Genomic DNA, 70,817 nt, shown 5'->3' on the forward strand with positions numbered 1-70,817 from the left:
TAAATAGAGTTTCCCATGTAAGGTAATATCAAAAGCATGAAAATGATGTTAAGGTAGAGTTTTCTTATATAAGGATCCATGTTCTTGATATATTAGTGAAGGGAAATGAGGGAAAATAATGGGAAATATGGTAGAGAATGGAAATAAGAGTGTTATAAAATTGGTAATCAATATGTTGCACTAAAGTAGTTTTAGACAGCAGCAATAGATTAATTTTGAAAAATCACCAAAAATTGTATAAATTGAATTAGAAGCTGAGTGAGATATGAAATTAAAGATTATTGAGTATATTTTCATATAAAAGAAATAGAGAAAGTAAATGAATTCTGCATTCTGAGATATTTATATTTTTGTGAGACTGGTTCAAAATGATTTTGAGATCCCCTGTTATGACTTGGAAAAATCATTAAAAATTATATAAAAATAATTTTGGGACATAATTTATATGGTTAGATTACTTAATGAGTCTATTTTTATAATAAATAAATGATAACATCATTTGAATTCTTTTTAAAGAGATAATTGAACTTTAGTGAAGAGTGGGCAAAACTGTCAAATAGCAAAACAGGGGAGACTTTAATGAATAAAATGTACTAATTGGCCAAATCAAAAATTCTTAAAATTTTATGGTAAGAAGACATGTGAGTCTAGTTTCAGGTAAAATTAACGGATTTAATTTGGAGTTCTTTAGCTCAAGATATAAATAATTTAGTGACTATGACTCAAATGGACAACTTTGAATATACATATAAGTAAATAGTGAAATTATAGATAATGTTACTTATAAGCATATTATATAAATTAAGGATGTGGAATGGAGAGAAGGAGGAGGAAAGTCTGTATGAATATTCAGCTAGCATAGCTAATTTGCATGTTTTAGGCTCAGGGACTAAATTAAATAAAAGTAAAACTTTATGAACAATTTTGTAAAAATGTTAGAAATGACCAATTTGCATGAAGTGGATTATTTTATTATTTTATTAATTTAGTTCAAGATCGGGGAAAAACATGTTTTAAGGATTAAATTGAAAAGTGTTGAAATTATGAAAAATTCTGATATTTTATAGAATACATGAGTTGTTATCAATTTGTATGAGAATAACGGCTGGGAATAAGGATTAAATTGCAAGAATTTTATTTTTAAATGTATGAAATATCGATATAATGAATTACCTGATTTATGTTTATGAAGAAATGACAAGAGAATGATATTTACCATGATATGTTAATATGTGATTATCTTTGATACGTTGATACAAGGAAATTAAGTATATTGAGACGAGTAATAAGTTCAAGTAAAAGACGTCGAGAAAAATAAGTATGTTTAAGGGACAATATGATTGATTTTAATTGGTTCCAAATATGAACGTTAGATGAAATAAAATATCTAATAAATAAATTGGTAACTCCGGTAATACTCCGTAACTCTATTCCGGTGACGGATTCGGGTTAGGGGCGTTACATAAACGAACACTTTTCCTTCTTCTTGCTAAAAATAAATCATGAGAATGGTTACACATTACCCATTGAATCAGTTTATTGCTCGCTCATATACTAAAACATGCGTAAAAAATAATACTTCTATCAAACGTGGCATAAATTCTAAATTTTATATCTAAAATTTTAAGATCTTGAATTTTGAATCGTACAATCTTAAATCCAAACCACTAATATTTATGGGGCCAAGTGAAAAAGAGCTTAATGTCAAGAAAGGTTCTAAGTTCAAGTTTTGGAAAAGCTTTCCTTAATTTAAGCATCCAACATGGTTCTACTTCAGATATAGTTAGGCCCAATGTGGCTACTAGATACCAAAATATCTTAGATAAAAAAATTTCAAATATACTAGGGCCCCTAAACCCTTTAAATTTTCTTCAAATTTAAATTAATAAATATAAAATTACATTTTGACTCCCCTAAAAATGATAAAAATTTGATTTAATCTTTTAAAAATTATAAAAATATAGGTTATTAAAATGGTGAAATTACATTTTTATTATCGTAAAAAGTTACAAATTAATTTTGTCCCTCTTCAAAAAAATTTTTAACTTCGCCCTTGTGTATCAAATACTAATATTTTATCTATATATGGCAAATGCTGGAATATGAAGCAAAAACAAGGCTTCCATACGCAAAGGAGCAAAGAATTAGAGAAGTAAACAACTGAAAATTTGGATTACCAGAAACTTTTCTAATAACATTGCTTATGTATCTCACAATTTCTAACCAAATGAAGCTTCAAAGTACGTATTTATCTTCTTTTTTTTTATAGGAGTTACAGCAATGCAAATAATAATTAAAAAAATTGGATAAAATACATCCAGTGTTATTAAATTATTAGTAAGTTTACATTTTAGCCATTCACCTTCAAAATGTTACAAAATAATCACTGAACTATTCAAAATTTTACATTTAATTCACTGAACTATTCAAAAAATTTCATTTAAGTTATTGGCCGTTAAGGTTTTTTTTTTAAAGTCCAATTAGCGAGCTCCAAATAATGATATAATGATTGTCACGGTGGATTAGTACTCATCAACGAGTAGAAAAACATACCTTAGATCCAAGTTGATCTAGCAGCCTATGTCGGAGATTAAAGAAGAAAGTTATTTGGATTTTTATTCGTAGTTTCGTGACATTAAAACAAGGATGAAGCCAGACAAATTTTTTGGGGGCTAGATTTAAGTTGTATATTTTATGATAGTAATCATGCAATTTCACCAATTTAATAGCCTATATCTTTATAATTTTTAAAGGATTAAATCAAATTTTTATCATTTTAGAGGGGCAAAGTGCAAATTTACAATTACTAATTTAAAATATTATAAATTATAAAAGAGCCAAATGAAAAATTTGCCATTTTAAGCTGATCCATGAAAAAGACTTATTTGTAGAAGAGAGGGTAAATGAGAGCTTTCGATTGGTGCAATTGATGCGGACAGGAAAAGTCATACTACAACAATTTTAACAACTTAGTGAATTAAATGAAAACTTTCGAATAATTCAGTGACAATTTGTAACCTTTTGAAGTTGAGTGACCAAAACATAAACCTACCAATAATTTAATGACCTTGAGTGCAATTTACCCAAAAAAATATTAAACCAATCCAAGCCTTGGGATTTCATATTTCTCGCCCTTCTGAAGATTTACTTCTAGTAGGGATGTATTGAATCTTTCATCCTTTCATTTAATTAATTGTTTCCTTTTATTCTTTTAATTGAAAGATTAATAACTATTACACCTTTCTTACTCAATTAAATTCAAAATCTTACACCAAGTGTAAAATAATTGGGTTAAAATGTGAAGTTTTATGATTGTTTAAAATATTAGTCGGGTTTCAGTTTCAACATTTAAGATTCAAGTTTGATCAATTTTTTAATCATGTTATATATATATTATAATATTATATTTTTTAGCTCATGTATTTTATATCATATAAAAACTAAATTTATAATAATATATAATGATATTAGGAAATATTTGATACACTGCTAGTAGAGTTTTTAAACTCCATAAATATGGTTAGGGAATTGACAAGTATCTTATAAGAGTATGTAATTTAAAAAAAAAAGGGCAATTATATAACATTAATATATTTTTAGCTAGGAGACTTTCATATTATTAATAAAAGTTAAGGTCTCGAGATCTTGTATTTAAGTTCAAGTCCCATTATACATAAATATTATACGTGACTTCTTTAAATTATTCAGATTTTAAATCACATCATGATTAAAATGTATCTTATTTTAATCCGTTATTTTTTTATTAAAATAATTTATATTATACTATCTATAATTATACTCCTAAACTCTTTTTAAAAATAGATATTAATATACTCATCAAAGTTAAATGTGAAACCAATCAATTTTACCCAGCAACCTAATTAAGATTAGGACCCACTTTCTAATATCTTGTTACACTGGTATTTAAAGCCATGATAATGTTCTATTTGAAATCATATCACCAATATATTGTTCAGTGTTATGCTAATTTAATCTGTTTAATTTTAATGAATTTATGTTTTTATTTTTATATAAAAAATCCACAAAATCTGTAATTTAATTTTCTAGTAAGATTCTTGTCTTCCAAGTGGAGGAGCAGGTTTCTATAGTAACAACTGAAAATAAGGTTAAAAAAAAAAAATACTGACTATAGTTGATAGATGGATTGGCCGAAATTTGCTGGTTGGCACCTGAAATGCTTTAATTACATTAATTTTTCAGATAATAAAATACCTTCAATGGCTTCACATGGCACAGCCTGTGCACAACCTCTGTTGCTTTACTTTTTTTGTGCTACTTTAATTAATTAGCCCCCCAAAAACACCAAAGAAAATAAAAAAACTGGGTAATTAACAATCCTTCTACCATCACAAAATAAACAGTGTCCCTCAGAAAATGAAAGCTTTGGCCATTTTTTAAAGTGGGGTGGAACCTGCAAAAGTTCTTATTAGTATCATTACTCTCACTCCCATGCGGCCATTATCAACTTTTTCTTTTCCTTTCATTGCTTCAATCTTTTCAGGAGAAAGAAGGGATTTTTATAGCATTCTGAGATACAGAAAATGAAAAGCATCAAAGTCCCAGAATTTAGTTTCTATTTTTGTAGTGTTTTGTTGATTTTGTTGGTGAATGATGGATGTTGTGACTGGGGCTCCTCCATTCATGTTGGTCACGAGATAAGCCTTGCGGTGCCATTGGAATATAGTGATGGGTTCACTGGGAGAGCTTTCTTGATGGATGATGGTAATGGTCAGGTGGAACCAAAATTTAGAGTTGCATTGAGTGCTGAAGCTAACAAAGGGGGATATTCATGCTCCTTGGAAGTTTTTTTAGGGGATGTCAAAGTATGGAATTCTGGACATCACTCCCAGTTTTACACCATGGATACATGCGTACTTGAGCTTACTGAAGATGGGGATTTACTGTTGAAGGGTGCCGAAGATCAAGTCGGATGGCGGACCGGCACTTCTGGCCAAGGTGTGGAGGTAAAACTTAAGATCTTGAGCTTTTTTTTAAATACTCGTGTTTTGACAGTCATGTTTGATGAATATTCGAATTTGGATAGGAGTATATGGGTTTTAAGGAAAAACTGAATATACCCTTATTGGAATAATGGTCATGTACATTCTCACCAATGGCAAATTTAGGACTACTAATTGACTTTCCTATTTGAAAGGTTTTATGTTCGTTGATAGAATAGTGAATATTGAAACATAATTTCTTGTGAAACAAGAAATAAACCCTAGAGATGTGAATGATAAAAAAGGAAAATCCTTTAATATGACAGGCATGAGCCCTGACCCATTGATTGCTTCGAACACTCTAAATCTCACTCGAGTTTAAGTAACATTGTCTAGAACTTTTTAAAATGAACTTGCGTAGTGAAACTTAAGTGATTAATGTTTTTGTATTTCTGCTGCCGGTGTAGAGATTAAGAATCCTGAAGACAGGTAATCTCGTACTTGTGGATGTTTTCGACCAAATAAAATGGCAGAGTTTCAATTTCCCAACTGATGTAATGCTTTGGGGACAAAGACTAGACCTAGCCACTCAGTTAACTTCATATCCAAGAAACTCAACTTCATTCTACACATTTGAAATCCAACACAACAAGCTTGCTCTTCACCTCAATTCTGGTAAGTTGAAGTACTCTTACTGGGAATTTAAGCCTCCCAACAACACAAATATCTCATTCCTTGAATTGGGTTCTAAAGGGTTAGTGTTATTCAATGATGAACATAGAAAAATGGCGCAGATTCCATCGTGGTGGAGATCGGTTCAGCCCCTGAGCGTGAGGTTTTTAGCACTGGGAAATGAGACAGGGAATTTAGGACTATACTCTTACTCACCTAAAAAACAAAGTTTTGAAGCTTCATTTCAAGTTCTCAACTCCAAATGTGACTTTCCTTTAGCTTGTAAACCTTATGGGATATGTACATTCTCCAATGCTTGCTCTTGCATTCGGCTCGCAACTAAGGAAAAACACATGGTTTCTAATTGCAGCGAGGGAACATCAAGTTCAGCACAGTTTTGCAATGGTACTCAAGTGGAGATGCTTGAATTAAATGGTGTCAATACTGTACTAAGAGATGCTTCCACAAGGGTTATTGTTAGCAAGACAGCATGTGCAAATTTGTGCTTAGATGACTGTAAATGTGTTGCCACGTTATATTCCTCTGGAAACGGGGCTAAAATATTTCGAGAATGCTCGATTTTCAGGCTGGTTGCAGGCATTAAACAGGTTGAAACGGGAACCGGAACAAGTTATATGGTTAAGGTTCCAAAAGGAACACGATACGATCACAAGGAAACTAGTGTGGAAAAATGGGTGTTGATTGTGGTGGGAGTTGTTGATGGTTTAGTGATCATACTGGTTGTGGGAGGGCTTGCTTACCATTTGATTCAAAAAAGCAGAAACAACTTATAATACGAATTTCTCAATGATAATTCCGGTTCTACAGTTTAATTCTTTCGTGTTAACAAAGACAAGAAAATACAAATTTGTATTTTTTTTTTTTTTGGATTTTGTTGATAGACAGAGTTCTTCAATTATACCCAAAACACTTGAGAGTTGTATCAATTATACCAGAACAGTGTAGAGGTGTTTATAGGTTGAGCTGTGGCTCAGATTTAGATTTTATTTGCTGAGTCTCATGTTGAGTTTTTATACAAAGATGTTACGAGTCGGATTGTAGCTATAATTTTACTTGCGGAGTTTTATACAGAGGTGTTCATCAAATAAATTCAAGGTTCAAAATTTCTTCTCTGATCTTAAACGTAGCACTCAACGTCGCCTGTCTGAATGGCCAACTTCCTGAAGCTGGTAAACAAAAGCTAGCTATTATATGGACAAGTTCAATTATGGCAGAAATTCAAATCTAACAACAAATCCATGCAATTGAAAGCTCACCACCTATAAATATCGACACCCACCACCCCCAATAGCCACAATATAAACCTTAAAGCTATCCAAATCAATCAAATTTAAAAGCCTACTTACGTACTTTTCATGGCTTGCCGCTTTAACTTGCTTCTTCACGCATTTCTTTGGTTGGTTCTTGCAACCACTGTTTTTTCCTTATCTCCCAAATTTTTTGACAAAGTTTGTCCCCAAGCTTTGCCTGCCATCAAGAAAGTAGTTGAAGCTACTGTCCACCGGGAACCGAGGATGGGAGCTTCTTTACTTCGTTTGCATTTCCATGACTGCTTCGTCAATGTAAGCTCCTTCATTTCATACACTTTATATTAGTATTTTTGTTTTCTAATTTCCATGCATTATAATGATCTTGAACTCTTCTTGTATTATAGGGTTGTGATGGTTAATTTTTTTTATATATTCTAATTTGATTTTAAAAGCTAAAAAAATGTTCGTGATAACTTGAATTCCATTAGAGAACTTGAAGTTGTAAATTAAATTAAGGCTAAAGTGGATAGAAGTTATGGTCGCCCAGTAGAATCTTATACTAATATCTTACTACTGACTGATCGAGATTTAGTGATTGTGGTAAAATGTTAATACTTTGATTTTCATTAGACTTATAGCTTGAATCTTGAAGCTTTTTGGGATGGTTTTACAAAGTCTATGATTAAGATGGAAAACATTTTGACAGGAAAAAAAGATAAATTTATATCAACCGTAGAAAGGTGAATTAATGAATATGTTACTAATTAATTGATTTTCATCATTTGTTGTTAATCATTATATTAATAAAATTTAATAATTAAAATGTTTTGATTATTAAAAAATCTTATAAGGCACATAGAAGAAATGTCACATTATATGTCTCATACTATTTGATTCGTTCCATTGTAATGTTAAGAAAATAAAAAATAATTCTTTGAATTTTTATAACACCCTTATACCATGTTCAATTTAAGGAACCTGATATAGGAATATTACATTTGGTGCCAAAATAATTCTTGGCTAATCACTAATATATTAGAGCATAAAAACGAACACTTAGAACGTACTTAATATTTTTCCTAAGTACATGCCATTCTATGCAAAATTTTAAAACATACCCTGTTGTTGCTTGAAGATGTGATGAGATGAAAGCTTGCAATCTCAAAATTCAACTCTTCAAAAATTCTTGTACCTAATCTGTGCATGGAAACAAACCATACGTTGAGTATACACCCTGTGGTATTACTATAATTTAAATACTTAAGGTAAAATAATATATATACACACATTAAATCTTACCACTATTTTACCTTTAATAAATCTTTCATGCATTTAAACTTTAATTTTTAATTTAATAATATGTATTTTAAATAGCTTTTCTTCATTTTAATTTATATATCTTCTTACTACATCAATATCCATTTCATGCATTCCATCAATAACCATTTCATAAACCATTATTTCATAAATTTCATTTCTATATCTCAATTCAATAACTTATTCTCAAGAAAATATTCATTTCTATTCATAATCAATCAATAACAATCTCATAAATTTCATTTCTATATCTCAATTCAATAACTTATTCTCAAGAAAATATTCATTTCTATTCATAATCAATCAATAACAATCAGTTGTTCAGTACTTTAATAAAATCATTCAGTAATCATCAGTTATTCAGTAACATTAGTCTTTCAATAATTACTTATACCAACATTTTTCAATAAAAATAATTATAATTAATTCATATGATTATATTCAATTAACTCATACACTATTTCATGATTTCCTATTAATTCTATTTTCACTTCTTATTTCGATATCTCAATTCCAATTCATAATTTCACTTTCTCATACTTTCAATAGTTCAATCGATCAAATTCATTTGATTTTTTCATTTCATTTATTCAACTGATTTCAATATCAATAATCCGATATTTTAGCAAATTCATGAACCTTAAGTTCATGCTTCAAATCTCACATCTTAATTCCATTCACAATTCAACTCATAATTTCTTTCTCATATTTTTAATAGTACAATCAATCAAATTTATTTAATTTTTTCATTTCAGTTATTCACCCAATTAACAAACCCAGACCTTGGCGGATACACGGATTCTAACCAAACACACCAGTACGGCACATTGTGCCTAAAACGGTACTTAGTACCTGATCAATATATCAGAAGCAGTATACGACACATAAAGCGCCTGAAACGACACACGAGGTGTTTGAAATACGACACATAAAGTGCCTGACTCAGGCCGACTAGTTAATAGGGTATTTTAATTCTCAATTCACTTTCATTTCCAGTTCAAGATCACGTTTCAATTACAATTTCACATTCAAATCAATATACAATTTAATTATACATACATATTCACCATTCAATTCAATTCTCATTCAATTCAAATTCGCTTTTCCACTTTCTAATCAATAAACAATTCAATACCAATACATATTTCAAATAATCACATATAATCATATTTCAATTCAATTCAAACCACTTTTCAATCAATACACAATTCACATATTCACACATAATCATAAATTAATTCATATTTTTAATTCATTTTCCTATCAAATTCAAATCACTAATTACTTTTCAATCAATATACATTTCAAATACTCACATATTTTCTTCACTCAATTCAATTTGATTCAATTCAAATCACTTTTAGTTTCCAATCAATATACTTTCAAATATTCACATAATTCATAATTCAATTACTTAATTCAAATCAATTTTAATTTCCAATTCGTTCACATTCAATTTCAATAGCCATAAACATTTTTGAATCAATTTCATTCAAATCAATATCATCATTTCAATTGCTTACCTAATTTTACTTGCCATGCATTTTAACTAAAATGTAACAATTAATAATAAATAGATTTGAATTATAGTAATACAAACATGAATTTATTTGATTACTCCTCAACAACTTTTTCTTTTCCTTTTGGTGCCGATGGCTCGGTTCTTTGCTAGCAATTGAAACTTCAAGCTTCAAATCCCTAGTTTTTGCTTTTTCTTTTCTTTCTTTCTTTCTTTTCCTCTATTTCAAATGCTCTCTGTTCCTTTTTCTTTCTTTTTCTTTTGTTTTATTCTTTTATACCTTTTATATATATAAATATATATATAATTTATTTTATTTATTTACTTAACATATATTATAATATATTTATTCTAAATGTCTATTAAGTATTTAATCGTATATATACAAATGTATACCATCAATACTATACAATTGTCATCATTTATTTTATTTTTCACACAACAATCTTATAATTTAATTATTTAATTAACAATAATATAATTTAATCTAATTATCTATTACTTTAATATTAAGTAAATAAATTATTTTATAACAAGTGTACATTTATCTATTTATTACAAATGTACCAATATTTTTATTACAATTGTCATTATTCAATTTGTTTATTATACAAAAATCTCATAATCTAATTATTTATCTAATACATATCTTTTATTTAATAATAATAAATAATAAATATCTATTTAATTACTAATATTTGAATTACAAATGTTTTTATTTTAATTAATACACATGGACTTTATCTCAACTATACATTAATGTCATAAGTATAATTTATTTATCAACTAAAAATCTCAAATTGTAATTATTTAATTAATAATTATCTTTTATTTAATAAATATAAATACTAAATATCTATTTACTAATTAATTATTTGTATTACAATTGTATACATATATTTTCCCTACATTTGTCTATTTTTATCACCTTACACTTGTCATATTCTAATTTATTTTTCTAACATAATAAGATTAAATAATAATAATAATAATAATAATAATAATAAAACAAAATTTCTAGACTTGTCATATTCTAATTTATTTTTCTAACATAATAAGATTAAATAATAATAATAATAATAATAAAACAAAATTTCTAGACATTTCCTTATATGCCGCCTCAACCTCCAAATGTAGCTTAATTGCCCATTTGGTCCCTACTATTTTTTTAATCTATAATTAAACTTTTACCCTTTATTCAATTTAATCTTTTTTACTAATTACTCTAAATTAAGCTAAATTCACCTAATTAGAACCTAATTAGGCACAGCACTAGTTTTATAAATGTTTGTAATAATTTTTTACGAACTTATTTCACTAAAATGGAGGCCCGATATTACACTTTTCCAATATCCGTGAATTTTGGGTCATTACAATTTTAATTATCTCTATTACAATTTTAATGATCTCTCTTTCATTTCTTTTCAATCAAGAGGGTTTTTAGAATATTTATCTCTCATCAATTTAATATTTTATTGTGTTTGTATTCCATTGTAAACACAAATTTATTTATCTCTCTAATTTTTTTTTTCATTTCTCAACTAATCTCACATATTTAATATTTTAGTATATATAGTATTTGAATTAAAAACATAAAAAAGATATATATATATATAATTTTATAAGTGTTAAAATAATAATATTAAATGTTGCTACGAGTAGACAAAAGTAAGTGAAGCTAGGAGATAAACATGATTTTTCGCCTCCTTTATTTTCGGAATTCATTGGCATTTCAATATTACTATACCACATAATCTAGCATTTCTTTAAATACTTTTATTTTTATTTTTTCAATGATTACAATGAAATAAATCAAACGATACGAGGCACATAATCTATTATTACTTTTATGTGCTTTCATTTCCGCAACAATTAATACAATAATTAACAACAAAAGGGTGAAATTTGATTAATTGGACCCTCGATAAATATCATAGTAGATTCATTAATTCACCTTCCTACAATTGACACGAATTTGTCCTTGCTTTCCAGTCAAAGGCTTGATGTTGCCCATCCTAATCATAGACTTGCCGAAATCAACCCAGAAAGCATTAGGATTCTTGCTGTAAGTCTCTACAAGTTTATCAGTCGACCCACCACTGAAAAGTGCTTGATCAGATGTGACCCACCACTGAAAAGTGCTTGATCAGATGTGAGTAGGCCCTTTTCCTTCACCAGGTTCTTGAAGTATGCGGTGTCAAAGCGTGAAGGGGTTGGGTCAAAAGGAGCAAGGTTAGTGTTCCCTCCTGTGCGTGGGCAAGTTGCTCTACGCTCTTTGGCAAAAGCAGGATCAATATCGGTAGCATTGTAAATCCTGTTCCTAAAGATAAGGCATTGTGACAATCCGATGGTGTGTCCACCGGAGAGAGCTACAAGATCTCTCTTGTTCAAGCCCTGGTTCTTGAAGTTGTTGATCAACGCAGGGAGATCCATTGATGCTGAAGGAAGCACGTTGTCTGCTATTGGATACCTACAATCTTTGACTTTTCAAAGATGAATAGTGGCAGAAAGTTGGCACCGAAAGGCACCGAAAGTAGAAAGTAAGATTGGTTGGCAAGTTGGGTTAAAAGTTGGCATGGGATAATTGCAATTTTGGTCCCTAATTGTATAGGGACATTGCAAGTTGATCCTTAAACCTCAACTATAAATAGGCCTAACCATCTCTTACTTTCTTCATCCCACACTTGCCATTCTCTACTTAAGGCAATTGTTCTCTCTCCCTATTTGTAAACTTTCACTTGTATTTTTGGAGTGAAATATATTTGGTAGTGCCCGAGCAAGTTGGGTTAAAAGAAGAGATGGAATGTTGGTTGTAGCTTTGTTGAACAGCCAGCCCTTTGAGAAAGTAAAAAAAAAGGCTCCTGAATTTGATCTCAAAGCAGGGTTCAGGCAATTAGGAATTCAATCATTAATTTGCTAACTGTCAAATTCATGTACTTCTTCTATGTACGTCTCTATCTATAAATCATGACAGCCACCACCACGGCAACACAAACCTCATCAAAGTTTAAGCTACCTCAATTAAGCCATCTTACGCACTCCTCCTCATGGGCATGGCTCCCCGCTTTAACTTCCTCCTCCATGCATTTTTCTGCTTGGCTCTTGCAACTACCTCTTTTTCCTTATCTCCCAAATTTTATGACAATCTTTGTCCCCAAGCTTTGCCTGCCATCAAGAGAATCGTTGAGGCTGCTGTCCACCGGGAACCCCGGATGGGAGCTTTTTTACTTCGTCTTCACTTCCACGACTGCTTCGTTAATGTAACTTCCTTCCTTCATACAACTATTAATCTGTGTATGCCTTAGAATGATCTTGAGCTAATCTTCTTTGTATTCCAGGGTTGCGACGGTTCACTACTTTTGGATTCTTCGTTTGCTTTAGGAACCGAGAAAAATGCTCGTGGTAATTTCAATTCTGTGAGAGGGTTTGAAGTTGTAGACCAAATTAAGGTTGAAGTGGATAGAGTATGTGGACGCCCTACGGTCTCTTGTGCTGATATCTTAGCAGTGGTTGCTCGAGATTCAGTACTTGCGGTAATGTCAAATTCTTTTATTTTTTTATTGTGAAAAATGTGCCTATTGCGTTACGTAAAAAGAAAATATTTCTAAATCAAAATTACTATGGTTGCAGCTTGGAGGTCCGGCATGGAAGGTTCGTTTGGGTAGAAGAGACTCAACCACAGCTAGCATGGCTTTAGCAGACAGTGTGACTTCCATCAGCATCAATGGATCTCCCTGCTTTGATCAGCAACTTCAAGAACCAGGGCTGGAACACGAGGGATCTTGTAGCTCTCTCTAGTGGCCACACCATCGGATTGTCACAATGTGTTTTCTTTAGGAATAGGATTTACAATGTTACCAACATTGATCCTGCTTTTGCCAAGGAGCATAGAGCAACTTGCCCACGAACCGGGTAAACACTAACCTCGCTCCTTTTGACCCAACGCCTGCTCGATTTGACACTGCATAATTCGAGAACTTGGTGAAGGAAAGGGGACTACTCACCTCTGATCAATCACTTTTCACTGGTGGGCCGGTCGACTGATAAATTTGTAGAGACTTACAGTAAGAATCTCAATGCTTTCTGGGTTGATTTTGGAAAGCCTATGATTAAGATGGGCAACATTAAGCCTTTGACAGGAAACCAAGAACAAATTCGTGTCAACTGCAGAAAGGTGAATTAATGAATATGTTGTGCTATTTATCGACTGCCCAATTAATTAATTTTCATCGTTTTGTTGTTAATTGTTGCGGAAATTAAAGCACATGGAAAAAATGTTGCCTTGTACTATTTGATTCATTTCATTGTAATCATTGAAAAATAAACATAAATTTACTCTCTCTCTCAACTAATTGCAGGAGTACTACTGTTAAAATATGAAAATGAATACCAAGTATTTTCTCATTTCCAGCAAAGAGATTGGCATATAAGAATCTATTTTTTTTAATTCCATTCGTTAGAATTGAATTAGTAAAATGGAAGTAATACTGATTTCTGGTGCGTAGGCAAGTTGCTATACACTCTAACAGCAAATATTTGTTGTATTTAAATTATGTTCCTAAAAATAATACTTTGTAACAATTGAATTAGTAAAATGCAAGGAATACTCATTTCTAAGCTATCTTTTATAGTAGGAGTATTGAAATTTATTTTTGTATCAATGATTAAATTCAAAATTGAGATTTTATTTTTGTTTAGATTTTTATTGTATCGATTTCTCTTATTTATTTTGTTATTTAAATTTTAAATTTTTAGTTATTTTGCTATTTTAGTTATTTTTTTTTAATTTCTCATCGCACTAATTAACTATCTTACTCATTAAGCACATCCACGTTTTTTTGAAATTTACCTATTCGAAGAAGATTGATACAAAATCAGTGAAGCCACTCGAGGTTTTTCCTTTGTAATCCATCACTGTCATACCAATCTACAAGCTAGGCCATAATCTAATGTTAATAGTCTCAGGCGCAAGGAAAGTTTAAACCCATGTGATGCCATAAGCACCCAACTTATCTAGTTGCTAGCCAGCGAGCAAAGCCACCTTGCACAACTATCAAGACTCAACAACCTTGATTGGATGGTACTAAGCAACTTAGGTTGTAAGAATAATAAACCAACCATTAAGAAAACCATGGAGATTGGAGGGCATCTCGCCAGTTTGGTCAAACAAACTATCAACCACCATTCATTGAGAAATTCTTTGCGCAGCCTGTGCGCTAAATATAAATACTTAGATAACTCTTATTCCCAACATTTATACTTTCAATCTTTTATTATCTTAAGTTTTTCATCGTTTTTGTTCCTAAACTTTACCCCTTGTTGACTTAAGTATTGAAGTGTATTTCAAAACACGAGCTTCAATATTCTCAAAGTTTACATTTATCTTGTGAAATATCTAAACTTTAATCTTAATTTACTATTCTCAACGAGTTATCTCCAAGCTAAATTTGCAACCATAAATCAATAACAAGCCTAATCCAAAAACTACGATTAGGTGTGAAGTTAAGAGATGACATAAAATTTTTCCTTTTTTGTTTTTAGAATTCTTCGGTATTTCAATATTACTATACCACATAATCTAGCATTTCTTTAAATACTTTTATTTTTATTTTTTCAATGATTACAATGAAATGAATCAAACGATACGAGGCACATAATCTATTATTACTTTTATGTGCTTTCATTTCCGCAACAATTAATACAATAATTAACAACAAAAGGGTGAAATTTGATTAATTGGACCCTCGATAAATATCATAGTAGATTCATTAATTCACCTTCCTACAATTGACACGAATTTGTCCTTGCTTTCCAGTCAAAGGCTTGATGTTGCCCATCCTAATCATAGACTTGCCGAAATCAACCCAGAAAGCATTAGGATTCTTGCTGTAAGTCTCTACAAGTTTATCAGTCGACCCACCACTGAAAAGTGCTTGATCAGATGTGAGTAGGCCCTTTTCCTTCACCAGGTTCTTGAAGTATGCGGTGTCAAAGCGTGAAGGGGTTGGGTCAAAAGGAGCAAGGTTAGTGTTCCCTCCTGTGCGTGGGCAAGTTGCTCTACGCTCTTTGGCAAAAGCAGGATCAATAACGGTAGCATTGTAAATCCTGTTCCTAAAGATAAGGCATTGTGACAATCCGATGGTGTGTCCACCGGAGAGAGCTACAAGATCTCTCTTGTTCAAGCCCTGGTTCTTGAAGTTGTTGATCAACGCAGGGAGATCCATTGATGCTGAAGGAAGGACGTTGTCTGCTAATGTCCTGCTAGCTGTGGTCGAGTCTTGTTGCGCGGAAGCGTGTGAAAGAGTAAAATTATTGTACTAAAAAATCACACTAAGTTCAATTCCCAGGAAAGAGAGGTGAATCACGAGGATCACTTAAGTACCAAGTCTTTCCTAGCCAGAATATCCCTCTATCGTAATTTAATAGCACAATAAATCACTACAATCACACTCACAAAATATGAACATTAAATAGTAAAGAACACCAAAATGTTAACGAGGTTCGGCAAATCTTGCCTACGTCCTCGGGCACTACCAAATATATTTCACTCCAAAAATACAAGTGAAACTTTACAAATAGGGAGAGAGAACAATGCCTTAAGTAGAGAATGGCAAATGTGGGATGATGAGAATGAGCAATGGTTGGCCTATTTATAGTTGAGATTCAAGGGCCACCTTGCAAAGTCACTATTCACTTAGGGACCAAAAATTGCTATTTTCCCATGCCCAACACTAAATAAAATATTTGGTGCCCATAACTTTGACCTTTCCAAAGTATGGGTAGGTATGGGAAAGGTATGGGCAAGGTATGGGGTATGGGTATATTCTAATAATCTCCACCTTGAAGATTTGATTAGGATAATCTTATCTTCACACAATTCTTTCTGCTTTTGACAACAATACTTGATAGTGCCTTCTTCAACTGTTAAACTTGCAGGATATTAATCAAGTTCAAACAATGTTCGAACTTGGTTGCTGTTACCACCTTGGTCATCATATCTGCGGGATTATCTGCAGTCTTGATCTTCTGAAGACAAATTTTTCCCTCTTCAATAATTTCCCGCACAAAATGGAATCGTACGTCGATATGTTTTGTACGTGCATGATAGACTTGATTCTTTGCTAAATGAATAGCACTTTGACTATCACAATACACGTTAATATGCTCCTGAACCAACCCCAAGGTTTTAGCCATACCTTGTAACCAAACAGCCTCCTTTACAGCCTCTGTTACAGCCATGTACTCGGCTTCTGTGGTTGACAATGCAACTGTAGACTGTAGTGTAGACTTCCAACTTATTGGTCCTCCAGCAAGTGTAAACACATAACCGGTGGTTGATCTTCGCTTGTCCAAATCACCGGCATAGTCAGAATCAACGTACCCAATAACACATTTACCAAGTGTATTATCCTGCTTGAACAGTAATCCAACATCCACGGTCTTCTGAATATACCGTAGAATCCATTTCACAGCTTGCCAATGTCCTTTTTCCAGGATTATGCATATACCTGCTCACTATACTAACTGCCTGTGAAATGTCGGGTCTTGTACACACCATTGCATACATCAAGCTACCCACTGCATTAGAATACGGAACTTGCAACATGTATTCTCGTTCCGTATTCGTCGAAGGAGATAGTTGTGCAGAAAGCTTGAAATGAGAAGCCAACGGGGTACTTACAGGTTTGGTCTGCTCGTTCATGCCAAACTGCTGTAGTACTTTCTTCAAATACTGCTTCTGAGACAAGCTAACTCTGCCATGAGCTCTATCTCTACATATTTCCATGCCAAGAATCTTCTTAGCTTCACCTAGATCTTTCATCTCAAACTCGAGATTGAGTTGAGTCTTCAATCTTTCAATCTCAACTTTGCTCTTAGATGCTATTAGCATATCATCAACATATAAGAGCAAGTATATGAAAGTTCCTTCTTGTAGCTTTTGAAAATACACGCAATGATCAAATTTACTTCTTGTGTACCTTTGCCCTTTCATGAACTGATCAAATCGCTTGTACCACTGCCTCGGAGATTGCTTCAATCCATAAAGCGACTTTGTCAGTTTGCAAACCCAATTTTCTTTTCCAGCAACATTGAATCCATCAGGCTGAGTCATATAGATTTCCTCTTCCAAATCACCGTGTAAAAATGCTGTCTTCACATCAAGCTGAACTAGTTCAAGATCGTATTGCGCAACCAAGGCTAGCAAAATTCGAATAGACGAATGCTTCACAACTGGAGAAAACACTTCATTGTAGTCTATTCCTTCTTTCTGAGCGTAACCCTTTGCTACCAATCTAGCCTTGTATCGAATTTCATTTTTACCAGGAAATCCTTCCTTCTTTGCATATACCCATTTGCATCCAATTGCCTTCTTTCCCTTGGGCAGTCTCACCAACTCCCAAGTCCTATTTTTATGAAGAGACTGCATTTCTTCATTCATAGCTTGCTTCCACTTTACACCATCAGAGTTACTTATTGCCTCTGTTAAGTGGAAGGAACATCATCATCTGCAATTGGAAGTGCATAGGCCACCATATCGTCAAAGCGAGCAGGCTTACGAATCTCTCTTCTTGGCCTCCTATATGCAATTGAATCTTATTGCTGTAGAAGTTCTTGGGTCGAAACTTCTTCATCATTTGTTCTTTCAATATTAGCTGGATCATCATTAACCTTTTCAAACTCCACCTGCTGCAAAGTACTACTGGTTTTGTCATCCTTTTGTGAATCCTCGTTCTTCATCATGGTTGATTCATCAAAAGTTACATCTCTACTGAAAACAATCTTCCTTGTATCAGGACACCAGAGACGGTATCCTTTTACACCACCAGTTATACCCATGAATAATGCTTTCTTTGCTCTTGGGTCTAACTTAGATTCTTTTACATGATAATATGCAGTGGAACCAAAAACATGTAAAGAATCATAATCAGTAGCAGGTTTACCAGTCCACATCTCCATCGGAGTTTTTCCATTTATTGCAGCTGATGGCAATCGGTTAATTAGATGGCACGCATATGTAACTGCCTCAGCCCAAAATTCCTTGCCCAATCCAGCATTGGACAACATACATCGAACTTTCTCCAATATAGTCCGATTCATGCGTTCTGCCACCCCATTCTGCTGTGGTGTATCTCGAACAGTGAAGTGTCGCACAATGCCCTCATCTTGACATACTTGTAGAAATGGATCATTTTTGTACTCAGTACCATTATCTGATCGAAGTCATTTGACCTTTTGACCTGTCTGAGTCTCCACCATCTTCTTCCACTTCAGAAATGCATTCAAAACTTCATTTTTTCTTTTCATTAGATACACCCATACTTTTCTTGAATAATCATCAAGAAAAGTGACAAAATAGTGCATACCTCCCAAAGAAGCCACTTTGGTAGGTCCCCACACATCACTGTGAACATAGTCCAGAATTCCTTTCGTATTGTGAATTGCTGAACCAAATTTTACCCTCGTCTGCTTGCCCAGAACACAATGTTCACAAAATTCCAATTTGCAAGAATTTGCACCTTTCAACAAGCCTTGCTTCGCCAAAGTCTGCAAAGCTTTTTCACCAGCATGTCCCAATCGCCTATGCCATAACCTGGTAGCCTCTGAATCTGCATCTTTCGCAGAAGCTATTGATGTTGATCCAATAACTGTACTTCCATTTAAATAGTACAAGTTATTTCTTCTAGTGCCTTTCATCACCGTCAATACCCCAGCTACTACCTTTAGTAATCCATCTCTCAAAGTGATTGTGAGCCCTTTAGATTCTAGGGCCCCTAATGAGATGAGATTTTTCTTCAAGCTGGGTACATAGCGAACATCTGTCAGAACTTGGATTGAGCCGTCATGGTTCTTCAATTTGATTGTACCTACACCCATTGTCTTACAGGCACTATCATTGCCCATAAAAACAACTCCACCTTCTAGTTCTTCAAGACTAGAAAACCAGTCCTTATTAGGACACATATGGTAAGTACATCCCGAATCCAATATCCACTCATCCGTTTGACATGCCATTGCCATGCCAACCAAGCTAAAGTCTGACTCCTCATCATGCTCCGCTACACATGCATTAGAAATAGACTTGCCCTTTTGTAACTTAGGACAATTCTTTTTCCAATGCCCTTTCTCACGACAAAAGGCACATTCATCTTTGGCGGGTCTCCCTTTGGACTTACCCCTTCTACCAGGTTTGCTGCTGTGTGAACGACCTCTTACTGTTAAGACTTCTGCGGTTGTATCTCTGTGATCTCTTTTATCTTTCTTTCGAGTCTCAGATCTATACAACGCACTACAGACTGCATCAAATGTGATCGTGTCCTTCCCATGAAGCAATGTGGTGGTAAGATGATCATATTCATCAGGAAAGGAATTCAACAATAATAATGCCTTGTCTTCATCTTCAAATTTCTCATCCAAATTTAGCAAGTCTGCTAAAATTTTATTGAATGAGTTCACATGGTCATTCATCGACATACCGGGTGCATACGTGAATCGATAAAGTTTCTTTTTCATATAAAGCCTATTTTCAAGACTTTTCGTTAGAAACTTTTCTTCCAGTGTATCCCATAACTTCTTCGCTGATGTCTCCCTCATGACAGAGTACTTCTGCTCTTTGGCCAAACATAGGCGGATTGTACCACACGCCTGTCTATTGATCTTGGCCCACTCCTTGTCATCCATCTTGTCAGGTTTTTCTTCAAGGGCTATATCTAGCTCTTGCTGACATAAGACATCCAGGATCTCACATTGCCACATACCAAAATTATTGGTACCGTCAAATTTCTCTACTTCAAATTTTGCATTTGTCACAGTAGTCCTTGCTGATGACGATGCTGCTGCCATTTTTCTTCTCAATCCCAACTACTGTATACGTGAACAGTACCGTATACGTGAATAGTTCTGTATACGTGAATAGTACTGTATACGTGAATAGTGCCGTATACGTGAATAGTACCATAAACGGTCGTATTCCCCAAGTACGAACCTTGCTCTGATACCAATTGTTGCGCGGAAGCGTGTGAAAGAGTAAAATTATTGTACTAAAAAATCACACTAAGTTCAATTCCCAGGAAAGAGAGGTGAATCACGAGGATCACTTAAGTACCAAGTCTTTCCTAGCCAGAATATCCCTCTATCGTAATTTAATAGCACAATAAATCACTACAATCACACTCACAAAATATGAACATTAAATAGTAAAGAACACCAAAATGTTAACGAGGTTCGGCAAATCTTGCCTACGTCCTCGGGCACTACCAAATATATTTCACTCCAAAAATACAAGTGAAACTTTACAAATAGGGAGAGAGAACAATGCCTTAAGTAGAGAATGGCAAATGTGGGATGATGAGAATGAGCAATGGTTGGCCTATTTATAGTTGAGATTCAAGGGCCACCTTGCAAAGTCACTATTCACTTAGGGACCAAAAATTGCTATTTTCCCATGCCCAACACTAAATAAAATATTTGGTGCCCATAACTTTGACCTTTCCAAAGTATGGGTAGGTATGGGAAAGGTATGGGCAAGGTATGGGGTATGGGTATATTCTAATAAGTCTCTTCTACCCAAACGAACCTTCCATGTCGGACCTCCGAGCTACAACAATTTAGTTTTCATTTAGAAATGACTTTCTAGGCGTATGAACTGATAATTATGTTAGACAATAAAAAAAGAAATTAAAGTATTGAATATTACCGCAACTACCGAATCTCGAGCAGCCACAGCTAAGATATCAGCACAAGAGACTACAGGGCGTCCGCAAACTCTATCCACTTCAGCCTTAATTTGGTCAACAACTTCAAACCCTCGAACAGAATTCAAATTTCCACGAGCATTTTTCTCGGTTTCGAAAGAAGATGTAGAATCCAAAAGAAGTGAACCGTCACAACCCTGCAATGCAATAGAATGAAGATTAGTTCTGGATCAGAATATATGCACGAAACTTAGACATTACTAGTATAATATAATATAATATAAGATCACTTTTTCTGAAATGAATGAACATACATTAACGAAGCAATCATGGAAGTGAAGACGAAGTAAAGAAGCACCCATGCGGCGCTCCTTGTGGACAGCGGCCTCCACTACTCTCTTGATGGCAGGCAAAGCTTGGGGACAAACATTGTGATAAAAGTTGGGAGATAAGGAAAAGGCGGTGGCTGCAAGAGCCAACCAAAGGAAGGCGTGAAGAAGGAAATTGGTGGGGGAAACCATGGCTTAATCTTGATGAGGTGGGTGTTGTGTTGTGTTGTTTGTTGTGACTCTGGTAGATAAGAAACGTACGTAGGAGAATTGCATGCATGAATGAATTTGTTAGTTTTGGACTTTTGCAAACCAATGATTAGACTGTTTCCTTGTTTCTTAAAAGGAGCTTTTGTTTACAATCTCATAGGGGTTATTTAGCTAATCAAGCAATCCACGACAAATATTGAATATCTTTAATAAAACGCACGAGGCTGCTACTCCAATCTCCTTTATAATATTAATGGTGAAGATTTAAATTAGGATTAGAGAGTATTTTTAATTACATTACATTAGTTATGGTTTTAGACATAATTGATAAAACTGTAAGATATTATTATAATTAGATTTATTTAAAAAGAGAAGAGAAGCTGAAATGTTTTGAGAAATAATAGCTTACTGTTGTAATGACTTTTGCAAAGCAAATTACTATTACCTCAACAGGTGCTTATTTATTAATTAATTTGCTATACCATTCTTTACTGTACTTTCTACTTACGTCTCCATCTATGTTGTTCCTCTTTATCAACATTGAGAGCATATATGCTAATTAAACCATGTACTTGACGGCTTCAGTCTTCAGCCTTGGCTGCTGGCGGCTTCAGCTTTTCTTTTTTTAACTCTTTTTCAATGATTTCTTCCAAGAACTAATTTCAGTATTCTTCTCCTCACTATATATTATTTGGTGCAAGCAATCACGGATGAAGGGATCAATTTTGAAAGCACCTTTAGCACAAATGTTTATATTTGCATGCATGTATTCATTTGTTAAGTTGAATTAAATTTTACATTAAAAATACATAATTTGGGTGAAAATTGGTTATTTGCTTATTTTATTCTTGAATTGTCTAATCTCAATGCATAAAATGATTTTAATTGATTAAATTAATTTTTGCGAGTCATATTGAACCTCTTTTCATCCTTTCTGGATATTGTTGCCTTTCACATGAATTCAACCATTAAAAACATATTATAATAACATTTTGGACCTCTAAATCTCGAAGGGAGAACTTGAGATGTTTCCCAAGTGAAGGCTTTAAGGCTTCTTATAGGATGAAATGCGACATAATTAAACACCCTCTTAATATGGGATTTAATGAGCCAATAACCAACAATTCTCCACCTTTAGCGAGTTTATCAACCCTATTTAATTTCTTGAGTCTTCGATCCTTTAAACCATGTAAAGTCATCTTCAATAGTGCCTCCAAATGCACTCTCAAGTGTCATACACTGGATGTGTTTAAACTTGTAAAATGTTGAAAAAATATTAGTTTGCAGTAAGAAGAATTTTACTAAACTTAGAGTTCATTGCAACAATAAATAAAACGAAAATAGAACTCGAGAAGAAGTAAGTTAAGGAAAGAAGAAATGACAAAATTAATCTCACATGTTTAATATTTTAGTGTATATAATATTTGAATTAAAAACATAATATATATATTATATTTATATATAATTTTATAAGTTTTAAAATAACAAAATTAAATGTTGCGGCAAGTAGAATAAAATTAGAGTGCACATCCACGTTTAAATAAAAAAAATTCTTCTTATTTCAAATGGATAGATGCAAGATCATTGAAGTGACTCAGGTTTTGTCATTTGTAATTTAGCTTTAGCTTTAGCATAACAAAATATAAACAGGTCCATGATTCAATTGGTTACTATTGTAATAACAGGAGACAAAAACTTATATAATATATTTGTGTTAAAATAGATAGACATAAAATAAAATAAAAAATAATTAGTACAAGTTTAAACTTGAAGTTATAAGGATTGATTTTTTTTTTATAAAAGATAAGATCTCTTGGAAATAAGAAAAAAAAATCCATTCTCTTTATAATAATATAAAGTGAAGAGAAGAATATTGAAATTTCTTCTTAGAAGAAATCATTGAAAGAACAAAATTGAAGCTGCCAGCAGCCAAAGATGAAGAAAGGCTCCAAGCACTTAGTTTAATCAGCACATGCTGTCGCTGTTGATAACGAGGAACAACGTAGATAGAGACGTAAGTAGGAAGTACATTAAAGAATGGTATGAATTCGTTAGTTAAAATAACAATAATAATTTTGTTTGCAGAAGTCATCCATCCACAGTAAGTTATTATTACCCAATAATGATAAGAACAATTTACAGTTTCGACTGATGCTCATTGTAAGTTTTAGTTTCTACTATTTGTGATTCATTATACCTAACACTAACGAACGTGATTAAAAAATATAATATTTCATAGGAGAATGGAGTAGCAGCCTCGTGTGTTTTATTATAGTTTAAAAAATAGCTGGGTCAAGATTTGTACTGGCACGCTTAAACAGCCAGCAAACCCCTATGAAGTAGTAAACAAAAGCTCCTTTTAAGAAACAAGGAAACAGTCTAATCATTGATTTGCACAAGTCCAAAACTAACAAATTCATTCATGCATGCACTTCTTCCATGTAATTCCTCCCTCCTATACGTACGTTTCTTATCTATAAATTACCACCCAGTCTCGCAACAAACAACATAACACAACACCAACCTCATCAAGATTAAGCCATGGTTTCCCCCACCAATTTCCTTCTTCACGCCTTCCTTTGGTTGGCTCTTGCAGCTACCGCTTTTTCCTTATCTCCCAACTTTTATCACAATGTTTGTCCCCAAGCTTTGCCTGCCATCAAGAGAGTAGTGGAGGCCGCTGTCCACAAGGAGCGCCGCATGGGTGCTTCTTTACTTCGTCTTCACTTCCATGATTGCTTCGTTAATGTATGTTCATTCGTTTCAGAAACAGTGATCTTACATTATATTATACTAGTAATGTCTAAGTTCCATGCATATATTCTCATCCAGAACTAATCTTCATTCTATTGCAGGGTTGTGACGGTTCACTTCTTTTGGATTCTACATCTTCTTTCGAAACCGAGAAAAATGCTCGTGGAAATTTGAATTCTGTTCGAGGGTTTGAAGTTGTTGACCAAATTAAGGCCGAAGTGGATAGAGTTTGCGGACGCCCTGTAGTCTCTTGTGCTGATATCTTAGCTGTGGCTGCTCGAGATTCGGTAGTTGCGGTAATATTCAATACTTGAGTTTTTTATTGTCTAATATACTTATCAGTTCATACGCCTAGAAAGTCATTTCTAAATGAAAACTAAATTGTTGTAGCTCGGAGGTCCAACATGGAAGGTTCGTTTGGGTAGAAGAGACTCGACCACAGCTAGCAGGACATTAGCAGACAGCGTGCTTCCTTCAGCATCAATGGATCTCCCTGCGTTGATCAACAACTTCAAGAACCAGGGCTTGAACAAGAGAGATCTTGTAGCTCTCTCCGGTGGCCACACCATCGGATTGTCACAATGCCTTATCTTTAGGAACAGGATTTACAATGCTACCAATATTGATCCTGCTTTTGCCAAAGAGCGTAGAGCAACTTGCCCACGCACCGGAGGGAACACTAACCTCGCTCCTTTTGACCCAACCCCTGCACGCTTTGACACCGCATACTTCAAGAACCTGGTGAAGGAAAGGGGACTACTCACCTCTGATCAAGCACTTTTCAGTGGTGGGTCAACTGATAAACTTGTAGAGACTTACAGCAAGAATCCTAATGTTTTCTGGGTTGATTTTGGCAAGTCTATGATTAATATGGGCAACATCAAGCCTTTGACTGGAAAGCAAGGACAAATTCGTGTCAACTGTAGGAAGGTGAATTAATGAATCTGCTATGATATTTATCGACTGTTCAATTAATCAAATTTCACCACTTGTTGTTAATTATTGTATTAATTGTTGCGAAAATTAAAGCACATGAAAGAAATGTTAGAGTATGTGCCTCGTATCGTTTGATTCATTTTATTGTAATCATTGAAAAATATAAAAATGAAAATAAAAATCTTTAGAATATTTTTTCTCTCTTTTCAATCAATTGAAGGACTAGCGTTAAGATAGGAAGATGAATACAATTTTCAATGCGTTTCTTTTTTTTTTTTAGTTTAGGATTGAATTGAATTTAGTTCGGTCGAGGTCAGTTAATGATTTTTTTGGAATTTCGATTGTCAATTAATTCAATTCAAAATCTGACAATTAACTAAATTAACCAAAATAAATAATATATATTATACGTAATATGTATAGCCCACCCCCAATATATAAATAATTAATATATGTAGTGTTTTTAATATCATATTTTAAACTGAATTATAGTAAATGTATGAGGACTAAAGTGTAATTTAACCACAAAAGAGAAATGGTAGAAAAGTGTATAATTATTTTATTTCAAAATACCCTTGGAAATATATTGATATTTAAAGATGAAAAATCAGGGTATAGACTATATTGTAATTGAAAAGAGGTTAGAGGGATTTGGAGTGGAATTTTACCATTAGAGGGATCATGTGTGGGTTTGTTTGAATTTATTTTGATTCAAGTGTAATGACATTATAGTTTCGTACAAATATATTTTGATTATTAATTAGTTTGATTATGAGTTATAAAATTTGATTTCAATTGTAGCTATTCAGATGTATTAATTATGATTGTATTTATAACTTAAGAAAAATATTAAAGAATTGAATTTTACTTAAATTTTTATTAAAAAATATAACATTAACACTTAAATATCAGAGTTATGAAGACAAAATTAAAGTTTATATATTAAGTCAGTTTAGAGATTTATTCTATTACTTTATAAAGTCCTAATAAATTTTTCACTTAATTTTATCATTTTAATTCGATTTAATTTAGTTAAATGTCTTTAATGTAAGTTGTTGTTATGATGGTATTTTTGTAGTTGTAGTGTTGATACTTATGAGGTGACTGATATGTGCATCTCATTACGCTAACCCAAAGGTTAGTTTCACCTTGTTGGATCTTTCAATAAAATTTTGTTTTGAATAGGTAATATACTCGTATGATGAAATTAAAAAGGAAAAGAGAAAACCGTTAGAAAAGAAAAGCGTGACTGCGGAAGCCGCCAGCAGCCAAGGCGGAAGAACCAACTCTCAAGCCTCCAACTATTTATTTATTCAGTTTTTGAGGTATCCAAGTATTTATTTAATTAGAATAGCACAATGGGAACTCAAAATTTTATGATTATAGTAAAAAGAGAGGATTGGAGCAGCAGCCTCATGTCGCTTAAACTTTAAAAAAAAAAAAAAAAGATGGAGAATATTGGTTGTAGCTTTGTTGAACAGCCAGCCCTTTTGAGAGAAAGTAAATAAAAGCTCCTGAAAGAAGCAGTCTAATCATTAATTTGCACAAGTCCAAAACTAACAAACTCATGGATTTCTTCTATGTATTTTCCTACGTACGTCTCTATCTATAAATCATGACACCCACCCCCACCGCAACACACAAACCTCATCAAATTTTAAGCTACTTTAATTAACCCATCTTACGCACTCCTCCTCATGGGCATGGCTCCCCGCTTTAACTTCCTCCTCCATGCATTTCTCTGCTTGGCTCTTGCAACCACCTCTTTTTCCTTATCTCCCAAATTTTATGACAATCTTTGTCCCCAAGCTTTGCCTGCCATCAAGAGAATCGTTGAGGCTGCTGTCCACCGGGAACCCCGGATGGGAGCTTCTTTACTTCGTCTTCACTTCCACGACTGCTTCGTTAATGTAACTTCCTTCCTTCATACAACTATTCTGTGTATGCCTTAGAATGGTCTTGAGCTAATATTCTTTGTCTTTCAGGGTTGTGACGGTTCACTACTTTTGGATTCTACGTCTGCTTTCGAAATCGAGAAAAATGCCCGTGGTAATTTCAATTCTGTAAGAGGGTTTGAAGTTGTAGACCAAATTAAGGCTGAAGTGGATAGAGTATGTGGACGCCCTGTGGTCTCTTGTGCTGATATCTTAGCAGTGGCTGCTCGAGATTCAGTACTTGCGGTAATGTCAAATTCTTTTATTTTTTTTTATTGTGAAAAATGTGTCTACTGCGTTACTTAAAGAGAAAATATTTCTAAATCAAAATTACTATGGTTGTAGCTCGGAGGTCCGAGATGGAAGGTTCGTTTGGGTAGAAGAGACTCAACCACAGCTAGTAGGGCTATTGGAACCCACCCATTGTTTGAAAAGTCAAAAAGGGTGGGCACCGAAAGTAGAAAGTAAGATTGGTTGGCAAGTTGGGTTAAAAGTTGGCATGGGATAATTGCAATTTTTGTCCCTAATTGTATAGGGACATTGCAAGTTGATCCTTAAACCTCAACTATAAATAGGCCTAACCATTTCTTACTTTCTTCATCCCACACTTGCCATTCTCTACTTAAGGCAATTGTTCTCTCTCCCTATTTGTAAACTTTCACTTGTATTTTTGGAGTGAAATATATTTGGTAGTGCCCGAGGACGTAGGCAAAATTTGCTGAACCTCGTTAAAATTCTAGTGTTCTTTATTTTTTGTTCTGCATATTTTGCAAGTGTCATTGTAGTGATTTATTGTGCTATTAAATTACGATAGAGGGATATTCTGGCTAGGAAAGATCTGGTATGTAAGCGATCCTCGTGATCCACCTCTCTTTCCTGGGAATTGAACTTAGTGTGATTTTTCAGTACAATAATTTTACTCTTTCACACGCTTCCGCGCAACAATTGGTACCAGAGCCAGGTTCGTACTTGGGGAATACGACCGTTTACGGTACTATTCACGCATACGACACTATTCACGTATATGGTACTATTCACATATACGGCACTATTCACGTATACGGTACTGTTCACGTATACAGTAGTTGGGATTGAGGAGAAAAATGGCAGCAGCATCGTCATCAGCAAGGACTACTGTGACAAATGCAAAATTTGAAGTAGAGAAATTTGACGGTACCAATAATTTTGGTATGTGGTAGTGTGAGATCCTGGATGTCTTATGTCAGCAAGAGCTGGATATAGCCCTTGAAGAGAAACCTGAAAAGATGGATGACAAGGAGTGGGCCAAGATCAATAGACAGGCGTGTGGTACAATCCGCCTATGTTTGGCCAAAGAGCAGAAGTACTCCGTCATGAGGGAGACATCAGCGAAGAAGCTGTGGGATACATTGGAAGAAAAGTTTCTAACGAAAAGTCTTGAAAATAGGCTTTATATGAAAAAGAAACTTTTTCGGTTCACGTATGCACCAGGTATGTCGATGAATGACCATGTGAACTCATTCAATAAAATTTTAGCAGACTTGCTAAATTTGGATGAGAAATTTGAAGATGAAGACAAGGCATTATTGTTGTTGAATTCCCTTCCTGACGAATATGATCATCTTACCACCACATTGCTTCATGGGAAAGATTCAATCACATTTGATGCAGTCTGTAGTGCGTTGTATAGATCTGAGACTCGAAAGAAAGATAAAAGAGATCACAGAGATACAACTGCAGAAGTCTTAACAGTAAGAGGTCGTTCACACAGCAGCAAACCTGGTAGAAGGGGTAAGTCCAAAGGGAGACCCGCCAAAGATGAATGTGCCTTTTGTCGTGAGAAAGGGCATTGGAAAAAGAATTGTCCTAAGTTACAAAAGGGCAAGTCTATTTCTAATGCATGTGTAGCGGGGCATGATGAGGAGTCAGACTTTAGCTTGGTTGGCATGGCAATGGCATGTCAAACGGATGAGTGGATATTGGATTCGGGATGTACTTACCATATGTGTCCTAATAAGGACTGGTTTTCTAGTCTTGAAGAACTAAAAGGTGGAGTTGTTTTTATGGGCAATGATAGTGCCTGTAAGACAATGGGTGTAGGTACAATCAAATTGAAGAACCATGACGGCTCAATCCAAGTTCTGACAGATGTTCGCTATGTACCCAGCTTGAAGAAAAATCTCATCTCATTAGGGGCCCTAGAATCTAAAGGGCTCACAATCACTTTGAGAGATGGATTACTAAAGGTAGTAGCTGGGGTATTGACGGTGATGAAAGGCACTAGAAGAAATAACTTGTACTATTTAAATGGAAGTACAGTTATTGGATCAACATCAACAGCTTCTGCGAAAGATGCAGATTCAGAGGCTACCAGGTTATGGCATAGGCGATTGGGACATGCTGGTGAAAAAGCTTTGCAGACTTTGGCGAAGCAAGGCTTGTTGAAAGGTGCAAATTCTTGCAAATTGGAATTCTGTGAACATTGTGTTCTGGGCAAGCAGACGAGGGTAAAATTTGATTCGCAATTCACAATACGAAAGGAATTCTGGACTATGTTCACAGTGATGTGTGGGGACCTACCAAAGTGGCTTCTTTGGGAGGTATGCACTATTTTGTCACTTTTCTTGATGATTATTCAAGAAAAGTATGGGTGTATCTAATGAAAAGAAAAAATGAAGTTTTGGATGCATTTCTGAAGTGGAAGAAGATGGTGGAGACTCAGACAGGTCGAAAGGTCAAACGACTTCGATCAGATAATGGTACTGAGTACAAAAATGATCCATTTCTACAAGTATGTCAAGATGAGGGCATTGTGCGACACTTCACTGTTCGAGATACACCACAGCAGAATGGGGTGGCAGAACGCATGAATCGGACTATACTGGAGAAAGTTCGATGTATGTTGTCCAATGCTGGATTGGGCAAGGAATTTTGGGCTGAGGCAGTTACATATGCGTGCCATCTAATTAACCGATTGCCATCAGCTGCAATAAATGGAAAAACTCCTATGGAGATGTGGACTGGTAAACCTGCTACTGATTATGATTCTTTACATATTTTTGGTTCCACTGCATATTATCATGTAAAAGAATCTAAGTTAGACCCAAGAGCAAAGAAAGCATTATTCATGGGTATAACTGGTGGTGTAAAAGGATACTGTTTCTGGTGTCCTGATACAAGGAAGATTGTTTTCAGTAGAGATGTAACTTTTGATGAATCAACCATGATGAAGAACGAGGATTCACAAAAGGATGACAAAACCAGTAGTACTTTGCAGCAGGTGGAGTTTGAAAAGGTTAATGATGATCCAGCTAATATTGAAAGAACAAATGATGAAGAAGTTTCGACCCAAGAACTTCTACAGCAACAAGATTCAATTGCATATAGGAGGCCAAGAAGAGAGATTCGTAAGCCTGCTCTCTTTGATGATATGGTGGCCTATGCACTTCCAATTGCAGATGATGATGTTCCTTCCACTTACACAGAAGCAATAAGTAACTCTGATGGTGTAAAGTGGAAGCAAGCTATGAATGAAGAAATGCAGTCTCTTCATAAAAATAGGACTTGGGAGTTGGTGAGACTGCCCAAGGGAAAGAAGGCAATTGGATGCAAATGGGTATATGCAAAGAAGGAAGGATTTCCTGGTAAAAATGAAATTCGATACAAGGCTAGATTGGTAGCAAAGGGTTACGCTCAGAAAGAAGGAATAGACTACAATGAAGTGTTTTCTCCAGTTGTGAAGCATTCGTCTATTCGGATTTTGCTAGCCTTGGTTGCGCAATATGATCTTGAACTAGTTCAGCTTGATGTGAAGACCGCGTTTTTATACGGTGATTTGGAAGAGGAAATCTATATGACTCAGCCAGATGGATTCAAGGTTGCTGGAAAAGAAAATTGGGTTTGCAAACTGACAAAGTCGCTTTATGGATTGAAGCAATCTCCGAGGCAGTGGTACAAGCGATTTGATCAGTTCATGAAAGGGCAAAGGTACACAAGAAGTAAATTTGATCATTGCGTGTATTTTCAGAAGCTACAAGAAAGAACTTTCATATACTTGCTCTTATATGTTGATGATATGCTAATAGCATCTAAGAGCAAAGTTGAGATTGAAAGATTGAAGACTCAACTCAATCTCGAGTTTGAGATGAAAGATCTAGGAGAAGCTAAAAAGATTCTCGGCATAGAAATATGTAGAGATAGAGCTCATGGCAGAGTTAGCTTGTCTCAGAAGCAGTATTTGAAGAAAGTACTACAGCAGTTTGGCATGAACGAGCAGACCAAACCTGTAAGTACCCCGTTGGCTTCTCATTTCAAGCTTTCTGCACAACTATCTCCTTCGACGAATACGGAACGAGAATACATGTTGCAAGTTCCGTATTCTAATGCAGTGGGTAGCTTGATGTATGCAATGGTGTGTACAAGACCCGACATTTCACAGGCAGTTAGTATAGTGAGCAGGTATATGCATAATCCTGGAAACGGACATTGGCAAGCTGTGAAATAGATTCTACGGTATATTCAGAAGACCGTGGATGTTGGATTACTGTTCAAGCAGGATAATACACTTGGTAAAGGTGTTATTGGGTACGTTGATTCTGACTATGCCGGTGATTTGGACAAGCGAAGATCAACCACCGGTTATGTGTTTACACTTGCTGGAGGACCAATAAGTTGGAAGTCTACACTACAGTCTACAGTTGCATTGTCAACCACAGAAGCCGAGTACATGGCTGTAACAGAGGCTGTAAAGGAGGCTATTTGGTTACAAGGTATGGCTAAAACCTTGGGGTTGGTTCAGGAGCATATTAACGTGTATTGTGATAGTCAAAGTGCTATTCATTTAGCAAAGAATCAAGTCTATCATGCACGTACAAAACATATCGACGTACGATTCCATTTTGTGCGGGAAATTATTGAAGAGGGGAAAATTTGTCTTCAGAAGATCAAGACTGCAAATAATCCCGCAGATATGATGACCAAGGTGGTAACAGCAACCAAGTTCGAACATTGTTTGAACTTGATTAATATCCTGCAAGTTTAACAGTTGAAGAAGGCACTATCAAGTATTGTTGTCAAAGGCAGAAAGAATTGTGTGAAGATAAGATTATCCTAATCAAATCTTCAAGGTGGAGATTATTGGAACCCACCCATTGTTTGAAAAGTCAAAAAGGGTGGGCACCGAAAGTAGAAAGTAAGATTGGTTGGCAAGTTGGGTTAAAAGTTGGCATGGGATAATTGCAATTTTGGTCCCTAATTGTATAGGGACATTGCAAGTTGATCCTTAAACCTCAACTATAAATAGGCCTAACCATTTCTTACTTTCTTCATCCCACACTTGCCATTCTCTACTTAAGGCAATTGTTCTCTCTCCCTATTTGTAAACTTTCACTTGTATTTTTGGAGTGAAATATATTTGGTAGTGCCCGAGGACGTAGGCAAAATTTACTGAACCTCGTTAAAATTCTAGTGTTCTTTATTTTTTGTTCTGCATATTTTGCAAGTGTCATTGTAGTGATTTATTGTGCTATTAAATTACGATAGAGGGATATTCTGGCTAGGAAAGATCTGGTATGTAAGCGATCCTCGTGATCCACCTCTCTTTCCTGGGAATTGAACTTAGTGTGATTTTTTAGTACAATAATTTTACTCTTTCACACGCTTCCGCGCAACAAGGGCTTTAGCAGACAGTGTGCTTCCATCAGCATCAATGGATCTCCCTGCTTTGATCAGCAATTTCAAGAACCAAGGCTTGAACACGAGAGATCTTGTAGCTCTCTCCGGTGGCCACACCATCGGATTGTCACAATGTGTTATCTTTAGGAACAGGATTTACAATGCTACCAATATTGATCCTGCTTTTGCCAAGGAGCGTAGAGCAACTTGCCCACGAACCGGTGGAAACACTAACCTCGCTCCTTTTGACCCAACACCTGCTCGATTCGACACTGCATACTTCAAGAACTTGGTGAAGGAAATTGTTAACATTAATGGAAGACAATTAATAATGGTTGCCATTAACATTAATGGGAGACAATCAATAATGACAACCACCAACTTTGGAAAAGTGGCAGGGGATAATTTTTTTTTGGTCCTTGAAATAATGGGCTATTTATTGTTTGGTCCTTGAACCTCAACTATAAATAGGCCTTCTCATTTCTCATTTCAATTCATCCCAACCAATCTTTCTCTCTTAGTTTTCTCTCTTCTCCCATTTGAGAATTCTCAAGGAATTCTATTTGTTTGTAATATTTTGGAGATAGTAAAGTTATCATCTGGTTTTAGTAGCCCGAGGACGTAGGTATAATTTACCGAACCTCGTTAAAACTCTTGTGTTCTTTTTGTCCTATTTTTCTTTCAATATTTGAGGGTATAATAGTAGTATTTAATTGTGCTATTAAATTACGTTAGAAGGAATATTCTGACTAAGGCAAGACTTGGTATTTAAGAGATCCTTGTGATCCACCTCTCTTCCCTGGGAATTGAACTTTGTGTGATTTTTTAGTACAATAATTTACACGCTTCCGACCCTATTGGAACAACAGAAAGGGGGTTACTCACCTCTGATCAAGCACTTTTCAGTGGTGGGTCGACCGATAAACTTGTGGAGACTTACAGCAAGAATCTCGATGCTTTTTGGGTTGATTTTGGAAAGTCTATGATTAAGATGGGTAACATCAAGCCTTTGACGGGAAATCAAGGACAAATTCGTGTCAACTGCAAAAAGGTGAATTAATAAATATGTTGTGCTATTTATGGATTGTCCAACTGATTAAATTTTATTGTTTTGTTGTTAATTGTTGTGTTCATTGTTGTGGAAATTAAACCACGTGAAAGAATTGTTAGATAATATATCTTGAATCATTTGATTCATTTCATTGTAATCATTGAAAAATAAAAATAAAATATTTAAAGTTTACTCTCTGTCAACTAATTGTAGGATTACTGTTAAAATATGAAAATGAGTACAAAGTATTTTCTCATTTCCAGCAAAGAGATTGACACAAGAATTGATTTTTTTGATATTGAAATACCTTGGAGTTCTCTCAAACCAACCACAATGACTACTCATAATTGCTGCATCTCAGCTATGGCCTCTCAAAGCCACATATCTCTCGATTTTCACACTTGTGCCTTCAAGAAATAGAAAGTCTCCCTCGCTGGTCACCACAACATGGGTTTTATTTTATTTCATTTTTTAGTTGTGATCTCATTTGGAGAGCTTATTGATTTGGTTTTTTTTTAAGTACATTGTTAGAGGAGGAAGACATTTGTTTAAGTTACTAAAAAACAATTTTTTCATTTGATGGGTACAAGGCCTCTCAATTTGCCTCTGGTTTGATGCTTACAATAGCATCGTGTGCGTTGTGTTATATAGTTTTTTGTTTGTGGTATCCATGTATTATCGTATAAAATACTTTGCATCTTCACTCAACTACGGAAACAAAAGGTATTTGCTAACGTATTTTGCTTCTTGTAATAGCTGTATATAAAATATTGTTGCCCCTGCAACATGGGTTGCTGTTTAATGAAGTACCTGTACAAAGCTTACCTTTGTTCGATGTATATCTGAATGTAACAAACTTGTTTGAGGGACCTCCTCAAGCTCAAAATTTAAGGGATTCTCTTGTTGATGCAAAATCTAATATCGTTGTCGAGGTCAGTTACGTTGTTATCAGGAATTCAAATAGCGCCGAAATAGCTGCGGAAGAAAATGGTTTGTGATTATAAAATTTAACATTTTCGGAATTCTTCAGTATTTCAATATTACTATTCCACAAAGGCTAACATTTCAATAATTCGATGGTGAATATGCTATTCAATATAAAATTTATTTTTATTTTTTAATGATTACAATTAAATAAATCAAATGATTCAAAATACATTATCTAACAATTCTTTCATGTGGTTTAATTTCCACAACAATGAACACAACAATTAACAACTAAACAATAAAATTTAATCAATTGGACAATCCATAAATAGCACAACATATTTATTAATTCACCTTTCTGCAGTTGACACGAATTTGTCCTTGATTTCCCGTCAAAGGCTTGATGTTACCCATCTTAATCATAGACTTTCCAAAATCAACCCAAAAAGCATCGAGATTCTTGCTGTAAGTCTCCACAAGTTTATCGGTCGACCCACCGCTGAAAAGTGCTTGATCAGAGGTGAGTAACCCCCTTTCCTTCACCAAGTTCTTGAAGTATGCAGTGTCGAATCGAGCAGGTGTTGGGTCAAAAGGAGCGAGGTTAGTGTTTCCACCGGTTCGTGGGCAAGTTGCTCTACGCTCCTTGGCAAAAGCAGGATCAATATTGGTAGCATTGTAAATCCTGTTCCTAAAGATAACACATTGTGACAATCCGATGGTGTGGCCACCGGAGAGAGCTACAAGATCTCTCGTGTTCAAGCCTTGGTTCTTGAAGTTGCTGATCAAAGCAGGGAGATCCATTGATGCTGATGGAAGCACACTGTCTGCTAAAGCCCTACTAGCTGTGGTTGAGTCTCTTCTACCCAAACGAACCTTCCATCTCGGACCTCCGAGCTACAACCATAGTAATTTTGATTTAGAAATATTTTCTCTTTAAGTAACGCAGTAGACACATTTTTCACAATAAAAAAAAATAAAAGAATTTGACATTACCGCAAGTACTGAATCTCGAGCAGCCACTGCTAAGATATCAGCACAAGAGACCACAGGGCGTCCACATACTCTATCCACTTCAGCCTTAATTTGGTCTACAACTTCAAACCCTCTTACAGAATTGAAATTACCACGGGCATTTTTCTCGGTTTCGAAAGCAGACGTAGAATCCAAAAGTAGTGAACCGTCACAACCCTGAAAGACAAAGAATATTAGCTCAAGACCATTCTAAGGCATACACAGAATAGTTGTATGAAGGAAGGAAGTTACATTAACGAAGCAGTCGTGGAAGTGAAGACGAAGTAAAGAAGCTCCCATCCGGGGTTCCCGGTGGACAGCAGCCTCAACGATTCTCTTGATGGCAGGCAAAGCTTGGGGACAAAGATTGTCATAAAATTTGGGAGATAAGGAAAAAGAGGTGGTTGCAAGAGCCAAGCAGAGAAATGCATGGAGGAGGAAGTTAAAGCGGGGAGCCATGCCCATGAGGAGGAGTGCGTAAGATGGGTTAATTAAAGTAGCTTAAAATTTGATGAGGTTTGTGTGTTGCGGTGGGGGTGGGTGTCATGATTTATAGATAGAGACGTACGTAGGAAAATACATAGAAGAAATCCATGAGTTTGTTAGTTTTGGACTTGTGCAAATTAATGATTAGACTGCTTCTTTCAGGAGCTTTTATTTACTTTCTCTCAAAAGGGCTGGCTGTTCAACAAAGCTACAACCAATATTCTCCATCTTTTTTTTTTTTTTTTAAAGTTTAAGCGACATGAGGCTGCTGCTCCAATCCTCTCTTTTTACTATAATCATAAAATTTTGAGTTCCCATTGTGCTATTCTAATTAAATAAATACTTGGATACCTCAAAAACTGAATAAATAAATAGTTGGAGGCTTGAGAGTTGGTTCTTCCGCCTTGGCTGCTGGCGGCTTCCGCAGTCACGCTTTTCTTTTCTAACGGTTTTCTCTTTTCCTTTTTAATTTCATCATACGAGTATATTACCTATTCAAAACAAAATTTTATTGAAAGATCCAACAAGGTGAAACTAACCTTTGGGTTAGCGTAATGAGATGCACATATCAGTCACCTCATAAGTATCAACACTACAACTACAAAAATACCATCATAACAACAACTTACATTAAAGACATTTAACTAAATTAAATCGAATTAAAATGATAAAATTAAGTGAAAAATTTATTAGGACTTTATAAAGTAATAGAATAAATCTCTAAACTGACTTAATATATAAACTTTAATTTTGTCTTCATAACTCTGATATTTAAGTGTTAATGTTATATTTTTTAATAAAAATTTAAGTAAAATTCAATTCTTTAATATTTTTCTTAAGTTATAAATACAATCATAATTAATACATCTGAATAGCTACAATTGAAATCAAATTTTATAACTCATAATCAAACTAATTAATAATCAAAATATATTTGTACGAAACTATAATGTCATTACACTTGAATCAAAATAAATTCAAACAAACCCACACATGATCCCTCTAATGGTAAAATTCCACTCCAAATCCCTCTAACCTCTTTTCAATTACAATATAGTCTATACCCTGATTTTTCATCTTTAAATATCAATATATTTCCAAGGGTATTTTGAAATAAAATAATTATACACTTTTCTACCATTTCTCTTTTGTGGTTAAATTACACTTTAGTCCTCATACATTTACTATAATTCAGTTTAAAATATGATATTAAAAACACTACATATATTAATTATTTATATATTGGGGGTGGGCTATACATATTACGTATAATATATATTATTTATTTTGGTTAATTTAGTTAATTGTCAGATTTTGAATTGAATTAATTGACAATCGAAATTCCAAAAAAATCATTAACTGACCTCGACCGAACTAAATTCAATTCAATCCTAAACTAAAAAAAAAAAAAGAAACGCATTGAAAATTGTATTCATCTTCCTATCTTAACGCTAGTCCTTCAATTGATTGAAAAGAGAGAAAAAATATTCTAAAGATTTTTATTTTCATTTTTATATTTTTCAATGATTACAATAAAATGAATCAAACGATACGAGGCACATACTCTAACATTTCTTTCATGTGCTTTAATTTTCGCAACAATTAATACAATAATTAACAACAAGTGGTGAAATTTGATTAATTGAACAGTCGATAAATATCATAGCAGATTCATTAATTCACCTTCCTACAGTTGACACGAATTTGTCCTTGCTTTCCAGTCAAAGGCTTGATGTTGCCCATCTTAATCATAGACTTGCCGAAATCAACCCAGAAAACATTAGGATTCTTGCTGTAAGTCTCTACAAGTTTATCAGTTGACCCACCACTGAAAAGTGCTTGATCAGAGGTGAGTAGTCCCCTTTCCTTCACCAGGTTCTTGAAGTATGCGGTGTCAAAGCGTGCAGGGGTTGGGTCAAAAGGAGCGAGGTTAGTGTTCCCTCCGGTGCGTGGGCAAGTTGCTCTACGCTCTTTGGCAAAAGCAGGATCAATATTGGTAGCATTGTAAATCCTGTTCCTAAAGATAAGGCATTGTGACAATCCGATGGTGTGGCCACCGGAGAGAGCTACAAGATCTCTCTTGTTCAAGCCCTGGTTCTTGAAGTTGTTGATCAACGCAGGGAGATCCATTGATGCTGAAGGAAGCACGCTGTCTGCTAATGTCCTGCTAGCTGTGGTCGAGTCTCTTCTACCCAAACGAACCTTCCATGTTGGACCTCCGAGCTACAACAATTTAGTTTTCATTTAGAAATGACTTTCTAGGCGTATGAACTGATAAGTATATTAGACAATAAAAAACTCAAGTATTGAATATTACCGCAACTACCGAATCTCGAGCAGCCACAGCTAAGATATCAGCACAAGAGACTACAGGGCGTCCGCAAACTCTATCCACTTCGGCCTTAATTTGGTCAACAACTTCAAACCCTCGAACAGAATTCAAATTTCCACGAGCATTTTTCTCGGTTTCGAAAGAAGATGTAGAATCCAAAAGAAGTGAACCGTCACAACCCTGCAATAGAATGAAGATTAGTTCTGGATGAGAATATATGCATGGAACTTAGACATTACTAGTATAATATAATGTAAGATCACTGTTTCTGAAACGAATGAACATACATTAACGAAGCAATCATGGAAGTGAAGACGAAGTAAAGAAGCACCCATGCGGCGCTCCTTGTGGACAGCGGCCTCCACTACTCTCTTGATGGCAGGCAAAGCTTGGGGACAAACATTGTGATAAAAGTTGGGAGATAAGGAAAAAGCGGTAGCTGCAAGAGCCAACCAAAGGAAGGCGTGAAGAAGGAAATTGGTGGGGGAAACCATGGCTTAATCTTGATGAGGTTGGTGTTGTGTTATGTTGTTTGTTGCGAGACTGGGTGGTAATTTATAGATAAGAAACGTACGTATAGGAGGGAGGAATTACATGGAAGAAGTGCATGCATGAATGAATTTGTTAGTTTTGGACTTGTGCAAATCAATGATTAGACTGTTTCCTTGTTTCTTAAAAGGAGCTTTTGTTTACTACTTCATAGGGGTTTGCTGGCTGTTTAAGCGTGCCAGTACAAATCTTGACCCAGCTATTTTTTAAACTATAATAAAACACACGAGGCTGCTACTCCATTCTCCTATGAAATATTATATTTTTTAATCACGTTCGTTAGTGTTAGGTATAATGAATCACAAATAGTAGAAACTAAAACTTACAATGAGCATCAGTCGAAACTGTAAATTGTTCTTATCATTATTGGGTAATAATAACTTACTGTGGATGGATGACTTCTGCAAACAAAATTATTATTGTTATTTTAACTAACGAATTCATACCATTCTTTAATGTACTTCCTACTTACGTCTCTATCTACGTTGTTCCTCGTTATCAACAGCGACAGCATGTGCTGATTAAACTAAGTGCTTGGAGCCTTTCTTCATCTTTGGCTGCTGGCAGCTTCAATTTTGTTCTTTCAATGATTTCTTCTAAGAAGAAATTTCAATATTCTTCTCTTCACTTTATATTATTATAAAGAGAATGGATTTTTTTTTCTTATTTCCAAGAGATCTTATCTTTTATAAAAAAAAAAATCAATCCTTATAACTTCAAGTTTAAACTTGTACTAATTATTTTTTATTTTATTTTATGTCTATCTATTTTAACACAAATATATTATATAAGTTTTTGTCTCCTGTTATTACAATAGTAACCAATTGAATCATGGACCTGTTTATATTTTGTTATGCTAAAGCTAAAGCTAAATTACAAATGACAAAACCTGAGTCACTTCAATGATCTTGCATCTATCCATTTGAAATAAGAAGAATTTTTTTATTTAAACGTGGATGTGCACTCTAATTTTATTCTACTTGCCGCAACATTTAATTTTGTTATTTTAAAACTTATAAAATTATATATAAATATAATATATATATTATGTTTTTAATTCAAATATTATATACACTAAAATATTAAACATGTGAGATTAATTTTGTCATTTCTTCTTTCCTTAACTTACTTCTTCTCGAGTTCTATTTTCGTTTTATTTATTGTTGCAATGAACTCTAAGTTTAGTAAAATTCTTCTTACTGCAAACTAATATTTTTTCAACATTTTACAAGTTTAAACACATCCAGTGTATGACACTTGAGAGTGCATTTGGAGGCACTATTGAAGATGACTTTACATGGTTTAAAGGATCGAAGACTCAAGAAATTAAATAGGGTTGATAAACTCGCTAAAGGTGGAGAATTGTTGGTTATTGGCTCATTAAATCCCATATTAAGAGGGTGTTTAATTATGTCGCATTTCATCCTATAAGAAGCCTTAAAGCCTTCACTTGGGAAACATCTCAAGTTCTCCCTTCGAGATTTAGAGGTCCAAAATGTTATTATAATATGTTTTTAATGGTTGAATTCATGTGAAAGGCAACAATATCCAGAAAGGATGAAAAGAGGTTCAATATGACTCGCAAAAATTAATTTAATCAATTAAAATCATTTTATGCATTGAGATTAGACAATTCAAGAATAAAATAAGCAAATAACCAATTTTCACCCAAATTATGTATTTTTAATGTAAAATTTAATTCAACTTAACAAATGAATACATGCATGCAAATATAAACATTTGTGCTAAAGGTGCTTTCAAAATTGATCCCTTCATCCGTGATTGCTTGCACCAAATAATATATAGTGAGGAGAAGAATACTGAAATTAGTTCTTGGAAGAAATCATTGAAAAAGAGTTAAAAAAAGAAAAGCTGAAGCCGCCAGCAGCCAAGGCTGAAGACTGAAGCCGTCAAGTACATGGTTTAATTAGCATATATGCTCTCAATGTTGATAAAGAGGAACAACATAGATGGAGACGTAAGTAGAAAGTACAGTAAAGAATGGTATAGCAAATTAATTAATAAATAAGCACCTGTTGAGGTAATAGTAATTTGCTTTGCAAAAGTCATTACAACAGTAAGCTATTATTTCTCAAAACATTTCAGCTTCTCTTCTCTTTTTAAATAAATCTAATTATAATAATATCTTACAGTTTTATCAATTATGTCTAAAACCATAACTAATGTAATGTAATTAAAAATACTCTCTAATCCTAATTTAAATCTTCACCATTAATATTATAAAGGAGATTGGAGTAGCAGCCTCGTGCGTTTTATTAAAGATATTCAATATTTGTCGTGGATTGCTTGATTAGCTAAATAACCCCTATGAGATTGTAAACAAAAGCTCCTTTTAAGAAACAAGGAAACAGTCTAATCATTGGTTTGCAAAAGTCCAAAACTAACAAATTCATTCATGCATGCAATTCTCCTACGTACGTTTCTTATCTACCAGAGTCACAACAAACAACACAACACAACACCCACCTCATCAAGATTAAGCCATGGTTTCCCCCACCAATTTCCTTCTTCACGCCTTCCTTTGGTTGGCTCTTGCAGCCACCGCCTTTTCCTTATCTCCCAACTTTTATCACAATGTTTGTCCCCAAGCTTTGCCTGCCATCAAGAGAGTAGTGGAGGCCGCTGTCCACAAGGAGCGCCGCATGGGTGCTTCTTTACTTCGTCTTCACTTCCATGATTGCTTCGTTAATGTATGTTCATTCATTTCAGAAAAAGTGATCTTATATTATATTATATTATACTAGTAATGTCTAAGTTTCGTGCATATATTCTGATCCAGAACTAATCTTCATTCTATTGCATTGCAGGGTTGTGACGGTTCACTTCTTTTGGATTCTACATCTTCTTTCGAAACCGAGAAAAATGCTCGTGGAAATTTGAATTCTGTTCGAGGGTTTGAAGTTGTTGACCAAATTAAGGCTGAAGTGGATAGAGTTTGCGGACGCCCTGTAGTCTCTTGTGCTGATATCTTAGCTGTGGCTGCTCGAGATTCGGTAGTTGCGGTAATATTCAATACTTTAATTTCTTTTTTTATTGTCTAACATAATTATCAGTTCATACGCCTAGAAAGTCATTTCTAAATGAAAACTAAATTGTTGTAGCTCGGAGGTCCGACATGGAAGGTTCGTTTGGGTAGAAGAGACTCGACCACAGCTAGCAGGACATTAGCAGACAACGTCCTTCCTTCAGCATCAATGGATCTCCCTGCGTTGATCAACAACTTCAAGAACCAGGGCTTGAACAAGAGAGATCTTGTAGCTCTCTCCGGTGGACACACCATCGGATTGTCACAATGCCTTATCTTTAGGAACAGGATTTACAATGCTACCGTTATTGATCCTGCTTTTGCCAAAGAGCGTAGAGCAACTTGCCCACGCACAGGAGGGAACACTAACCTTGCTCCTTTTGACCCAACCCCTTCACGCTTTGACACCGCATACTTCAAGAACCTGGTGAAGGAAAAGGGCCTACTCACATCTGATCAAGCACTTTTCAGTGGTGGGTCGACTGATAAACTTGTAGAGACTTACAGCAAGAATCCTAATGCTTTCTGGGTTGATTTCGGCAAGTCTATGATTAGGATGGGCAACATCAAGCCTTTGACTGGAAAGCAAGGACAAATTCGTGTCAATTGTAGGAAGGTGAATTAATGAATCTACTATGATATTTATCGAGGGTCCAATTAATCAAATTTCACCCTTTTGTTGTTAATTATTGTATTAATTGTTGCGGAAATGAAAGCACATAAAAGTAATAATAGATTATGTGCCTCGTATCGTTTGATTCATTTCATTGTAATCATTGAAAAAATAAAAATAAAAGTATTTAAAGAAATGCTAGATTATGTGGTATAGTAATATTGAAATACCGAAGAATTCTAAAAACAAAAAAGGAAAAATTTTATGTCATCTCTTAACTTCACACCTAATCGTAGTTTTTGGATTAGGCTTGTTATTGATTTATGGTTGCAAATTTAGCTTGGAGATAACTCGTTGAGAATAGTAAATTAAGATTAAAGTTTAGATATTTCACAAGATAAATGTAAACTTTGAGAATATTGAAGCTCGTGTTTTGAAATACACTTCAATACTTAAGTCAACAAGGGGTAAAGTTTAGGAACAAAAACGATGAAAAACTTAAGATAATAAAAGATTGAAAGTATAAATGTTGGGAATAAGAGTTATCTAAGTATTTATATTTAGCGCACAGGCTGCGCAAAGAATTTCTCAATGAATGGTGGTTGATAGTTTGTTTGACCAAACTGGCGAGATGCCCTCCAATCTCCATGGTTTTCTTAATGGTTGGTTTATTATTCTTACAACCTAAGTTGCTTAGTACCATCCAATCAAGGTTGTTGAGTCTTGATAGTTGTGCAAGGTGGCTTTGCTCGCTGGCTAGCAACTAGATAAGTTGGGTGCTTATGGCATCACATGGGTTTAAACTTTCCTTGCGCCTGAGACTATTAACATTAGATTATGGCCTAGCTTGTAGATTGGTATGACAGTGATGGATTACAAAGGAAAAACCTCGAGTGGCTTCACTGATTTTGTATCAATCTTCTTCGAATAGGTAAATTTCAAAAAAACGTGGATGTGCTTAATGAGTAAGATAGTTAATTAGTGCGATGAGAAATTAAAAAAAAATAACTAAAATAGCAAAATAACTAAAAATTTAAAATTTAAATAACAAAATAAATAAGAGAAATCGATACAATAAAAATCTAAACAAAATAAAATCTCAATTTTGAATTTAATCATTGATACAAAAATAAATTTCAATACTCCTACTATAAAAGATAGCTTAGAAATGAGTATTCCTTGCATTTTACTAATTCAATTGTTACAAAGTATTATTTTTAGGAACATAATTTAAATACAACAAATATTTGCTGTTAGAGTGTATAGCAACTTGCCTACGCACCAGAAATCAGTATTACTTCCATTTTACTAATTCAATTCTAACGAATGGAATTAAAAAAAATAGATTCTTATATGCCAATCTCTTTGCTGGAAATGAGAAAATACTTGGTATTCATTTTCATATTTTAACAGTAGTACTCCTGCAATTAGTTGAGAGAGAGAGTAAATTTATGTTTATTTTTCAATGATTACAATGAAATGAATCAAATAGTACAAGGCAACATTTTTTCCATGTGCTTTAATTTCCGCAACAATTAACAACAAAACGATGAAAATTAATTAATTGGGCAGTCGATAAATAGCACAACATATTCATTAATTCACCTTTCTGCAGTTGACACGAATTTGTTCTTGGTTTCCTGTCAAAGGCTTAATGTTGCCCATCTTAATCATAGGCTTTCCAAAATCAACCCAGAAAGCATTGAGATTCTTACTGTAAGTCTCTACAAATTTATCAGTCGACCGGCCCACCAGTGAAAAGTGATTGATCAGAGGTGAGTAGTCCCCTTTCCTTCACCAAGTTCTCGAATTATGCAGTGTCAAATCGAGCAGGCGTTGGGTCAAAAGGAGCGAGGTTAGTGTTTACCCGGTTCGTGGGCAAGTTGCTCTATGCTCCTTGGCAAAAGCAGGATCAATGTTGGTAACATTGTAAATCCTATTCCTAAAGAAAACACATTGTGACAATCCGATGGTGTGGCCACTAGAGAGAGCTACAAGATCCCTCGTGTTCCAGCCCTGGTTCTTGAAGTTGCTGATCAAAGCAGGGAGATCCATTGATGCTGATGGAAGTCACACTGTCTGCTAAAGCCATGCTAGCTGTGGTTGAGTCTCTTCTACCCAAACGAACCTTCCATGCCGGACCTCCGAGCTGCAACCATAGTAATTTTGATTTAGAAATATTTTCTTTTTACGTAACGCAATAGGCACATTTTTCATAATAAAAAAATAAAAGAATTTGACATTACCGCAAGTACTGAATCTCGAGCAACCACTGCTAAGATATCAGCACAAGAGACCGTAGGGCGTCCACATACTCTATCCACTTCAACCTTAATTTGGTCTACAACTTCAAACCCTCTCACAAAATTGAAATTACCACGAGCATTTTTCTCGGTTCCTAAAGCAAACGAAGAATCCAAAAGTAGTGAACCGTCGCAACCCTGGAATACAAAGAAGATTAGCTCAAGATCATTCTAAGGCATACACAGATTAATAGTTGTATGAAGGAAGGAAGTTACTGTTGTTCCAATAGGGTCAGAAGCGTGTAAATTATTGTACTAAAAAATCACACAAAGTTCAATTCCCAGGGAAGAGAGGTGGATCACATGGATCTCTTAAATACCAAGTCTTTCCTTAGACAGAATATCCCTTCTATAGTAATTTAATAGCACAATTAAATACTACTATTATACCCTCAAATATTGAAAGAAAAATAGGACAAGAAAGAACACAAGAGTTTTAACGAGGTTCGGTAAATTATACCTACGTCCTCGGGCACTAACACCAGATGATAACTTTACTATCTCCAAAGTATTACAAACAAATAGAATTCCTTAAGAATTCTCAAATGGGAGAAGAGAGAAAACTAAGAGAGAAAGATTGGTTGGGATGGTTGAAATGAAAAATGAAAAGGCCTATTTATAGTTGAGGTTCAGGGACTAACTTGCAAATGGCCTAAAAAATTAGGGACCAAAATTGCAATTATCCCATTCAACTTTTCAACATTCGGTGCAACTTGCTCAACCTTTTTAACAAGTTGCTTCCTACCTTTGTTGACTTTTCAACAATCTCTACCTTGAAGATTTGATTAGGATAATCACATCTTCACATACTTCCTTCAACTCCCCAAATTCGATAAAGCTATCTTTTGTAGTGCCTCCAAATGCGCTCTCGAGCGCCATACACCTAAAGGTGCTCAAATTCTCAGGATGTTAATCAAGTTCAAACAATGATTAAACTTGATTGTTGTTACCACCTTGGTCATCATATCTGCGGGATTATCTGCTGTCGGAATCTTCTGAAGTAGAATTTTTCCTTTTTCAAAGACTTCCCGCACAAAGTGATATCTTACGTCGATATGCTTGGTTCTTGAATGATAGACTTGATTTTTCGCTAAATGAATAGCACTCTGACTGTCACAATATAGACTAATGTGACTTTGAACAACTCCCAAGTCTTTCAATAATCCATTAAGCCAAATAGCCTCCTTAACAGCTTCTGTAACTGCCATATACTCTGCCTCTGTAGTAGACACAGCTACTGTAGACTGTAAGGTAGACTTCCAACTCACTGGGGCTTTCGCAAGAGTAAACAGATACCCCGTAGTTGAACGACGTTTATCTAAATCACCAGCAAAGTCAGAATCAACATATCCAACTACAAACTGACCAAGTGCTTCATCCTGTTCAAAAATTAAACCAACATCTACGGTTTTTCGAAGATACCGTAGAATCCATTTCACAGCTTGCCAATGTCCTTTTCCAGGATCATGCATATACCTGCTCACAACTCCAACAGCTTGTGAAATGTCAGGCCTCGTACACACCATCGCATACATCAAACTCCCAACTGCATTAGCATATGGGACTTTCGCCATATATTCTCTTTCTTCTTCAGTTTTCGGAGATAATTGAGCACTAAGTTTCAAATGAGAAGCAAGTGGGGTACTTACATGTTTTGTGTTTTCATTTACACCAAAACATTGTAATACCTTTTTCAGATATTGCTTCTGATTCAAACAAAGCTTGCCTCTCTGTCTATCTCTACTTATCTCCATGCCGAGAATCTTCTTGGCCTCACCTAGATCTTTCATCTCGAACTCTTGATTCAACTGAGCCTTCAGCTTATCTATCTCATTTTGGCTCTTCGAAGCGATTAACATATCATCAACATACAAGAGTAGATAAATGAAAGATCCGTCATGCAGCTTCTGCAAATACACACAATTGTCATATTTACTTCTTGTGTACTTCTGCCTTCTCATAAAGCTATCAAATCGCTTGTACCACTGCCTCGGGGATTGCTTCAATCCATATAGCGATTTGTTAAGCTTACAAACCCAATTTCTACCACCAGCATCTGTGTATCCTTCTGGCTGAGTCATATAGATCTCTTCTTCTAACTCACCATGCAAGAAAGCTGTCTTAACATCAAGTTGAGCTAGCTCCAAATTCAACTGTGCTACCAAGGCCAACAAAATTCTAATGGAGGAATGCTTCACAACAGGGGAAAATACATCATTGTAGTCAATTCCCTCCTTCTGAGCGTAGCCTTTAGCTACCAATCTTGCCTTGTAGCGAATATCCTTCTTGCTAGGAGATCCATCTTTCTTTGCGAATACCCACTTGCATCCGATTGCCCTTTTACCTTTCGGTAATTGCGCCAACTCCCAAGTATTGTTCTTCCGGAGAGACTGTATTTCTTCATCCATGGCGCTTTTCCATTTATCACTTTCTAAGCTTTGCATTGCTTCTTGATAAGTGATAGGAATATCATCAACAACGGGAAGGGCGTAGGCCACCATATCAGTAAATCGAGCAGGTTTACGAATTTCTCTCCGTGGCCTTGCAACTGCAACTGATTCTGGTGTACTTAGTGGTTCTTGGGTCAGAACCTCTTCAACCTCTAATTCCTCCATTGTGGCTGGAGAATTAGACTTATTAACTGGGCAAATCCCCATCTGCTCAAACTCCACCTGTTTTGGAGTACACTCCACCTGCTGTGGAGTATTGCTCGTCTGAATATCTTTATCTGCTACCTTTTTCAATGTGGCAGATTCATCAAAGATAACATCTCTGCTACAGATCATTTTCTTTGTGCTTAAGCACCAAAGACGAAATCCCTTCACTCCAGAAGTGATTCCCATAAAGAGAGCTTTCTTTGCCCTCGGATCTAACTTTGACTCCTTCACATGGTAATATGCAGTGGATCCAAACACATGTAAGGAATCATAATCTGTAGCCGGTTTTCCAGACCATACCTCCATAGGAGTTTTTCTTTCTAATGCAGATGATGGCAAACGATTAACAAGATGGCCAGCGTATGTCACAGCCTCAGCCCAAAATTGCTTGCCCAACCCAGCATTGGACAACATACATTGAACTTTCTCCAGTAATGTTCGATTCATACGCTCTGCCAATCCATTCTGCTGTGGTGTATCCCTAACTGTGAAGTGTCGAACAATACCATACTCTTGGCACACATCGAAGAACGGATCACTTTTATATTCCCCTCCATTGTCCGTCCTAAGCCGCTTGATTTTCTTGCCAGTCTGGTTTTCGATCATAGTTTTCCATTTAAGAAAAACTCCAAGCACTTCATCTTTAGTTTTCATGGTATACACCCAAACTCTTCTGGAAAAGTCATCAACAAAAGTAACAAAGTAGTGTTTTCCTCCCAACGAAGGTGTTTTGGAAGGCCCCCACACATCTGAGTGAATATATTCCAAAATACCTTTTGTATTATGGATAGCAGTGCCGAATTTCACTCTCTTTTGCTTTTCCAGAACACAGTGCTCACAAAATTTTAATTTGCAAGCCTTTGCACCTTTCAACAATCCTTGCTTTGCCAGAATTTGCAAGGATTTTTCGCTGGCATGTCCCAACTTCATATGCCACAACTGCATTGAGTCCAATTCTTTGTTACCGGAAGCTGTAGCGACTGCTCCAATAACTGTACTACCTTGGTAGTAATACAAGTTATTTTTCCTGATGCCCTTCAATATCACAAGTGCACCAGATGTCACTTTCAAAATCCCATCTCTCATAGTAACAACTGAACCATTGGATTCCAAGGCTCCCAATGAGATGAGATTTTTCTTCAAACTGGGCACGTACCGAACATCAGTCAGAACTCTGGTTGATCCATCTTGATTCTTTAATTGGATTGAACCTATCCCAACAGTTTTACAGGCATTGTCATTGCCCATATAAACAACTCCTCCATTTAGTTCTACTAAATCAGAGAACCACTCCCTGTTAGGGGACATATGAAAGGTACAACCCGAATCCAATATCCACTCATCTAAATGGAACGACGATGATGATGCAACCAGTGATAGTTCAGAGTCACTAGTATCATGCTTTGCAACACAAGCATCTACAACAGCTTTTCCCTTATTCTTCAGCTTTGGACAATTTTTCTTCCAGTGGCCTTTCTCATGACAAAAGGCACATTCATCTTTCCCGAGTCTGGACTTTGACTTTGATCTCCCCTTTTGAGTTTTCTTCCGAGTGTATGAACGACCTCGGACTACTAAAGCTTCTGTATCTCTGATTGAGTTTTTCTGTTTGTCCTTCTTTCTCTGTTCATAACTGTATAAGGCCGCACAGACTTCGCTCAGAGATATATCACTCCTGCCATGAAGTAGAGTAGTTTCTAGGAACTCAAACTCCTCAGGAAGTGACCCCAACAGCATCAAAGCCAAATCTTCATCTTTGAATGTCTCATCCATATTCAGCAAATCAGTGACTAACTGATTAAATTTGGTGATGTGATCATTCATTGTGGTACTTGGGACGTATGTGAAGCGAAACAGTCTTTTCTTCAAGTGGAGCTTATTTTGACTGTTTTTCTTCAAAAAATTTTCTTCAAGTGCCACCCACAACTTATTTGCAGAAGTCTCCTTTGAAAAAGCATACCTCTGCTCTCGAGAAAGGCATGATCGAATTCTGCCACATGCCAACCGATTGATCGCCTTCCAATCTTTCTCCTGTACATCATCTGGTTTCTCTTCATCAATGGCAATGTCTAGACCCTACTGAAAAAGGGCATCTAGAACCTCACTTTGCCACATACCAAAATGGCCCGTGCCATCAAAGATCTCCACGGCCAATCTTGCATTTGCAATTGTCGGTCTTGTCCACATGGACGATGTTGAAGCTCCTACACCAACCGTTTTCTCCATAATCTTTCAATATACCTAAGGAAATCTTTTCTGATGTGGAAGATCAGTTTAAACTGCAACCACAGAGCATACTACGATTAACCTTCGGCTCTTGATACCACTTGTTGTTCCAATAGGGTCGGAAGCGTGTAAATTATTGTACTAAAAAATCACACAAAGTTCAATTCCCAGGGAAGAGAGGTGGATCACATGGATCTCTTAAATACCAAGTCTTTCCTTAGACAGAATATCCCTTCTATAGTAATTTAATAGCACAATTAAATACTACTATTATACCCTCAAATATTGAAAGAAAAATAGGACAAGAAAGAACACAAGAGTTTTAACGAGGTTCGGTAAATTATACCTACGTCCTCGGGCACTAACACCAGATGATAACTTTACTATCTCCAAAGTATTACAAACAAATAGAATTCCTTAAGAATTCTCAAATGGGAGAAGAGAGAAAACTAAGAGAGAAAGATTGGTTGGGATGGTTGAAATGAAAAATGAAAAGGCCTATTTATAGTTGAGGTTCAGGGACTAACTTGCAAATGGCCTAAAAAATTAGGGACCAAAATTGCAATTATCTCATTCAACTTTTCAACATTCGGTGCAACTTGCTCAACCTTTTTAACAAGTTGCTTCCTACCTTTGTTGACTTTTCAACAGTTACATTAACGAAGCAGTCGTGGAAGTGAAGACGAAGTAAAAAAGCTCCCATCCGTGGTTCCCGGTGGACAGCAGCCTCAACGATTCTCTTGATGGCAGGCAAAGCTTGGGGACAAAGATTGTCATAAAATTTGGGAGATAAGGAAAAAGAGGTAGTTGCAAGAGCCAAGCAGAAAAATGCATGGAGGAGGAAGTTAAAGCGGGGAGCCATGCCCATGAGGAGGAGTGCGTAAGATGGCTTAATTGAGGTAGCTTAAACTTTGATGAGGTTTGTGTTGCCATGGTGGTGGCTGTCATGATTTATAGATAGAGACGTACGTAGAAGAAGTACATGAATTTGACAGTTAGCAAATTAATGATTGAATTCCTAATTGCCTGAACCCTGCTTTGAGATCAAATTCAGGAGCCTTTTTTTTTACTTTCTCAAAGGGCTGGCTGTTCAACAAAGCTACAACCAACATTCCATCTCTTCTTTTTTTTTTTTTTTTTTAAGTTTAAGCGACATGAGGCTTCTGCTCCAATCCCCTCTTTTTACTATAATCATAAAATTTTGAGTTCCCATTGCAGAACCTCTCTCAATTACTTTTTTTTTAATACTCCAATTGTAAAATAATTAAAAAATTAATTATGCCCTTAATTAACAACTGCAATTAATTAAGTCTTTATTGGATAGTTAGCCCAATTGAAAACTGGGGCCAATATTATACAGCCCATGTTTCAGTAACTTGTATTTTTTGAAAGTTCAGCCCAATTGGCAGTTGTGACCTAAATACAGCTTACGTACAACTCCAACATGGTATGAAGTCTTTCCTTTAAAACGGTTAATATTTGCTGTTAATCCTTTTACTTGTATAAATTTTGAGATTTAATCTCTACACTTTAAAAGTTAAAATTTCAATCCTCGTTTATTTTCTTTCAATCATATGCTATGCAATATGAGGACAACGTAATCACAATTTTAAGTTGACAAATTTGATAGAAAATACTTATGATTTTAAATATTAAACTACCATTTTCAAGTAAAAAAATAAAAACTAAATCTCAAATTTTATCAATGTACAATAATTAATAACATATTTTAAGAATTTGTACTTTTTGTTATATAAATTATGATAACTATTTACAAACTATATAAAAATTAGAAAATAAGGAATCTTTAAAAAAATAATAATAAAACCCACACCTTCATGTGAAGATATGGAAAAGAAGCAAAATCAGATCTAAATGACAGCTATTTAATGTAGCATGAATTCATGAGTAACCATAAAGACAATTCATTTGTTTAATTTTCATAATTGATATATCTCATGAATTATATAAAAAAAATCAAGGGTAAACACTAAACCCAATAATATACTCCTTTCTTTGTCTTCACTTACTCTGCCTTTTTTTTTTTGGTCTAATTATAGATTTTTAGTTTGTATTTCTTTTCTTTTATCTTCTTTTTCTTTAAAATGTTATAAAAATAAAACCAAAAAAGCAAAGTAATATCATAATTTATTTAAAATAGAGAAATTTTAAATATTAAAATATGGGATAATATTTTATACATTGTTAGTGCATAAATATAAACACCATCAATGCATCGCAATTCGTCGTATTACTAATAAGTAATATATTAAAAATTGAAGGAATTTTTTAATAAATACTTAAAATTTATTTAAACATTACTTATAATTTTTCATCTTTATTTCTTAATAATAATACTAAACTTTTAATTCAAGGTTGTAATTTTTTTGAAGAAAACCTATATTGAAAGAAGACAATTCTTTTAATTTTATTTTTAATTAGGTCAAAAAATCATTTATATTATTTTTTAATAATACTAAACTTCAAATATGAACCATAACATAAACATAAAAGATTAAAAAATAATTAAAACTTTTTTTTAAAGCGTACGTAAACTCTCATCTTTTTAATTATTACAATAACAACGATACTAATTGAGTTAAAAGATCAATCAACAGAAATAATTAAAACTTAAAATAATACACTTATTTACATATAAAAATGGTCATGTTTGAAATTATTTTATGTTAATGTTTAAAATTAAATAAAATAATATTAATAATTAAATAATAATCCAAGTCGAATGAAAATCAATTTGATTTTTCTCCTTCTGAATTGGATCCAATTTAAATTGATGTTAATAAAACAACAATGATGTCATCTAATTGTATTGATACTCTTTTATAAAATAATAAAATAGAAGTGGAATTAATAAAATGAAAACGTCAAAAGTTGGGTGTTTTAATTTGATTGGGTTAGGCAAAATTTTGACCCAAACTTAAACAATCCCTTTTTGAAAATTTTAAATTTTTAGATTTAAACTATTTTTTTATATTTTTATATTTAGAATCACGATCAAATTAATAAAAATGTGTAAATATTTGAGTTTAATTTATTTTTTTTTAGAAGCCAAACCAATTTGATAGGATGTGTAAAGTTTTAAGGACTAAATTTATTATTATACCAATAAAAAAAAGTCATGTCAACCTTAATTTGAAGTTAACGAAGTGATAAAATTATTTATAAAATTTTAATATAACATTTGGTGCTTGAACTTGCCATTTTTTTTTTAATTTGATATTTAAATTCTTTTTTGTCTAATTTGATATTTGAACTTGACATTTTTTCTTAATTTGGTATTTTAATTTTTTTAGTCCAATTTGACACTTGAACTTGACTCTTTTTTCTAATTTGGTACCTAATCTTTTTTTGTTCAATTTGGCACCTAAACATGCCAAACATTATACAAATTACTCCAATATGCTAACAATGTTGTTTCTTTTTATAAGGTGAGAAAAATAATCAATGTATGATCGGCATGTGGCAGATGACATGACATTTCTTCATTGTATTATAAATGTTCAATTACTTTTAGTTCAATTTATTTATTTCATTTTATAAATTTAAATTAATGAATTTATTTTATTTTGGATTTTTAAAACTCTTATTTTCTTATTTAATATTAATTCATCAAATATAACTCAATGCATAAATTTTTAACACGAATTTTTTTTAATATTGACAATTTTTTTAGAATAACACAGATTTTTAACACCATTAGTATTTAGAGTAATTTATATAACACTTAACAAGTTTAAATATCAAATTAAACCTAAAAATAACTTAGATATCAAATTAAAAAAACAATTAAAAAATGTAAAATTCAATTACAAAATCTTATATTAAACCTAAAAAAAATTCAATAGTCAAAACAAAAGTGCCCTCAAACTTGAATCACTACCTAAAACAAAAGTGGCTCTAAAATTGTGGTAATACTCTCTGGCCCCAAAAGTTAAAAAAGGGAAAAAAAGAAGAAGAACTAAGTGCTCACCTTTTGCAATGAGTGAGTGAGAGAGAGAGAGTATGTCGCTTTTGATAAAGACCTTCACTTACCTATCAATTATCAATACATTTACAAATGTTATTTGAATTAATTATTGGTAATGACCTCATTAAGAAATGAGTATCTTTAAAGCTTTTTAATCTCAATTATTGCCAAATGAAGTATTTGTTACTAATTAAGTATTCATTTATTTATAGTTATAGATGCTTCCATGTGTCCTGCCCACTTGAAGTTAAAACTCAAACCTACTTAATTACTAATTAACAATAATACATTAAAGTATATGAGATTTGCCGATTGACTTTTAACTCAATTGGCATCTACATTGTTGTTATTGCAGGAAGATGTGAGTTTAAGTGCGCTGAAATGCATTACCCTCTTATTTTAAACTTGGGGAGAGACTATGAATATACATAATAAGAACCTAATATTTATGAGATAAAACACTTCAATTCTTCCCATTTCAATGCTTTTTTTTTTGGTTAAATATACTTGTCAATAAGGTCTTCCCTAAGAATATTCTAATAACCTAGAGGGGTAGGTAAGAAATTTAGCCTAATAATTTAAATCCTTTTAAAATGAACTTGTTAATTTTATACTTCAAAGTTTTATAAACTTATTTTAGTCCCTCATTATGCAAATCTTATCTCAATTCATTTTGATCTAAATCTAAATATATTTCTATTATCAATTTATTCATTTATGCTCTAAATTAGTTTATTTTTGTGCATTAGTTATAATTAAATTTTTTGGTCAAACATTTAGCCGATTATGTTTTAATAGTATTAGATTCCGGTTATAATTTCTAGGTCATATTTAATTGAATAGATTGGATTTAACACTTTGAACTCATCGAACCTATTTATAAAGACTCTAGAGTCGTTTTATTACTTAAATTATTAATATGTTTTAAATTTTTAAATAAATTAAATATTATTAGCAATAAATAATAAAATCGAATTATGCTTAGACTTTAAGTTTCGATCTAAGCCCCCTATTTTATAAACAAGTTAAGAATAAACTTTTATTTTAGCCCTCATTCAATAAATTAAAAATTTGAATTTATATTTGATATATTAATAATATGTATATACATTATAATTAAATTAAGTGATGACAACTAGTTATTTGTTTTTTAAAACTTAAAAAAAATTAATGAGTTGATGTAATAGATTATTAGATTTAAGGTGGCATTTACTTTTAATAAAGAGTGTTTTTTTTTCTCGCGCTACAGTATCGTAATACTATCTAATCTCATCACAATTATTATTTTTACATTAATCGCAAATAAATTCAAAATATACAAACTGCCAAATATTTGGACATCTTTTAAGATTATCTTTTCTAATTTCTATATATTACTGAACAAATTAGTAAAAATGTATGATTTGAAAAGAGCACACAACTTGTTCTTGTAATCAAATTTAGACCATCAAATTAAACATGCATGTCGGCTCCCTTTTAACTTCAAATGAAATTAATAACTTTATATATTTACGTTACATTTATCTTATTTTATATTGTTTATAATTATATCCAAAATATTATATATTCGGAATTCTAAATTGCAGCTTATGCGTGGAGCAATCCGAATTCGAATCATAGTTATATGAAAAAAAGTTTATATATATTTATACGATTTTTACGATATAAATTTCATATTTTTATGTTTTTGTCATATTCATAATAAAACAAAATAATAAAAATAAAGAAATAACCAATCGAGCTTTATGTCTCTTTCTCAAAAATTGGTGTGAGAAATTCTCTTACAGATAATCACAATTTTTAATGATTAAAGTGAATGGGTGGAGATTTTCTAATAAAATAAAATGTCCAAAAAAACCAACAATTTAATTATTGACCACACCCTTATGTTCCTTGTGGGCACCTTTTTTTCCTCCTCTCATTAAAATGTCATTTTTTACAAAAAGGTTATTTTATTGGTTACTTTTTGTTATTAAATATTTTACATAAATGTTTAATTCGGTCATTAGTTTTCTATTTTTAGCTTTTGAAAATTTTAACTTTGATGAAATGATAATTATTAAATTTATTAAGTTATTTTATTTATAAAATTTGACATGTCAAATATATTATCGTATATATTATTTTTCACGTATTACTCACGAAAGATCAGTTAATAGATTTAATAACTATCGTTTGTATTAAAACTAAAATTTTGAAATTTAAAAAATATAATCACTAAAAATTATCCAATTGGTGAATAAGACTAAATCTATAACTTTAAGTATAATACAAGATTAATGACACAATTTAACCAAACATATTTAAATGTTATCATTGAGTCAAGAATAAAATTTTAAAATTTAGAAAATATAAAAACTAAAATTAATTAAATTAAAATACAAATACATAAATACAAAATTTATAACTTTAGGTATAATCCCTCCCTCCCTACTTCAATTATTGGGAATTAACCCATGTTTGATTAATCAAAATTTAGATAAACTTTTAAAACTAATTTGTATAAGCGAGAAAATCATGAGTACAAATACAAATATAATTATAAATAATATATTTTAAAATTTGAAGCTAAAATAATATTTTTTTAAGAAAAGGTGCATTATTGAAAAATGTTAGAAAACTCCTTGGGTTCAAATTTGAAGATTTACGTTTATATTTGAGAGAATTTGATAAAATGATTCACCTCAAAAAAATAAACATGCAATAAGACAAAAACCATTATTAAATAAAAATATATATATTACAGCCACCGAGATCAATCTTTTCCGACCGGCGGTTCTCGGCTTTGAACTAAAGTTATTCTGAAACATGCACCGCTTCCGTTTCGTATATGATATCGGAAAGTTTCGGCCTTAACTTATGTTTCCAAACATCACTGCTTGGCTCAACGTTAATCTCCCGCCACCGTATCTCCGCCACCACCAAAATTTCCGTCAGCTGATGAATATCTACGGTGAGAATCAAATTACTATCCTGCCCTTCCAAATAGATCCCTCTCTCTTTCCTTTTCTTCGCCTTCACGTTCTCGATTTTCCGGAACTCTTCTTCGATTCTCAGTATTATCCTTTCCGGTTTCTCCCCCGATACGAACTGTTCTCTCCGGGCCGAAAAGTCGGCGTTGTTGAATAAACCGGAGAGGTCGAAACCGGTCGAAAATGAGATTATATGGAAGGCGTTTAAGCACTTGGTGCTCTGGATATCCCCTTTCAATTCAAAATCCTCAGCGTTGAATTTGGTTTCTTTGTAACCTTTCTTGAACCAGGGATCGGTGATGATTTCATCGACGGTGATCCTTGTTTCAGGATTAGTGTCCAGAAGCCGGCTTAAAAATCGCCGGAGATCTGGAGACGTCCATTTCGGGAACCGGAATTCGCCTTTATAAATACGACGATACATCACCATCAGATTGGGGTCGTTGAACGGTAGGTATCCAGCGTGGAGAACATACAAAACGATGCCGCATGACCAGACGTCGATTTTGGCGCCGTCGTATCCTTTCTTCGCCAGAATCTCTGGGGCCACGTACGCTGGGGTACCGCATAAAGTATGGAGGAGGCCGTCGGGTCGGATCTGATCCGTAACCGCACTAAGTCCGAAATCCGTTATTTTCAAGTTCCAGTTCTCGTCGAGAAGGAGATTCTCCGGCTTCAAATCGCGGTGGAATACGCCCCTCGAATGACAAAACCGGACGGCGGAGATCAACTGCTGGAAATACCGACGGCTGAGATCTTCACTGAAACGACCCTTGGAAATCCTCGTGAACAATTCCCCGCCTTTGGCGAATTCCATGACGAAATAAACCTTAGTCTTGGTAGCCAAAACCTCGATGAGCTTGACGATGTTAGGGTGGCGCAACCGGCGCATGATAGCGATCTCCCTCTTAACATGTGCCATGAACCCGCCTTTTAAAACCTTCTTCTTGCTGACGGCTTTGATGGCCACGCTCTGCCCGGAGTCGACGTCGCGCGCGTGGTAAACCTTTGCGAAAGCCCCACATCCCAGCAACTTCCCAAGCTCGTATTTCCCGAACAGGGTTGCTTCCGATGAGAGCTCCGGCAAATCACCAGTTCTACTGGAGCTGGCAGTGTCTCCGGTGTCTGCCATTGTCTTTTTTTTTTTTTTTGCATTCAATGATTCAAGGACCGAAAGTTAAAACGTAGTTGAACTTAATAATTGAGATTGAAAAGAGGATAAGAAGAAGAAGAAGAAGAAGAAGAAAGAGGGAAGAGAAAAATTTGAACTGAAAATATGATTGGGGGACAATTGGATAATGGGTACGATTGAGTTGCTTCAATGGCAATGCATTTTCGAAGCTATTTATCTATGGCGGATGCCGTATTCTTTTGTCTTGTGGTGAAGTAGACTTGGGTTTTTTGAATATTCTTCACGACTAAAATAATAAAAAAGAATAATTAATAAATTGTTTTAATAAATCAATATTATATTTTTAAATAATAAATTGTGTTATATAATTCACAAAAATCAGGGTACAACGTATTAATTCGTCATAAGTTAAGAAATTTTTTAATTTTATCATTAAACTACTCAATTTCATTTTTTTGTCGCCATTTTGTAAAGTTTGAAACGGCTAGAAGGCATGGTCATTATAAATTACATGAATGGTGGTTCAACTTTGACAGTTTTTGTTTTGGTCGCATAATTATATTTTTTTTTATTTAGTCGCTCAAGTTTTTGTAATTAGATTTTTTAGTTGTTATGATGTTAAGTAAATAACGGAAGTTTGACTTGACTTTTTTGGTATAATAGTGAATTTAACCTTTTAATATTTATATTTTTTATTAATTTAGTTCTAATTCTAAAAATTAATAATAAATTTATCCCTGAATATTTATAAAATTTATCAATTCAATCCTAATTATTCACCTTTTTTTTCTTTTCTTTCTCTTTGCCTATTCTTTTATGCTCCTAGCTTGTGTTATTTAACACAAGAAAACTCAAATGTTTACAGTTTCATATGTCAAAAAGATCATAATTGTTAGTAAAATTTTTTCAACACTTTAAATTAAATCGTGGTACTCGAACATTGAGAAACTCAAAAGTTTTTAGTTTTCAACGCCAAAAAGATCATAGGTCATCTAAAAGTTATATATATATATATTTCTATATTATGTTAAAGATGTTATTCTACGATGCCAAAAAAAAAACTCAAACCTCACTAGTGTCAAATAAAAGGTTATAGATAACCTTCTATCGCCAAATATTAGTAAGAATGTTTAGGCTAAATTTATTGACTTTTTTAGAATTATGACTAAACTGATAAAATGTATAAATATTAAATAGAAATTTTTTTTATTAGGAATAAAAAAGTCCATGTCAAACTGCCGTTATCAATTTAACGACATGGTGACTAAAAAATTTTAATTTAAAAAATTTTAGTGATTAAATGGAAAAAAATTTATAGTTAAGTAAAATACTCATAGTTGAGTGACTATCCATATAATTTATAACAGCCACACTATCCAACCATTTCAAACTTAATAACATAGTGACTAGAAAAACGAATCAGGATAATTTAGTGATCAAATTAAAAATTTTCACAGTTCAGTAACTAAAATATAAACATGCAAAAAGTTCAATGACTAATGAGGTAGTTTATCCAAAAATAACCTTATTTATATAGTATTATAGAGTAAAATACTGTTGAAGCTTACTCTCTCTTTTTTAACACTGTTGAAGCTTACTTAAAAGAAAGGAAATAGCTGTTTATATGGCATGGAATTATAATATATACATATATTCAAAGGGGAGCATTTCTCTCTCATTTAAAGGTTTTTATTTTACCTAAATATTATAAAAATTATTTATTAAGTTAAATAAAATATTTTTAAAATTATTTATCAAAATAATATAAAATGAATTATATTTTAATGAATTTAACACCAAATCACCACCATTCATGACGATTTAAAATCCTGAAGTGATAGATTAGACATCAATTTAATAAAAAAAAATACCTATAAGCTCCAAATATCAAATAATATTTTGACATTATTTTGATAAATATAAGTTATTTTCATAATGTTTTAGTAAAAAAAACCCATTTAGTGTATAGTAAAAAACAAGTTTACCTATTTTGGCTTCTATGTTATACATGTATATAAGAATTTTTATTTTGGTATAATACCCCAATTACGTTTTTCATTTTTATAAAAAACTTTCAACCAATCATGTGTTGCCACGTATAAAAAAAACTAAAATTCTTATAAGATATCAAAAAATTCATAATTTCAAACATCTAAAAACTTAGAAAAACTTAAAAATATAAAAAAAATTATAATTCAATCTCGATAATTATTTAAAAAGTTAAATGATAATTCTGTGGAACTTTCAAAAAAATTTTAAAAGATCATAAAAATCTAAAACTTAAAAAAATCTAAAACACTAAAAAGAAGTCCATAATCTATTTTCGAAAATTAGTCCTTAAATGCTTGCAAAGTCTTCTCTGGTTGTTTGAATCTGTAAGCTTTGCAGAGAGGAGAATATAGCGTTGATGTTTGGTACTTGTCTTCTCGGCGCATCATCGGCATCGGAACGCCTCTTCTCACTAGGCTGACATAGTCTGGTCGATAAGTTTCCCTGACACTACTTCCACAAAATCGGTCACGGTGAACTTGCTTAAATATAGTCATGTTCATATTCATTTTTAGCATATTTTTCAATAATTTTATACTTTTTCTATAATTCCAATAAACAAAAATTTTAATTTTTTTTTCAATTTTTAATTTTAAGTTATCTTTTGTAATTTTAGGTTTTCTGAAGTTTCACATCATTATCATTAATTTTAAATTTTTCGGTTTTTTTAATAATTTTCAAAACTGAATTATGATTTTTTTTTTTGTTTTTATAGAATCTTCCAAGTTTTTAGAATTTTTATATATATTTTAAAAATGATTTTTTTGGAATCTTTCAGAGGATTTTAGCTTTTCACATGTGATAGCCTGTGAGTGGCTAGGGGATTTTTTAAAATAATAATATATATGTAACGTGATAGACAAAAGGTAAGTATAGAAGCCAAAATGACCAAAAAAAAATTTTTTAAGTAAGAAACTAAGAATTTGCGTATGGTACAAGGGCCAAAATAGATATTAAACCTAAAAATTTTAAATATTAAAAAGTAAACATGTGATAGTATTTCACTTAGTTCAAATTTTTATTGTTTTTTTTAATATTTTAAATATATTCTAGAAAGGTACACAAACCTGTATTAGGTTAAATAAAAAATACACTTACTCTCTAATGTTTAGGAAAATAACAAAAGTTTTATAAAAACTAAAAATTTTATAATGTGTGTGCATGAAAATCAAGTATTTAAAATATAAATATATGTTTAAAAATAGCACATAAAACATAATGAAATATATTATTTGAAATTAGTTAATAATAATACATGAAATATATACGTTATTAAAATAAAAAAATCAGATTAAATTATGAGTAAAACGAAATCTAAACACATAAATACATCAAGTTAACAATAATACTCAATGAATGCAATTGCGATGTTTGAGTTGGTATCGAGTTAATTTGTGACACCAACTCGATAAACAATATTATTAATATGTGCATACGATGGAGGTACTAAAGTGTTCATAATAAAATTGTAATGTATAAAAATATTAAAAAGAGCTTTAGTTGAGTGGTAAATTGAATATTTTACTAATGTGATTGGTGTAGGTTCAAATTGGCAAAAAGACCTCTTCAATCCCTCGCAATTTTGATTTTGCGCAAATTGGTACCTCTAAAAAAATGGAACAATAATGAGTGATTATGTTATTGTTTCCATCCATTTACATAATATTGATTGGTATAATAATAAATTTAGCCCTCAATGCTTACATATCTTGTTAATTTAGTCCCGATTCTAACAAATTAAATTAATTTAACATTTAATAATTACACATTTTGTCGAATTGATCTGATTATAAAAAGCATATTAAAAATAAATAAAAAATTATATTTTAGAAAATTTAAAAATAATATATAAAAATACTTTAAACTTCAAAAACATAAAAAAAAAATTTCTCTAATCGTTTATCATTCAAGGCTTCAACTTTTATTAGTTATTGAGTTCGGGTGTTCGAAGTTAGAAGGTATTTCTAATTTAAAAAATAATAATAATTTGCATACTGTTAAGATATATGTGGCAGTTCTTGAATGACTTAGTGATAAACTGGTTGGATTTCGATCCTGAAATAAGAGTAAACAAAATAAATAGGTAGCGGTGCTACAAAGTTTCTTATTGATGAACTTAATTTCTTGACTTCTGTTTATCTCTTTTCTTGTAGGAAAATCAATGTTTGTTCATGAGTTTATGGAACGCAGCTATGGTGCAAATCCGTCGACGCACGACGGAGATCGAAGCTTTCGAGATCCAAAGCTCTAGTCCAGTTTCATGGCATTTAAGGGGGTCTTGGAAGACTAAGGCGAGAAGTAGGAAGAAGGGAGAAAGAGGATTCCACTGGTGGTGTTGGTTGCTGGCCAAGACGTCGGACGGTGACAATAAGAGCAATGACAGCAAGGAGGCAAAAAGGAAAAGTTACTAACTTTAGGTTATTAAAATTAAATAAATAATTTATATTATTAAAATTTGGTAATTCATAGATTAAGGTATTTAGTGAGTATTTCTAACCTAAATGCAGCTAAAATTCTAAAAAGCTACAATTTAAGAGGCACTTTGTGTATTTTTGTGTGTATATATATATATAAGTTTTCTAATTTTTTTATAATTTTTAAAATTTTTATATGATTTTTTACATTTAAATAGTTTTTCAGAATTATAACTAATTTGACAGAATATGTAAATATTAGGTTAAATTTGTTCGAACCATGATTAAATTGGTATAATGTGTAAACGTCGGGAGGCTAAATTTGTTATTATACCAAATAATATTAGTAAAATGGATGAAAAATAGTAACACTGTTATTAATTGTCCTTAGTTACTCACTTTTCAGACAGGGACTAAATTGCTCTTTTTTTTTAAATGGACCAATTTGCTTAATATTAAAATTGAGAGAGATTGAAGAGCTCTTTTTGCATTTCAAATTCTACCATATTCATATTTTTATTGTAAAAAAAAATGTCCTTAAAGAATGAAGAATTAATCAATTAAGCCTTAGTGGAAAAAAAAATTCAATTAAGCCTTTAATAAAATTTAGTACCCAACTGAGCCCTTAAAGAATGAAGAATTAATCAATCAAGTCCCTCCGTTAACGTTGACCAAGTTTGATCGTTAAGTTTCACTGACGTGATTGACAAGCCAATTAGACGACAACACAAGATAGTCATGTGTACATCATGTTGACATGGCATGCCATGTTAAAAAATATTTTTTAAAAAAATCCTTAAAAATATTTTAAAAAACAATTATTTCAATAATGAACCTGGACAAAAAATTGTCCAAATTCATTTGAACTTGGTCAACATTTTGTTTAGGTTCATCATATATGTGATTTTTAAATAATTATTAGGAATTATATAAAATTTATTTGAAAATTATTTTTTGGTAAAAAATTATTTAAAAACTATTAACAATTTTAAGGAATTATTAAATATATTATTAAATATATTTGTCCGGAATCAAATGCATCAAGACAACCACTTGTCTTAGTACATTCCAAGCACGGTTTTTAATCATTTTAAACATTTTTTTATTAATTTTAATAAGTTTTTATAATTTATTATAATTATTTTTATATTAATTTTAGTAATTTTCCCATAATTTTTATTTTTTTAAATTTTATAGTAATTATTTTATAGTAATTATTGACAAATAGTTATTCAAGTTCATTTTAGATTTAGTTTTTTAAATAATTATTTTTATAATTTTTAATATATATATATATGCTAACGTGGTATTTTGCCACATCAACATGATGTAGTACACGTGGCTGTCACGTGTTACCATCCAATTGGTCTGTCAGCTACATCAGTGAAACTTAATGGTCAAATTTGGTCAGCGTTAATGGAGAGATTTGATTGATTAATTTTTCATCCTTTAAGGGCTCAATTGGGTGCTAAATTTTGTTGAGAGCTTAATTGATTTTTTTTCTTTTTCAGTGAGGACTTATTATTATTAAACATTTAAATAAAAAGATTAAAATACCATCAAATTATACAAATAAAATAAGTTGTTGAAGTTTATTTGCAAGTTATATTTTACATAAAAAGAGAAAATTCTACTCTTTGTTAATTACTAATATTCAACTTATTTTTGTTATTCAAATTCTTTTCAATTCATAATTTTTATTTAAAAAATAATAAAAATTTTCGTTATTAGTAAATTATATTCTAATATAAGTATATGTATGTATTTTTTTCAAGCTTATTTTATAATTTTTCATGAATGATAATTAATTATTTTTTAATCAATTTTTATACAAATACATGTTAAAAATTTTAAATTTATTTTAAATAAATTATATACATTAATTTTTAGATGAACTCATTAAGATTTTTAATTTAAAATAAAATAACTAAATATTTTTACAATTTAATGACAAAAACTAATTAAAAAAGAAAATAAAATGATATTTTTGTATCCTCTATATATACATTTTAAAGTTCGAGTTCAAATTTCGTAAATGTATTTTAAAAAATATTATCTTTAAAATTTAAAGCTCACATTCACCTGTAATATATTTTATCAAAAAACACTCAATTTATTGTTGGCTTAAAGATTTTGTGTTGGCAAAGAGAGTGGGGTGTGACGTGAAGATAAATTGTAGCCACCCACATTTCATGGTTCCTTTTCGCTGCAATTTCTACACGGCTCGTGGCTAAATCAATCAAACAACATTCCTTTTTCTTCTTTATAAAATGATGACATTTCTTTTTCTTTTTCAAACCTCCCATCATCTACCTTTAAAGGAATATTTATAGCTCTTTTTGAGCTTCATTGTATTTTAAAGTAACCCTCAAAATATTCTAATTTTGGGCTTCATCTTTTATTATTAACAATCATTTTCATATTCTTTTATTTCATTTTAAATATTAATATAACTTAAAGATTTCAATATATTAATAGATGTAGATACACTTCTGCATTTAATTTGTTCTCGATAACCTACCATGATACATTTTATATTAATTTTTTTTGAAATTATTTTGATTTAAATTTAGATATTTTAATTATTGGAAAAAGTATTATATGTGATTGGAGGAGGATTGAAATCCTTTTGAGTTGTGTGCATTAGATAAGTGTTGGTATTATTTGATAGGTGTCAGATTGTAATTATAATGATTAGGTATTTTGTTTGTAAATTGAGATCTAAATTGTATCTTTTTTGTTGTTGGAATTTTATCCAAAAACAAAAGATTTTAATCACATGGGATGTGAATTCAACTCAACGCGTTACCAAAAAAAACATATATAGTAGTACAACATCATCAATTTCTATGAAAACCACCATTTGTCTTTTCTCTGTTAATAACTCCCTTGTTAATTTCAAAATCGTTAAACAAATTAGTCCCTTTCATTGATTCATGACTAACTCCGTTAACTATTTTTGCCGCCCTACAAAAATGCTCCATGTGTCTTACAATTTTATAATCTATTTGTATTTCATTTATTTTTAAAAAAGGAAAATTAATAAATAAAATTACATTGAAAAGCCAAAAAAACAGTAATTAAGGTATCGATTATACATCCAACAAGATACAAACTGAATTTGTCTTAAATTCAGTAAAAAAATTGACTATAAGACACCAACGGTATGTGTCAACCTATAATTAAACAGTAAAAATCCTTTACTACATCAAACTTGACAAAAAAAAAATGCAGTTCACGAATTTATTACATTATGCTTAGGTTTAGTGTAAACTGTGAAAACTTATTACAAATACGAACTTATTTACTCGGGCATGAATACCTCCAGCAACTTGGCTAGTAACACGAAAAACCTCATCAGTCTAAACATATAATGATTGATTTGTTTTTTATTTGGGAATATGCCTTGGTATCAGCAAATAATACTTTTTGAGATTCCCAGGATCCTTCTTGGTAGTTTCCTTGAGGAATGGCAGGCCACCACCGAACTCAAGAGCTCTTTTTTCTGCCTTGATTTGATATTATATTGGCTAACTCACAGTCATATTTTGGATGCCACACCGCCACACACAAACCACAGGATATTTCTTTTGTGGTGAATTTTCAGTTCAAAATGTATACATACATCTCTCTTTTTCATTTCCTTTTACTTGTATTAAGATTTTCGTGGCTCACGTGGTGTAGTTATGGGCGTGGGGCATCGCCATTATTACTTTGTCATTGCTTTCATATCGGCTTGGGAATTGCAGAAAGATATAAATAATATCTACTATTGGATCAGATTTTTAATACGGGGAAGATGTTTTTGATGAAACTTTGTAATTTATAAAAATTTGGTCTAGGTACATTGGTTGCGTGGGTACAAAAATAATTTCATTAATAATTATCTATAAATAATAAAATGAAGGATACTGATGGGTGCATGGAAGACATAAGTTCAATTGATTCGAACAGCAATGTTATTATTTCTAGGTTTTAGAATGCTAATTAAATTACCACCTATTTTATGTAGCAAAAAAGAGTACCAATTATCCCAAAAACAAAAATAACCAAACTTATTTCAATTAATTTTGTTTGTTGGGTTAATTTTTGAAATTCAGGTGTTTAACTTATATAATTTTTTTTAATGCAACTTCTTCTATGAAAGCAATATACTTGAAATTTTAGTATGGAAGTTGTCCAACAGAATGGTAGCTTATTTTATAGTAAATACTATTTTCGGATATCAAACATAATTTCAAAGTATTGGAAAAGATTTGACATGACAAATTTAAAAAACGCACCTTATTAGAAGCGTTTTTAAAAAAAAATTAGGGTTGTGATGTCAAAATTTTATTTGGGATTTGCTGGCTCGAGAATCTCTGATTTAGGGTTAGGGTTACGATTTTGATTTTTTTCATAAGTTAAGGTTAAGGTGAAAATTGGAGGGAAGAAAACATGCCTTGCAGGACGCATTTTCAACTGAGGTGGTAGAATGTTCTCTGAAAGTGCGCTTTGCAGGACGCGTTTTCAACTGAGGTCGTAGAATGTTATTTGAAAGCACATCTTGTAGGACGTATTTTCAGAGAATATTCTGCACCTCAACAAAAAAACTCGTCCTACAGGGCGCGTTTTCTTCCTTCTCATTTTTAACCCTAACCTATGAAAAAAAACAGAACCCACGATAATTTTCAGGTTGGACTCCCATATTGTTTGTTTTTGTTTTCAATTCCCCTGGGTTGCTTATATAAAAGGAGTTTTGCTCCCCCTACTCCATCAACTCTCTTGGCCACTGTCTCTTACAAAATAAAAAATTCTTTCCTAAATTTGTTTTTTTTTTGTTGAGTGTTGAAATTTTTGGAAGTAAAGACTTATTTGTGTTCCTGTTTGAGGGAGATAGCGTGATAGTTTTGAAATGTGTTTGAGTTCACGATGATTGGATTATGCTCGGTAACCCCCACATTTTATCTGTCGTGTCAGGATGGAACCACCTTAGAAGCCCATTGCATTGCAACTCGGGCACTAGTTCACGGTGGTTATATGGTTACGGTCGAAGTATAACTATAGCTCCCGGTTGAAGGTGGTTATGCAATCACAAGTTGGAGTATTACTCGAGAGCTTAGTTTACGATAGTTATGCGTTCACAAGTTCAAGTTTCATGTCACCTCAAGAGGATGCTTTATAAACCCCATACATAAATTTGAGACTATAATCATAAGAAAAAAACTAAAGGGCTTTTCGGTATAATTAGCTTATTCTTTTTCTCTATCTCCACCAAAGCATTATCATTAACCTCCTTGTTTGAAACTTGTGACAGATTTGGAGGCAAAAGGACTTTCAGGGGGAGGAGTGACTATAACGGTGGAGAAAAGATGAAAGTCCTTTCAGGCTGACAACGGTTACTGTGATTAAAGAACTTATTAATAATTACAGCTGCTGTCACCTCGACTTGAGTTTTATCTTCTCTCCACTGACACAACCACTCCCCCTTGAAAAGTCCTCTTCCATCCAATTTTGTCACAAGTTTTGAACAATTAGGTTAATGATATTACTTTTGGTGGAGATGGAGAAAAAAATAAGTTTATTATACTGGAAAGTCCCTTTGTTTTTCGCTGTGATTATGATTCCAAACTTATGTATGGGGTTTATAAAGCATTCTCTTTCGATATCATGAAACTTGAACCCGTGACTGCATAACCACCATCAACTAGGTGCCCTAGTTATACTTTAACCTATGACCGTATAAGCACCGTGAACTCGACGCCTAAGTTGCAACGCGATGAGCTTCTAAGGTGATGGTTCTATCCCGATATAACAAATGAAAAGTGTTGGTCTCCGAGTGCTATCACATCACCGTGAACTCAAATATACTTTAAAACTATCACAATATCTACCTCAAACACGAACACAAATAAATCTTTCTCTCCAAATTTCCAGCACAAAACACAAAAACACTTTTTCTTTTTCTCTCTTTAAAATCGGTCTATTTCCCTAAATATCTAAAAAATTTGACCCAAAATCTTAATTTTTTTCTAGAACTGACATATACTTCAAATTTACCCTCGAAAAAGATATATATTAAGTTTGATTTTTTGTCCTTACGTATGAGCGAGAGTTAGTTGTGTAAGCATATTCTCATTATGCATGTGGCGTAGAATTAATTATTTTATCGATGGAAAAAGAAATCGTATAAGTTCATGAGGAGTGGTATAAAATTTCGTTAACTTATGAAAAAAGAAATCATATAACTAAATCTTTTATTTGATGTTTCTATATTCTTACAATCTTAATTTTTATAAGAAAATCATCCCTTTTCTCACCCCCTTTTAAAACCTAGCTCTCCTTTTAAAAATTATCAAGAAATCTAATATACATAAATGTCTTATAATAACATTTAATGTTAAATCGCAGAAGTCTCTCTTAGAACCTTTTCATTTGGTTTGTTGTCTATTGTCAATGGTAGCGTGTCAATTCCCCTGTCTTTAAGAAAACGAAGCATGTGGAGCAGTACGCTGTACGTCTACATGCCCTTAAATATGTACATATATTTCAACATTGGAAAATAGAGGTAAAGTTAGGAAATTTGTATAATGCTTGAAATAAGATTATAAAATTTTGAGACCAAATTTTAAAAAAATCATGTTCAAATTATTTTTTAGAAGGGTTAAAAACGCAAAATTTTAATTTATTTAAAGACCAAAAATGCTTGAATTGATTGCTTTAATTTTTAAGGGTCTAAAAAGGTAATTCTATCATTTAGCAAGGGCCTGCGGAAAATTATTTGATATACATAAAAATAATTATATAATTAAAAAAAAATCCATCACTATCACAAACAATGAAGCAGGCGATGGACATTTTTGTAGTTCATAAGTCAATATCAGCCACAATAAAAGGGGGAAATATAATATGTATAATTGAAAACATAAAATTTAATAAATTAATTTTGGATATTTGTTTTTTTGGTCAATTAAGAATTTTAATTCATTTTAGGCATCTGTCACCAGATTCTACAAATGTACACTGATAAGATTATTTTAAAAATAAATAAATATAGGGGATTAATATTCACATATGTAATGAATTGATTGTAGATAATGGATCTTTCAATAAACTTCCTCTATTTGTAGGCGAGAAGCTTCTTCCTCTATGTGGCCTTCGTAGGCGGGATTTTGTGGTGGTTAGACCAATTCTTCCCTTGGTAGTGGTAGGCCAATGTCTCTCATCATCGATTTTGTGTTTCCTTTTTCTTTTTGGTTTTTATCACTTGTGAAATTCCCATCACTGAGAAAGAGGGGATTGGACAGAGGGCTCTCATGCATCATGTCATCTCTCGGTGCTATGATCAAGTAACCAAGATATAAGCGAGATTCTTTTCTCAAACTCATGAATAGCAATAATAATTTAATTTATCAAAGTTTACTCTAAACTTGTTTAGAGTTAATTTTGAGATGATTTACCTTTGAATCTTTAAGTGTGATATATGGACCATATGTTAACCTGATTTGTTTATATCCCTATTTTAATTAATAAAATATAATAATTGATAAAAACTCATAATTATCATCTAAATATTATCAAAACTGACGTAGTTATTATGATTATCATCCTATATAATATGTGCAATAATTGGAGATGGGTGTTTTCTTTCAAGTGGTTTCTATGTTTGTAGAAAAATGTGTAGTCAACCAAGAGTTGAGAAGTTTATCGAGTAGTCGCATTACCGTAGGGAGGTGGCTCTAAGGGAACGTGGATGGCTCATGCATCCCAATTGAATTGGATTTTTGAGGTGGGAAATTGAACTCAAACATCCTTCTATCATCTTGTACACGCC

General features: G+C 33.1%; 9 protein-coding genes and 2 pseudogenes across 9 annotated transcripts; 5 read left to right on the plus strand and 6 right to left on the minus strand.

Annotated features, from left to right (window-relative positions):
- The first annotated feature begins 4,344 nt into the window (after positions 1-4,344).
- LOC121203114 (EP1-like glycoprotein 3) lies at positions 4,345-6,760 on the plus strand. Its single transcript, XM_041077204.1, has 2 exons — positions 4,345-4,985; positions 5,429-6,760. Exons 1-2 carry the CDS (start codon positions 4,563-4,565, stop codon positions 6,425-6,427), a joined length of 1,422 nt encoding a protein of 473 aa, XP_040933138.1. The 5' UTR covers positions 4,345-4,562; the 3' UTR covers positions 6,428-6,760.
- Positions 6,761-11,813: 5,053 nt separating this feature from the next.
- LOC121206057 (lignin-forming anionic peroxidase-like) lies at positions 11,814-12,173 on the minus strand. Its single transcript, XM_041076242.1, has one exon. It carries the CDS (start codon positions 12,171-12,173, stop codon positions 11,814-11,816), a length of 360 nt encoding a protein of 119 aa, XP_040932176.1.
- A 620-nt stretch (positions 12,174-12,793) lies between these two features.
- LOC107907705 (cationic peroxidase 1-like) lies at positions 12,794-13,923 on the plus strand (annotated as a pseudogene).
- Positions 13,924-15,395: 1,472 nt separating this feature from the next.
- LOC121206320 (cationic peroxidase 1) lies at positions 15,396-21,970 on the minus strand. Its single transcript, XM_041077205.1, has 4 exons — positions 21,748-21,970; positions 21,436-21,630; positions 21,299-21,336; positions 15,396-16,019 (listed from the first exon to the last, which is right to left on the minus strand). The coding sequence occupies exons 1-4, from the start codon at positions 21,952-21,954 to the stop codon at positions 15,509-15,511; spliced, it is 951 nt and encodes a 316-aa protein (XP_040933139.1). The 5' UTR covers positions 21,955-21,970; the 3' UTR covers positions 15,396-15,508.
- Positions 21,971-24,456: 2,486 nt separating this feature from the next.
- LOC121206321 (cationic peroxidase 1) lies at positions 24,457-25,776 on the plus strand. Its single transcript, XM_041077206.1, has 3 exons — positions 24,457-24,720; positions 24,828-25,022; positions 25,117-25,776. Exons 1-3 carry the CDS (start codon positions 24,514-24,516, stop codon positions 25,663-25,665), a joined length of 951 nt encoding a protein of 316 aa, XP_040933140.1. The 5' UTR covers positions 24,457-24,513; the 3' UTR covers positions 25,666-25,776.
- Positions 25,777-27,337: 1,561 nt separating this feature from the next.
- Positions 27,338-34,308, plus strand: LOC107928493 (cationic peroxidase 1). The gene is made up of 6 exons (XM_041077207.1): positions 27,338-27,572; positions 27,648-27,842; positions 27,942-27,996; positions 30,274-30,285; positions 33,257-33,545; positions 34,116-34,308. Exons 1-6 carry the CDS (start codon positions 27,360-27,362, stop codon positions 34,306-34,308), a joined length of 957 nt encoding a protein of 318 aa, XP_040933141.1. The 5' UTR covers positions 27,338-27,359.
- Positions 34,309-35,571: 1,263 nt separating this feature from the next.
- LOC121206323 (peroxidase P7) lies at positions 35,572-36,724 on the minus strand. The gene is made up of 3 exons (XM_041077208.1): positions 36,490-36,724; positions 36,220-36,414; positions 35,572-36,120 (listed from the first exon to the last, which is right to left on the minus strand). The coding sequence occupies exons 1-3, from the start codon at positions 36,700-36,702 to the stop codon at positions 35,572-35,574; spliced, it is 957 nt and encodes a 318-aa protein (XP_040933142.1). The 5' UTR covers positions 36,703-36,724.
- A 1,540-nt stretch (positions 36,725-38,264) lies between these two features.
- LOC107928598 (cationic peroxidase 1) lies at positions 38,265-39,606 on the minus strand. The gene is made up of 3 exons (XM_016859852.2): positions 39,343-39,606; positions 39,041-39,235; positions 38,265-38,946 (listed from the first exon to the last, which is right to left on the minus strand). Exons 1-3 carry the CDS (start codon positions 39,547-39,549, stop codon positions 38,398-38,400), a joined length of 951 nt encoding a protein of 316 aa, XP_016715341.2. The 5' UTR covers positions 39,550-39,606; the 3' UTR covers positions 38,265-38,397.
- A 2,444-nt stretch (positions 39,607-42,050) lies between these two features.
- LOC107942674 (cationic peroxidase 1) lies at positions 42,051-43,387 on the plus strand. The gene is made up of 3 exons (XM_041077209.1): positions 42,051-42,315; positions 42,433-42,627; positions 42,727-43,387. Exons 1-3 carry the CDS (start codon positions 42,109-42,111, stop codon positions 43,273-43,275), a joined length of 951 nt encoding a protein of 316 aa, XP_040933143.1. The 5' UTR covers positions 42,051-42,108; the 3' UTR covers positions 43,276-43,387.
- A 1,472-nt stretch (positions 43,388-44,859) lies between these two features.
- LOC107942673 (cationic peroxidase 1-like) lies at positions 44,860-51,311 on the minus strand (annotated as a pseudogene).
- Positions 51,312-57,066: 5,755 nt separating this feature from the next.
- Positions 57,067-58,818, minus strand: LOC107908755 (CBL-interacting serine/threonine-protein kinase 14). Its single transcript, XM_016836021.2, has one exon. The coding sequence runs from the start codon at positions 58,539-58,541 to the stop codon at positions 57,234-57,236; it is 1,308 nt and encodes a 435-aa protein (XP_016691510.1). The 5' UTR covers positions 58,542-58,818; the 3' UTR covers positions 57,067-57,233.
- Between the last annotated feature and the right edge of the window lie 11,999 nt (positions 58,819-70,817).

The sequence above is a fragment of the Gossypium hirsutum genome, chromosome A09 (assembly GCF_007990345.1).
Source record: "Gossypium hirsutum isolate 1008001.06 chromosome A09, Gossypium_hirsutum_v2.1, whole genome shotgun sequence".
Classification (NCBI taxonomy): Eukaryota; Viridiplantae; Streptophyta; class Magnoliopsida; order Malvales; family Malvaceae; genus Gossypium; species Gossypium hirsutum.

Bases quoted from the DNA above. Each gene is read 5' to 3' on its own strand.
- LOC121203114 (XM_041077204.1), top strand. From the start codon at position 4,563: ATGAAAAGCATCAAAGTCCCAGAATTTAGTTTCTATTTTTGTAGTGTT. The intron at 4,986-5,428 runs GTAAAACTTAAG...CTGCCGGTGTAG, and splicing joins CTTCTGGCCAAGGTGTGGAG to AGATTAAGAATCCTGAAGAC.
- LOC121206057 (XM_041076242.1), bottom strand. From the start codon at position 12,173: ATGGATCTCCCTGCGTTGATCAACAACTTCAAGAACCAGGGCTTGAAC.
- LOC121206320 (XM_041077205.1), bottom strand. From the start codon at position 21,954: ATGGTTTCCCCCACCAATTTCCTTCTTCACGCCTTCCTTTGGTTGGCT. The intron at 21,337-21,435 runs GTAATATTCAAT...AAATTGTTGTAG, and splicing joins CTCGAGATTCGGTAGTTGCG to CTCGGAGGTCCGACATGGAA. The intron at 16,020-21,298 runs AGACTTATTAGA...TTCCGCGCAACA, and splicing joins AAGGTTCGTTTGGGTAGAAG to AGACTCGACCACAGCTAGCA.
- LOC121206321 (XM_041077206.1), top strand. From the start codon at position 24,514: ATGGTTTCCCCCACCAATTTCCTTCTTCACGCCTTCCTTTGGTTGGCT. The intron at 24,721-24,827 runs GTATGTTCATTC...ATTCTATTGCAG, and splicing joins TCCATGATTGCTTCGTTAAT to GGTTGTGACGGTTCACTTCT. The intron at 25,023-25,116 runs GTAATATTCAAT...AAATTGTTGTAG, and splicing joins CTCGAGATTCGGTAGTTGCG to CTCGGAGGTCCAACATGGAA.
- LOC107928493 (XM_041077207.1), top strand. From the start codon at position 27,360: ATGGGCATGGCTCCCCGCTTTAACTTCCTCCTCCATGCATTTCTCTGC. The intron at 27,843-27,941 runs GTAATGTCAAAT...CTATGGTTGTAG, and splicing joins CTCGAGATTCAGTACTTGCG to CTCGGAGGTCCGAGATGGAA. The intron at 33,546-34,115 runs GGAAATTGTTAA...TATTGGAACAAC, and splicing joins TACTTCAAGAACTTGGTGAA to AGAAAGGGGGTTACTCACCT.
- LOC121206323 (XM_041077208.1), bottom strand. From the start codon at position 36,702: ATGGGCATGGCTCCCCGCTTTAACTTCCTCCTCCATGCATTTCTCTGC. The intron at 36,415-36,489 runs GTAACTTCCTTC...TTTGTCTTTCAG, and splicing joins TCCACGACTGCTTCGTTAAT to GGTTGTGACGGTTCACTACT. The intron at 36,121-36,219 runs GTAATGTCAAAT...CTATGGTTGTAG, and splicing joins CTCGAGATTCAGTACTTGCG to CTCGGAGGTCCGAGATGGAA.
- LOC107928598 (XM_016859852.2), bottom strand. From the start codon at position 39,549: ATGGTTTCCCCCACCAATTTCCTTCTTCACGCCTTCCTTTGGTTGGCT. The intron at 39,236-39,342 runs GTATGTTCATTC...ATTCTATTGCAG, and splicing joins TCCATGATTGCTTCGTTAAT to GGTTGTGACGGTTCACTTCT. The intron at 38,947-39,040 runs GTAATATTCAAT...AAATTGTTGTAG, and splicing joins CTCGAGATTCGGTAGTTGCG to CTCGGAGGTCCAACATGGAA.
- LOC107942674 (XM_041077209.1), top strand. From the start codon at position 42,109: ATGGTTTCCCCCACCAATTTCCTTCTTCACGCCTTCCTTTGGTTGGCT. The intron at 42,316-42,432 runs GTATGTTCATTC...ATTGCATTGCAG, and splicing joins TCCATGATTGCTTCGTTAAT to GGTTGTGACGGTTCACTTCT. The intron at 42,628-42,726 runs GTAATATTCAAT...AAATTGTTGTAG, and splicing joins CTCGAGATTCGGTAGTTGCG to CTCGGAGGTCCGACATGGAA.
- LOC107908755 (XM_016836021.2), bottom strand. From the start codon at position 58,541: ATGGCAGACACCGGAGACACTGCCAGCTCCAGTAGAACTGGTGATTTG.